General features: G+C 47.1%; 1 protein-coding gene across 1 annotated transcript; it reads right to left on the reverse strand.

The window, feature by feature from the left end:
* Positions 1-10,068: 10,068 nt before the first annotated feature.
* Positions 10,069-52,268, reverse strand: LOC136601737 (peptidyl-prolyl cis-trans isomerase E-like; the record flags this gene model as incomplete). The annotated part of the gene is made up of 6 exons (XM_066588842.1): positions 10,069-10,129; positions 15,876-15,963; positions 38,146-38,288; positions 38,988-39,173; positions 50,560-50,683; positions 52,172-52,268. Coding segments are annotated over 4 exons (541 nt in total), but the record flags the coding sequence as incomplete, so codon positions are not given.
* Positions 52,269-72,089: the final 19,821 nt, after the last annotated feature.

Raw genomic sequence — 72,089 nt, forward strand, 5'->3', positions numbered from 1 at the left:
TATCCTAGCCTGGGCAAGATATACAACCCTGCTAGTATAAGCAGCAGCTAAATAGTTAAAATGAATAAGGGGACATATGTATTAAGTCTCCTAGACTGGGCAAGATATAGCACCCTGCTAGTATAAGCAGCAGCTAAATAGTTAAAATGAATAAGGGGACACATGTATTAAGTCTCCTAGCCTGGGCAAGATATAGCACCCTGCTAGCATAAGCAGCAGCTAAATAGTTAACGTGTTTAATATTATATGCTTGTATGTGCAATGTTTTTCTATGTACCCCCACACCTCGTTCTCATGAGGCACCCATGCGAGAGATCCGCAAATCAAGCCACCCATAGGGATGCATTAGCACTACAAAATAACTAAAACCATGTGGATGTCAATTTTTCCTGGCATGCAAACCGTACATGCAGGAAAAAAAAAATCACAGCATGCTCCATTTTTCTGTGGATCCAGCACTGACGGCTTCCATTGAAGCTGACACTGTGGATGTGCAGCAGATCCGCGGGAAAACAGGAGATTTAAATGTTAAAAAAAAAGCACAGCGCACCCGCAGTGCAGAAGAAAGAAGATCTGGCCGTGGACAGAAAAGACCCACACTGGCTTCGGACAAGTAAGAAAATGTTTTTTAGGCCTCATGGCTTTGGGCACGGGTGGAAACCACTGCGGGATTCCACACTTTGAAACCGTGCGTGTCCGTGGACATGAGGCATTATCACATACATGTCTGCTAGTAGTTTCATTCTTTTTGTGTCTTTGAAATCACACGTCTGAATAGTAGCACGTCTGTAACCTACACCTTAAGGCGTAAACATATGTTAATCATTAGCATTACAACCTGTTTTGAATACTCATTTGTTCTGCTTGTATATACTGTCTGCATGTATATAATGGTGTATATATATTCTGCAATGTCCACATATGTAATTTATATTCATGTTGGTAATATCATATGCAATGTACATAACATATTCTTGTATATAGTGTTTGTGTATGTATTATTAATATTGCAATGTCTGTACATATTATAAATGTCCACATGTTTTAGATATATTTATACACAATCTACACATAATGTGCACACAGTGTTTATACGTATAATATTTGTACTTTACTTTTTGGTGTTATGCCTGTTTATTTTTATATAAAGTTTGGATATACTGATGTCCATGTATATAATATATAACAAAAGTATCTCTCCCATGGGTTAGGCTGCCTTCACATCTGAAGACTGTGAGTATATATAAGTGTAACTGTATCTATACATGCATATACATCCGTGTACTATTAATTCTGTAATATATATGTGATATGTTTCTATATCCTGGTAATGTTTCCGTGCATTAGCACATCAATATCTGTATATATGATTGATGCCCACGCATGTATTTATGTTATATCCTTAGGGAGCCAGAAGACTGTGAGTATATAAAAGTGTATATGTACCTATATATGCATATACATCTGTGTACTATTATTTCTGTCATATAATATATGTATAGAGTATAATGGTAACAAAAGCATCTCTCCCATGAGTTAGGCTGCCTTCACATCTGAAGACTGTGAGTATCTATATATGCATACACATCCATGTACTAATAATTCTGTAATACATATGTGATATGTTTCTATATCCTGTTAATGTTTCTGTGTATTGCATTAGCACATCAATATCTGTATATATGATTGGTGCCCACAAATGTATTCATGTTATATATTTAATGTATATATTGTTTGCATTGGTAATGTGTATATTTATGCCTGTATGGATATTATATGAATATGTGTATATGTGATGCTCTTCAATGTAATTAATGTTATGTTAATGTCATTGTATATATGTACACAGTATATATAATAAAGTATAATGTATTGTTAATTGCTTGAGATAATAGTAGTATCTTTAGTATAAGCTTCTTATTGTATCCTGTTAATGTTTATGTGACTGTATTATGTGATAAGTTCTGACCCTGATGTGACTGACCGTACAGAAGAAGCAGAATACAGGACAAGCTGCAATGGACAAAGCCTTCCAATTACACTCAGTATTGTCACTAAATAAGCAGAGCAGGATGTAAATGACATTTCTCTTCCCATCAGGCCCTCCAGGGCCCCTTATGGAGATGGGTCCCTATACTGACACTGTATATGTAGAACAGGAGATCTCCAGTGTAATTGGTCGGCTTTATAGGGATTCTCTGGTTATATGTAAGTAGCATTTATATAGCAGATACATAACTGATCACTACATGCGCTCTGACCTTCTTATATCATCACTGTGACCCTACAGAATCCTGAGCGCTGATCTCTGGTTCTGCCCTGCAGGGGGCGCACAGTGTAAAGATGCTCCTGATCATAGATGAGGATAACAGGTTAGAGCTCTAGTGACGGGTTATCTAGCAGCTAGTTATATATTCCCGGGGAATGCTTTACCATAGCAGTGTGATACTTTACCTGTATAGTCACTCACATCAGTATTATCTGTCCATGTGTTATTATATAAGGTAGCATACAGCAAGGCTCCTGCTGGAATGAAGCACATAATGTAGAATAAAAGCCACCTAGAAGTGTATAGATACAATGTGTGCAGTGTAACAACTGCAAACTAGATCAGTTATTAGAAGGTTCTGCATCATATTGATGCATATAGAGGACAATGTGATTCTGTGCTCTGACAGAGGATGACATGAGCCACATGGAGAAGTGACACATGCCACATCTGAGTATCTCCTCTTCTACAAATCTAGTCTTAGTGTAGGGACCCATCTGAATGAGGTCGCCGTGACGGGGCAGATGGGCTCGCACAATTGGAATAAAATGTGCGCCAAGAACCTCACATTTATACCTCTAGTTAGTAATATGTAAACTGTGTGGGAAAGAGTTTATCATTGGGATCTCTGCTCATATCAGTAGTATTAACTCAAATGGAAACTTTGCCAGGAAATCCCAGCAGCTCACGATAGGTAGACGAGAGCGCGAGATAGATAGATAGATAGATAGATAGAGAGCGATAGATAGAATCATATATAGGCTATAGATTTAGTAATAAACATACAGCCAGTCTGCTCCTTGTAATATATGTAATGACGGTACACGTGATCCAAGATCATCCTACACAACCCAAGTGCAGACACGCTCCAATAATGCCAAGTGTTGGTTCACACTTCTGTTTACAATAGAAAACCGTGACACAAGAGCTCGACTATCTCTAGCCGTCCCATTGACGTGAATGCGACAATGCTGCAGTACTCAGTAGGGCTGCCAGGAATAGTACGATGCTCTGAGTAATGCTGCCTTATTACGATATCCATCAAAAAATGGTTCAAATGAGCGAAAGTGAAGATAATTGTTGGGTTTAAACAAAAGCCAATAACAGAATGAGATTCAGCAGGACTAACAGTCATTGTGAGCTCGTTCACTTATCATTGTGTTTAATCATCCCGCTCAGTTCCAGCGCAGATCCAACATGAAATGTCTGCAAGAGCCAAGCAGAACCCATATTATAGTCAATGGGGTTCATTCGGTCATTGAACCATTTGTCCAGAGGATTCCCTTTTTCAGCTTGCATAAACAGAGAAGGAAAATGGAATCCCCAATGCAAATGTGACTGTAGACTAAGAAGATGAATGCCGCCCTCAAATATGACCCCTGTTTATTAATCTGTCAGTGAGGAATCTCAGCCTCAGGTGAAGCTTCTGTCCAGCCTTGGACCATTCTCAAACTTCGAGAAGTAAATCTACATAAAGTGAATGTAGACCCCGCTGGGATCACACAAGTTTAGGCAAACATATACCTTCTCTTTTAGGGTTCTTCATGTGATTACATACAATAGTTTGACCATGGAGATTTACTATAAGTAGAGCAAATACAAATCATGTCCTGCCCGGTTTTTGTTTCCTTGCAGGTAACAGTGTGAAATGATAACGGTCTGTTCCTTATCTAACCAGTGAAATAATTTGGCCGTGATCCGACCGACGGTAGAATGAGGTTGTCCAGAAAAGTTCTGCATTCCCTTGCCAGCACCGTGACCAGAGCCCTCAGTGACAAGAACAGTATCGCAATGAGTGGAACCGACTCTTCAGCGCCCCCATACACACATCCTGAATAACTGTGCCCCCCCCCCCGTCTGTATATTCTGTACATAACATTCTAAAGACCTGAGACAATGTATTTGATATCTCATTACATGACTTGTCATTCATTTCTTCTATCAGTCCTGCTTTGTTGTTGGGTTCTTCTCTCTTGTGTGGAAGGATTCATATTTGTGTCCAGTATATAGGCCTTCATTGTAAATTCACAAATGAAGTACACTCTATACACAACCGCTCCTCTTTAGTATTGCAGGATGATGTAACTAATGCATTCCATGCATCAGAATGTGCGCTATAACCATTAACCCCATACCACTGCAGGGCATATAGTTACATCCTGGAGGTTCAAGGTGTGTAATGGAGGGTGATCACGGGTCGATCCCGCTCTATACCATGCAGGTGTCAGCTATTTTTTACAGCCGATACCCGCCCACAATAGCCTTGAGAAGCAGTGCTGCTCATCGGGGTTTGTTAACCCTTCAAACGCTGCCATCAATTCTGACGTCCAATGCTATTATACACAGGCTGGACCGCACTGTCTACTGCCACAGTGTGTAACAAACAATGACTATTTCCCCATGCGTACCTTTCCGGTGGTAGGTCCTGGAAGTAGGTTAGGCCTACTAGTTCAAAGCAATCTTCAAGCACCCCTACATCGCCATCGCGTTAAAGCCGAACTATCTGAGTCTCACTTGGATTTGGACTTGAATGAGGAACAGGTCTCTAAACTCTCCTCTCTGGTTGGTAGCCTAATACTTGCAGTGAAAGTGAACCTTCACCTGAAGGGTCTGACACATACTTCATCTGAGAAAACCTTTACCTTCAGACGCCCAAAGGTCTTCCCTTCCCATACAGAATTTGAGGACCTTTTAGCTAGGGAATGAAACCTTCCCAGCAAACACTTCACCAAACAAAAGCATTTAGATATCTTGTATCATTTCGTCTTTACCAGTAGTGCCTATGGCTGATGCCTCGTTCTTTAGGGAGGCAGGAGCCAAAAATTTTGAATCCCTAGCCAAAGTTTCCTTTGGGGCAGAGGGTTCGGCACTACAACCTGTTTTTGTCTTTACCTGGTTCGATAGGGCCACCAGCGAATCTGCCAAGCAACTACATTGCAGCAGTCTTTTGTCTCTTCGCCAGAAGAATTAGACATTGTGCAGGAGATAGGTTAGGCAGGAAAATTTATCTGCGAAGCGGATATAGCAAGATTATTGGCCCGCACCGCAGCAGTGTCGGGAACCTCCCTCTGGACTTTATGGCTCAAGTTCTGGGCCGCAGATTGAATTGCTTAGGCTTGAATCTTTTAACTTTAAAGTTAGATTTAAACTAGGCCAAATAAATGATTTGCCTCAGAGGTTGAAAAAAATCCTCCTGTGGTAGAGTATGAGTCTCACAAATAATCGGGAGAGGTTGATAGCAGGAGATGCAGAGTCTATGCATAGATTTCCTTATCGTGTCGGGACCACTAGATGACAGACTGGACATCTACAACACAAAGGCTAAAATTGGTGCCATATATCCTCCTACCTGAAATCCAAGGTAGAGTAGAGAAACACCAGGGCTGCTTAGCACACTAACCCAAACAGTGAAAAAATATCAAGATCAGATTTTTTTTCAAATTTAATTTTTTATTGAACATTTTGAAGCTGTAGAATTAAAGATGCTTAACGCTTTCCAACCCACTGTCTGACATCTGAAGACATTCTGATTGAAGCCTGTACAGCTTCGATGTCAGAAGATGTCCGGCAGGGTATTCTTACTGTATATTACTGGCTGCTCTGTTGTCGGGGGGCCTCTCCAGCATGTCACACATCGCAGTACTGGCTCTAGCCAGCAGATGGCGCCATTGTAAAATCTTAGACAAAAGTAATAATGTAAACTGTGTGGCGTGTCCGAAGACAAGGGTAATTACAGAGGCTGCTGGGGATGGGCACATGGGGCATTTAAACATGAGGTATCCCTCCTCCTCCCATGCTTTTTTGGGGGGTATTTCTTGACCTCAGCGGCAGGGATGGGGTGTAGAAAGTGGTGGTCTGTGAGGCTTTGTAATCTTGGTGAGGTGCGGCGGTCTCACACAGAAGGCGCTGAACAAGCTGCTCCTGGAACTGCAGGAAGGTGAGAGTTGCCAGGGCTTCTTGTAAATTACGTATTACTGGTAGCGGTCTGAATAACGCCAGGCTCACACGGCTGTATGTAGAATCCGCTTGTGAAGGCCCGCAGCGGATCCCAGCTGTGTGCCTGGCTGTGGCGCTACATATGGCCGTGTAATGTACTGCGCATAACTGCATACTTACAAACAAAAAATGGTGTATTACACATGGCTGCCTGTGTATTTCCTGCGCTGTCGCTTAGGAATGACACGGGTACCCGCAGCCCGTACATAATATAACTGCGTATGAGTTGTGGGTTTATACGTGACCATGGAGCACAATGGACTCTATGTCACGGATATCCGTGATAAAATAGAACATGCAGCGTTCTGTTTTCTGCGAGTGGATTACGTAATTCCGACCCTCTAGTCTGTGGAGAATTGCGTAATCCATTGATTTGATTCATCCGCGTATTACCGCAAATCAGACGCATGTGGAGTCGGAAATTTCTATCCAGTCGTATAAGACTGGCCTGAGGTAGATCGCTTCCTTTTTTATCAGGTGACCGGGGACCGCTCAACGAGGCCCCTGGTCACTGCTCCAGGCTCTCGATGACCTTTGATTGCCGGGAGCAAGGAGATTTTAAATTTCCCGGGCTCCCTGGCTCTAGCGAATGTGTCTGGCATTTTGCTGGCGGTCGCATGCGCAGAAGCCAGGAAGGTCCATGGAGAAGGATTACGTTGGGGTTCAAATATGCGGGCCTCCGGTAAAAAGTTTCATTTTCTCTCACCGATCGCATTGGTGAGGGAAGATGAAACTTCAACTTTTTAAAATATTTTTATGTGATCGCCATTATCCATTGACCAGGGACCATTTACTGCAGCCCCCCCCCGTGACATCTCCAAGCTCTCAGCTACCTTCGGTAGCCAGGAACAGGAAGCTTTTTCATTTTCTGGGCAATCCTCGACTTTTGCACATGTGTCTGCTATTTTGCTGATGGGCGCATGTTCCGAAGCCGGGGTAAGGTCCGCAGATAAAGATCCTATTGTGGGACAAACCAGGGGACTTTAGTTATGCAATTTCATCTCCCCTCATGGATACGATTAGAGATGAGCGAGCACCAAAATGCTCGGGTGCTCGTTACTCAAACCGAGCTTTTTGTAACGCTCAAGAGCTCGTTTCGAGTAACGAACACCATTGAAGTCAATGAGAGACCCGAGCATTTTTCAGGGTGATCGATGCTCAGTAGCTGCCTGACTTGATTTCAATGGAGCCGCGGTTGCTGCCGGCGGCTCCATTGAAAACAATAGTCTACCGGCACCCCTGAAATGTTTTTCAGGGAAGGGCTTTACATATAAGCCCTTCCCTGAAAAACAAAAATATTAGTGTAAAAAAAAAAAAAATTTACCTCTCTGCCGCTGCCTTGTCCCACGCAGATGCAGAACACATCTGCTGCTGTGACAGATGCAGCAGGGGAATTCTGAATCCCTGCGGAGAATAAAGGATTCCCTACCGCAGCTGTCACACATGACAGCTGCGGTGGAGGATCCTGCTGCCATCACCCCTGAAATGTTTTTCAGGGAAGGGCTTTAAATATAAGGGCAGAATAAGACAGAGGGGGAAAGGCTGAGCTTATAGAGATTTACAGTTTATGATCGGATTCAGTATTTTTATGTAAAACAATTTTGAGATACTGTCAAGACTCAATGAGAGGTTGAGAGTTCTACTTCAACTGCCCATGCAGGGTGACTGACAGAAATGGCTATATACAGACTTAAGACCCATTTACACGCAAATATGATCGCTCAAAATTCATTCAAAAGATAGGATGATTGACAGTTTTAAGCGATCATTTTACATAAGCTGCTAATGGGCACTTATTACCTTCGTTTGCATGTAAATGAGCCTCCCTGAGCTGTATATAGAGAACAACAGGTGGTCTGTTCTCTGCATACAGCCCCTATGTTTTCCTGCAGCACTGCAGCTGAACACAATGTTAACAGTGGTCCCAGGGAGAATCACAGCGTGCAGTCCCTGCTATCAGCTATCCGGCGAACGATGGATTTTAAGCTCAACTAAAAATCATTGTTCGGCAGAAAAGCAAACAATGGTAGCATTTACACACAACAGTTATCCCTCAAAAGACATTGTTTGATCAAATATTTAGTGATAATCGTTGCCTGTAAATGGGGCCTTATACAAGAAGAGCAATCAATCACTGTGTGTGGGCAGGGAAAGCAGCACTCACAGGCTCTCTATACAAGTCCTGCCAGCATTTAAGCAATGGCTTAGAAAAAAAATTGAACAAAACCATAGAACTCTAGATTTCCCCGAGTTCAGGATCTCCCACTCTTTCCTATACTGACCTGAGATAGGGTAAGCATAGAAGTCATGAAAGATCCACTTTTAAGCTAGGAAGTCCAGCAGTAAGGGGATCCCCTTTAAGTATTAGGCTGGGTTCACATAGGGCAGATTTGCTGTGGTTTTACCGCGGATTGCCGTTGCATATCCACACTGCGGCAAAACCGCTGCGTTTGTAGTGCAATGCAGCACAAATGAGTTTTGGCAAAAAGCTGTTCTCACAGGATGGATTTTTTCCGCACAGCCGCAGTGCGGAAATGCAACTGCGGTGTGGTTTTCAAAGATGCTGCACGTCCATTCTTCTGTCTTTTCCGCAGCGCTTTTTTGTCCATTGACCTCTATGGACGCAGCAAAATCCGCGGCAAAAAGCAAAAACGCTGCAGAAAAAAACGCTTGCGGATTTTTCCGCGAGAAAATCCGTGAGCCAAAATTAACCTTTGAAGCGGTTTTGACGCAGAAGCAGTTCTTCTGCGGCAAAACTGCTACGGTAAAAGCTCATCAAAACTGCAACAAATCCGCCCTGTGTGAACCCAGCCTTAACTTTCTTCATATTACTTCATATTGTTTACTGGTTACTGTGATCTGGTTATTACGCCATACACACAGTCCTTGCACTTTCCCACTGTGGCATCTAATATTTTGTGTGATGTATGCTAACTAGGGATGAGCGAGTATACTCGCTAAAGCACTACTCGCTCGAGTAATGTGCTTTAGCCGAGTATCTCCCTGCTCGTCCCTGAAGATTCGGGAGCCGCCGCAGCTGACAGGTGAGTCGCAGCGGGGAGCAGGGGGGGGGGGGGGGGGGGGGGAGGGAGAGTTACTTGCTGTAAACTCTGTTTTACAGACCCAAGTTTATTAACGAATCAATAACCATAACAGTTCATGTAAACTCTGTCTTACAGACACGAGTTTACCACCACCAAACTCTCCCCAAGTTTACCTGCCCACCCGCCTAATGCGGGCGACAATCCCCCACCAGGCCATGGCATCCACTAATGACATGGCCCCCTCAACACCCGCAGCCTCCTCAGTCATCTACACAAATCCATGTTAAAAATATCCAACTCAATCTCTGACAAGTATACTAGATCATTCCTATGGAAGCCTAGACCAAAACCTTCCAAATCAGTATATATAAAAGAAAAAAAATCCACTCCTGGCATGAGCTCTCTACCATCGGGTTACCCTTCTCCAAATTCTCTCGCTATATACAGACCTCGGCAATGACCATAATAATCGAGGTACAAAATCTGGAAAAAAAAAAACTATCACTGTATCCGGAACCTAGTTTCAATGCTCCACATCTCCCTTTCAATGTCCCACGCCACATCAATGTGTTCTCTTCTATGTCATTAACCCCCTAAGTGTAAAATTAAAACATCTGGACAGGGCCCACGTGACTTTCTAAGCCCATGTGACTCTTTATAGATCAGTTCAGCCATTAATCCACTCCACCTCATACATCTATTACCGCAAACTGTGATCTGTACAATCCCAAATTTTCGTAATAACAGTGATCCGCCGCCCTTCTCCAAGCCCAGTACACAAAGGAGTGTCCAACAATCCACACAATACTTTTCTTAATTCCTAGAATGAAAGAAGAATTAGTACACCATATTATTCAGGCACATGTACAACTTACACCGAGATGAACCCCATCTGTCTACCTTTTTCTTCAATAAAACCGCACCTGTAAACAGTTTTTAAGCACCATTATACATTAAAAGCTAAAGATTAAAAGATAAATGATTCTCCATCATCCCCGTCTTCCCGAAAACAATACAGGGTCTTCTACTAATTGCTCCATAAGATCTTACTTTTGCCATGTATAGCTGCGTGGACACTATTTACATTGAGTTTTTTTTTAATTTTTATTAACTGCAACTTTTACCAACTTCCCTAGTAAGCTAAATGTGATAGCAGAGCGTTGATCAGCGGCATACACTACTGCCTTACAGCCCCTGATCAGCGGCGTACACTACTGCCTTACAGCCCCTGATCAGCGGCGTACACTACTGCCTTACAGCCCCTGATGAGCGGCGTACACTACTGCCTTACAGCCCCTGATGAGCGGCGTACACTACTGCCTTACAGCCCCTGATCAGCGGCGTACACTACTGCCCTGCCTTACAGCCCCTGATCAGCGGCGTACACTACTGCCTTACAGCCGCTGATCAGGGGCGTACACTTCTGCCTTACAGCCCCTGATCAGCGCGTACACTACTGCCTTACAGCCCCTGATCAGCGGCGTACACTACTGCCTTACAGCCCCTGATCAGCGGCGTGCACTACTGCCTTACAGCCCCTGATCAGCGGCATACGCTACTGCCCTACAGCCCCTGATCAATCGCTCTACCTGAAAAACAGAATTAATAGGTACCACATTATACCATCTTTGAAAGAAAGCCATACCCAACAATACCTTCCAAACTGAGCTATATGAGCTGCATCCTAAATGTTGGACTCTTCTTCCCTGAATTGCTGCATCAGCAAACAAGACTATGAAATAGCAGCCACATTAATCTCACACTGACCATCTCTAACCCTCAATAACAGGTTATATGTTAGACATAATCTGATTAGTATACGAACTAACTCCTGCCGACCGGCTCTTACCAACAATCACTCCATAACCATTATCCACTAATGATAACTCCTCCGCTTCCACAAACTCCCATCACCAAGCTGACTGACCATTAAAGTCACAGATACCAACCATACCACTAGATCCTGCTTTAGCTCCCTTGATATCTGCGCATGCGATGTATGGGCCTTCCAGTCGCACATCACCACACATAACTTGCAGGAATACCTGGACCAATAATAATCACCTGTGAAGCCAAACAGGACCGACCTGCTAATGGCTGCAACTCCCTCCATGTAATCGTCCTTCATACGTAATGTCTGACTAATTAAACCCAGAAACTATACACCCGACATTGGCAATTAGAACAACCATCACAATGCTATCAATTGAATACCTAAAAATTCCAACCGAGTACATGGCCATGGGATTTTTTCCGTTCGCCAGCAGCACCCCCAAAATCCTCCATCCTGACCACATGCCCTCTAAAACTTGTGCACCCCTCATTACCCTGATGCCCCATAAACAACAATCATCTAAGTAGTGTATTACACCAACATCCGGAGATTCCTTCCTCCCACCTACTCTAAAAATAAGGATAGTCCTAAATAATAGTAGGATGCCTTAGATCCCATCGGTAACGCCAAACCGGAAACCAAAGGATTAAAACCCCAACCAATAAGAAGTTATCCGAATACTGCATCACATGACCGAAGTGCCATATCAAAGCCAATGTAGTCACATGATGCATATCTTAATGCCAGCAGCTCAGGAGCGCCTCAGCATTCAGAGAAGACTGCTTGGGGTAAGATAGATGATAAATCACTGAGAGGAGATAGACTCCTTCTGTGGTATCACCCTTAAAGGGGACAACCTCAAATTGAAAAAAGGGGGGTATCAAAATGACCGGCAACTCTGCCCTCATCTATGTGATTAGCAATTTAACTACCTCAGGATCATAAACAGCTGAAATTAACTTATTAACCCCTTCACAGCCGGGTCCCTTTAACTCATGCACATATAAGCCGTACCGGGATCCTTCTTTATTGAGCCGGGCCTACTTCCAATATGAGAGGCTCACTGGAGTCTTGCCCTATTGCAGGAAACTGTATTTCCTGGATGCAAGGAATTTGTACTGATTTCTGACTAAAACAACCATAAATGGATGAGAGCGGCACAATATGAGCCCTCATGGCAGTACCCACAGCTCTCCATTACCTCGATCCCATAAATGTAAACACACATCCAGGTAGTGAGGCGCCCCAAGGATGTCTAACAGCCACCTAACTAGTCACACCGAGGTAGTGAGGCGCCCCAAGGATGTCTAACAACCACCTAACTAGTTACACCGAGGTAGTGAGGCGCCCCAAGGATGTCTATAAACCACCTAACTAGTTACACCGAGGTAGTGAGGCGCCCCAAGGATGTCTAACAACCACCTCACTAGTTACACCGAGGTAGTGAGGGGCCCCAAGGATGTCTAACCACCACCTAACTAGTTACACCGAGGTAGTGAGGCGTTCCAAGGATGTCTAACAACCACCTAACTAGTTACACCGAGGTAGTGAGGCGCCCCAAGGATGTCTAACCACCACCTAACTAGTTACACCGAGGTAGTGAGGGGCCCCAAGGATGTCTAACCACCACCTAACTAGTTACACCGAGGTAGTGAGGGGCCCCAAGGATGTCTAACAACCACCTCACTAGTTACACCGAGGTAGTGAGGGGCCCCAAGGATGTCTAACAACCACCTGACCAGTTACACCGAGGTAGTGAGGCGCCCCAAGGATGTCTAACAACCACCTAACTAGTTACACTGAGGAAACACCAGCGTCCCGGTAACCATTAATAACCATCTCTGTTCCTCCGGTCATCACAGCCTCATCCTCCAGTTACCCCACAGCCGACAGTCTGCATACAGTGGTTACCTCACAGCTGACTGCCTGCATACAGTGGCCAGTTATCTCACAGCTGACAGATACCAAGCAGTGGTTACCTCACAGCTGACTGCCTGCATACAGTGGTCAGTTATCTCGCACCCCCTTTATTTCAGGGGCATTGTGGAGTGCTGCTGTCAAATAAGGTATTTATTACGCCACTCCATACCCCTTCCCCTCTACGGTGCTGATGCTGCTCCCACTGAACACAGGCGAAGCCATCCCATGATGTCACAGCTGGGGGCATTGCAAGGAGCCCAGTGGTGAAGCCGCTTGAAGCTGAAAAGGAGGCATAGCACAGCAGAGACAGGAGCCAAGCCAATCAGCAGCTGTAGGTGTTCCCTATACCTTCCACAGCACAATCCCTGGTCTACACCCATTTTCGTGGTGGAGACAAGATACACCAGTACCCAAGAATCTAACTACTATAGTACTGCCCACTAAGTACAGGAATATAACTACTATAATACTGTCCCCTATGTACAAGAATATAACTGTTACAGTACTGCCCCGTATGTACAAGAATGCAACTACTATAATACTGTCTCATGTACAAGAATATAAGTACTAGAATACGGACTACTATGTACAAAGATTTTATTACTAGAATACTGCCCCCTATATAAAGTAATATAACTACTAGAATACTGTCTGTTACATACAAGAATATAACTAATATAATACTGCCCCCTATGTACAAGAATATAACTACTAAAATATAACTACGTAGAAGAATATAACTACTATAGAACTGCCCCTTATGTACAAAAATATAACTACTTTACTAATGTCTCCTATGTACAAGAATATTACTACTAGAATACTGTTCCCCCCCTGTGTACAAGAATATAACTACTAGAATACTGTCCCCTATGTACAAGAATATAACTACTAGAATACTGTCTCCTAAGTACAAGAATATAACTACTAGAATACTGTCTGTTACATACAAGAATATAACTAATATAATACTGCCCGCTATGTACAAGAATATAACTACTACTATACTTTCACCTATTAGCAGGAATATATTTACTAGTATACTGTCTCTTATGCACAAGACTATAACTACTAGGATACTGTCTCCTATGTACAAGTATATAACTACTAGGATACTGTTCTCTATGTACAAGAATATAACTACTAGAATATTGTCCCCTATGTAGAAGAATGCAGCTACTAGAATATGGTCTACTATGTACAAAGATATAATTACTAGAACACTGCCATCTATGTACAGGAATATAACTACTATAATGCTGTCTCCTATGTAAAAGAATATAACTACAAGAATATTGTCTCCTATATACAATAATATAACTACTAGAATACTGTCTCCTATATACAATAATATAACTACTAGAATACTGTCTCCTATATACAAGAGTATAATTGCTATAGTAACAGGAAAATAACTGCTTGGATGATAATAATCATCGACTTGGCCTAAGAAGTTAAACGTACGGTATGCATTTTTTTTTTTTTGCCGCAGATAACTAACTATATCGCTATATATGCATCTATATATAGATAGATAATATATATATGTATATACACATATACACAGTCATTTAGCTGACATGTGGCTAAGCCGTATTGGACCGCAGTGCGAGATATGGGCAGCTGGTCCTTGAAGCTCCACCACAGATCGAGGGCGAGGCTGATCCAGGGCAGCAACAGTAAGTACTGGATGATAAGAGGCAGCGGATGCCAACAGAAGGCCAGGATATTGAATTTGGGAACTCCTCTCAGAGATGTTTCTCCATGTCGGTGGTTAACGCCCCACCTCTTCCCGATATTACAGTAATTTATTTACTAAATCACACAGTCATTAACTATCAATTGAAAACCCCAAACAACTGCGCAGCGGTTACGTTTTTTTAACCAGAATGTGTAAACCCAGCTTGAAACCTCATATATTTAATGGACATAATACGGACAACCTACAACACCATTGATTTGCATTGGTGTATTCATGTGTGCGGTGTTTTTCAGCATGTCTTATTTTATTCCATATTTACACACCAAAATTGCACATTCAAATCTATAGATGCATAAAAAAAACTATCCTACGGCTGTCAAATGCATATTCACTGCATTTATGCCAGAAGACCGTGTGAAGAAGAGCGGACATCAGTTGGGCCTTTTTTTTGCACAAGTGAAAAAAAGCACAAATTACACACAGACCAAAATAGCATGCGCCCGTATGAATGAGCCCTAAAGCTGAGATCTCACTGTGGGGAGTTTTTAACTTATGAGATGCAAGGAAAAAAACACTGAAAACCCAGAAATAAAACATACTGTTTTATAACATACATGCATTGTACAAGCTTAACCAGTGATAATCAGTCCTTGCACTATCATCATTTACATTCATATATATATATATATATTGTAATGGAGCGACATGGGCCCTTTAATTTAGCTCTTGTGAGACAAGACATAACAGTTATCCTCTGTGTAGTGCAGTGAAGTGGGCGGAGCTTGAAGTGGGCGGAGCTTCCAGAAGAAAAAGTGGCAGTTGGTCAGTCAGACGCCATCTTGAAGCCAGATGAGAACTGTTGCTGCTGCTGACAAGAAGCTAACCCTACTGGATTGGATTTTGCCAGGAACAGCTGGAGAAGCCAGAAGAGGAGAAATGGTGACAGTGGCAGATGAAGAAGAAAGAAGAGGCAACAGAAAGTCATAGTCCAAGGAGATCTATCCTGTAGCAAAGACCAGGCAGACAAAGAGCGCAGCGGAGACCCAACTAGGGGCCCAATACGTTGGATTGGAGGACAGAAGGAACAGACATTAAGGACTGGATTATTACCTGATAGGACCAGTGATCTGCAGCTGTCCGCGGGGAAGCCAGTGCCGGCCGCAGCGTCAGCCTCAAGGAGCGCCAGCGAGGGGGTCACCTGGAGCCGTAAGCAACCAAGTCACACAAAGATTAGCAGTCATTTAATTCACAGTTTAATGTTATAGATTTTGTCTTGCATTTTGGGTGGACTTGCCGCAGATTTCACACTTTGGATTCAAAAAGGTGAAATCTGCAGCACATAGTTAACCTGCTGCGGATATAAAGTCCACAGCGTATCCCTCGGGGAGATCGTCTGCACTCTGCGGGGGAGATTTGCTAAACTCTCATCCCCATGGCTTATATTGTAAATGCTGCTGATTCACCTTGCGCAAAGTCCACACCGAAAATCATTCTTGTCCCATGTGATATACCCTAATGCTCCAGGAGGATTTGGACGATTAGGCCTCCTTCCCACGGACAGATTTCCGCCACATAATATGCGGCAAAAATCCGCCGCGTTGCCCGCAGCTATTAGGTTCTATTGAACCTAATAGCTCAATGCTCATGGTGCGGAATTCCGCACCGTGAAATCTCCCGTCCTCACCCGCGGCATGCTCTATTTGCCGCGGGTGTACACGCGGCCGGCTTCCATTGCAGTCAACGGAAGCCTTCCGCTCACACTATCTTCCGCTGTAGCACAGCGGAAGATAGCGTGAAATCGCCTCTCCGCCCATCGCCGCCGCGCGTCATATGACATGGCCGGCCGCGTCATGCGACGCTGTGGGCGTGTCTTGTGACGTGGCCGGCGTGTCACATGACGATGCGTGCTCGTCACGCCGAAGCGTCATGCGGGACCCAGAACACCAGATTCGCTGATAAGTATGGGGTCTCTGGGGGGCGCCATGACGGGCTTCGCCGTGGAATATTCCGCGGCGAAGCCCTTCACGGCCGTGTGCAGGCGGCCTAATTCTACATGTAGTATATTGGTGTGACTATTATATACAGAACAATAATATATGCATACACACACACTGAATAGCCATTGAGACTTGAAATAATAAAGTTAAAAGGGTTTTCCAATTCGGTGACATTTTTTGAAAATCGATCGATCAGTGGGGGTCCTACTGCTGGGAACCCCCTCCCATTGATCATCAGAATAATGGCTTTAAAGACGTTCAAATGGCCACCTTTAGCAGTCCTACTGCAATAAATGGAGCAGCAGTGTGTATGTACAGCCAACGCTCAATTAATTCTGCCAACTTCAGCACTACCATTGTGGTGATTGGTGGGGATGCCGGCAGTCGGACCCTCACCGATCTATCAGGTATCACCTATCCAGAGAACAGAAAGAGGAAACATGAAAAACGTCACCGAACCAGAAAACCCTTTAATATAGAAATATGACATTGCTGTATTTTCCTCAAATGGGCCGATACACAAGTAACGATTTCCTACTGAGTTATTTGGCCTATATGGTATTCATTGAGGACCCTTATCTATTTCATGTTTATCTAAGGAAACGGTTCTATAAGGAGCAGTCAGTCCACAATAGACTAATATGTAGGTGTAAGTAGTGATCGTTATTCCTCAATGACTGAAGCGCTTGTAGTGATGACATACGGGTCATTGGGGCTTTATTATAGATATTGGTAGAAATTACATCTCTGGAAATTACACAACTAAAATGCTGGTTATTTCATTAACCCCTTCATAATAAAGGTTGTACATGTTTGGGAGCCAAGCCCGCTCCAAGCACGGAGGGTGCCCAATGTGTTACATAGCAGACATCCACCTTCAGGGATCAGATGCCAGCTGCTTAACTTATTTCACACTCAATGATGAACGTGGCATCTAAGCCGTTAGAGGGAATCCCTCCATCCCTCCCCAGCAACACAACTGTAGGGTGGCTATGGGTTACTATGGTAACCCAAGGCCTAGTTAATGCTACTGGGACTAGTGTATATTAAGGCCTTTTAAGTCTCAACAGTGAAAAGGTGTAATATATATAAGTATTGCAGTGTTTTCTGTCAGCAATCGCATGTTCCAGTCCCCTAATGGGACTAAAAAGTGTTTAATAACATTTTTAAAATAAAATATATTGAAAAGTTAAAAACCTCTCACATATATCTAGACAATAAATAAATATAATTGCTGTGACACAGTAGAAAGGATCACAGCACTACAGACATTACGTCATGTAAGTGTTGCAGGTTGTTCATATATTGTACATACCTACACAGTATTTGAATGGAAGAAGTCCGAAGTAGAAAACAGCCACAAATAAGGTAAGCTGCCAAAATGAACATTTCTTTCCTGTCTAAAGTTTATGGCGCTGTATGTATAAGAAGCGCTTTATGTACTTGTCCATTCCATATGGTATGCAGAATAATGTGCCCGGTTACAACAAACCTGTCAAGTCACCCAAATTCAGGGCTGCCAACCGTCCATAAATTCATGAACAGTTGACAAAAACTGGGTGCTATTTTTCTATCCCAAAAAAAAGCAACGTTCATTAATTTTCAGCTTTCATTTCTGAATTTGCACAGTGCGCATGTGCCAACATGGTTCCACTACTGCAGCCGACAGGAGAGGAAAGAGGATGTGACAAGAGAGGGGGGGATCTCATTCACCCAATCCCCACTCTCTTTAACCCCTTAAGGACATGACGTATTTTGGGCATATGGATGCCCACTTGTCAAAACTCATATTTTTTTTAATTTCTCTGATGACTTGAGGGCTTCTTTTACTTGCAAGGCGAAATGTAGTTTTTATTAGTACCATGTTTAGTGAAAAAATACCATATTTTGTAAATCTTAACTTTTTGGAGAGCAAAGAGAGAAAACACGTCAATTCTGCCATTGTTTCTTTTACAGCATTAATCATGCGGCATAATACATTTTTTATGAGAGTCAGTTCAATTATGACGATAACAAATTCTTATTTTTTTAGCTTTTCCACTTTTCCGCAATATTTCATTTCTACATCGCTGCAAAGTCCCATAACGTTTTTTCTGTCATGTTTGGAGCTCTGTGAGGGCTTGCTGTTAGCGTGACAAGATGTAGTTAATATTGGTTACCATTTTGGGGTACTGCTTTTTTAATCACTTCTATTGCGTTTTTGGGAGGCAAAAAGAAAATACCGTATATACCGGCGTATAAGACGACTTTTGAACCCCGAAAAATCTGCTCTGAAGTCGGGGGTCGTCTTATGCGCCGGTAATACAAAAAAAAAAAAGGGTAAAAAAAAAAATCATTACTCACCTCCCCCGGCGTTCTGTCGCGCTCCGGCAGGATGTCGCTCGCTCCTCGTCCCCGGCGCAGCATTGATTTCTGAATGCGGGGCTTGAAATCCCCGCTTCCAGAAAGCTAATACACACGCCGTCAGCCAGTTACAGCCATTCAATGACAGCATTGAATGGCTGTGATTGGCTAAAACACACGTGGCTTGAGCCAATCACACTATTCAATGACATCATTGAATGGCTGTGATTGGCTGAAGGCGCACGTGTGTTAGCAATCACACCCATTCAATGATGTCATTGAATAATTTTTTAACTTTTTTTTTTTTGTCCCTTTAGGGGACTTCCACAGGGACCCATCAGGACCCCCTGATCACATTCCGGGGGTCTGATGGTGACAGCCCTTTACATGCTGTAGTGACAGCCCTTTACATGCTGCAGTCACATAGACTGCAGCATGTAAAGGGTTAACACAGCAGAGATCGGAGGTTTTCTCTGATCTCTGCTTTAAGAGCTGGTACCTAGCTGTCCTCTGATAGCCAAGCACCAAGCTCTCCCTGTCACAGAGACCATCGGCTTGCTTCTGACAAGCCGATGGTCTCTATGGCAACCTGTAAACAAAGCAGGACATTGCCGATATGCCGGCAATATCTTCTGCTGGTTTTTCAAAGCCCTTGCTTTCTTCTTTGTGGGTCTGTGCAGGCAGAGCACAGTGTCACAGCTTGTGGCATTGTGCTCTGCAGCTTCCATAGTGATACATAGCCCGGAAGATTTCCGGGCTGTCACTATGAGCAGTGGAGCTTGTCCCGGAAAATTTCCGGGCGTGCCACTCAAGGGGTTAAACGTTTCATTTTTTTCCCCCTTCATTTTCCTGTAGGGGATTTGAATCATAATGCGAATAATCGCTATTAAAAGGCATTGTAGGACTTCCGTAACGCAATGCCTTATTGATTGTAATAGCGATCATAGGCAATGGCAAGACGGGACACCAGTATCTGGCATGCTGTTGCCACAGCAACTCATCACCCGGCTGCAATTACATTGCGGGGGGCCAATAATGTCACGAATAGAGCGCCCGCCCACTGTAAACCCTATTCATACCGTGATCTAAATAGATAGTGGCTTATAGGGGGTTAAAAGCAAAGATTAATGTTAATTGTTCTCAGGTGTTGCAACGCATGATATAAGTTTATGTCCTGGTGCATTAAGTAGCATGCTGCCATGACGTAAACTTACTTCATACAATGTTGATGTTAACCAACAGGAATCAGAGAAGCATGCCATTACCTCACTATCTGAAGAAAATGGTACACTCACCTGCTCTATACAGAACAAGCCGTTCATTTGTTTCAAAAAACAACTAAAATACCCACTTATCTTTCCATAAAGAGAGGCCCTACGTGGGACAGACCGGCCGAGAGGCCCTACGTGGGACAGACCGGCCGAGAGGCCCTACGTGGGACAGACCGGCCGAGAGGCCCTACGTGGGACAGACCGGCCGAGAGGCCCTACGTGGGACAGACCGGCCGAGAGGCCCTACGTGGGACAGACCGGCCGAGAGGCCCTACGTGGGACAGACCGGCCGAGAGGCCCTACGTGGGACAGACCGGCCGAGAGGCCCTACGTGGGACAGACCGGCCGAGAGGCCCTACGTGGGACAGACCGGCCGAGAGGCCCTACGTGGGACAGACCGGCCGAGAGGCCCTACGTGGGACAGACCGGCCGAGAGGCCCTACGTGGGACAGACCGGCCGAGAGGCCCTACGTGGGACAGACCGGCCGAGAGGCCCTACGTGGGACAGACCGGCCGAGAGGCCCTACGTGGGACAGACCGGCCGAGAGGCCCTACGTGGGACAGACCGGCCGAGAGGCCCTACGTGGGACAGACCGGCCGAGAGGCCCTACGTGGGACAGACCGGCCGAGAGGCCCTACGTGGGACAGACCGGCCGAGAGGCCCTACGTGGGACAGACCGGCCGAGAGGCCCTACGTGGGACAGACCGGCCGAGAGGCCCTACGTGGGACAGACCGGCCGAGAGGCCCTACGTGGGACAGACCGGCCGAGAGGCCCTACGTGGGACAGACCGGCCGAGAGGCCCTACGTGGGACAGACCGGCCGAGAGGCCCTACGTGGGACAGACCGGCCGAGAGGCCCTACGTGGGACAGACCGGCCGAGAGGCCCTACGTGGGACAGACCGGCCGAGAGGCCCTACGTGGGACAGACCGGCCGAGAGGCCCTACGTGGGACAGACCGGCCGAGAGGCCCTACGTGGGACAGACCGGCCGAGAGGCCCTACGTGGGACAGACCGGCCGAGAGGCCCTACGTGGGACAGACCGGCCGAGAGGCCCTACGTGGGACAGACCGGCCGAGAGGCCCTACGTGGGACAGACCGGCCGAGAGGCCCTACGTGGGACAGACCGGCCGAGAGGCCCTACGTGGGACAGACCGGCCGAGAGGCCCTACGTGGGACAGACCGGCCGAGAGGCCCTACGTGGGACAGACCGGCCGAGAGGCCCTACGTGGGACAGACCGGCCGAGAGGCCCTACGTGGGACAGACCGGCCGAGAGGCCCTACGTGGGACAGACCGGCCGAGAGGCCCTACGTGGGACAGACCGGCCGAGAGGCCCTACGTGGGACAGACCGGCCGAGAGGCCCTACGTGGGACAGACCGGCCGAGAGGCCCTACGTGGGACAGACCGGCCGAGAGGCCCTACGTGGGACAGACCGGCCGAGAGGCCCTACGTGGGACAGACCGGCCGAGAGGCCCTACGTGGGACAGACCGGCCGAGAGGCCCTACGTGGGACAGACCGGCCGAGAGGCCCTACGTGGGACAGACCGGCCGAGAGGCCCTACGTGGGACAGACCGGCCGAGAGGCCCTACGTGGGACAGACCGGCCGAGAGGCCCTACGTGGGACAGACCGGCCGAGAGGCCCTACGTGGGACAGACCGGCCGAGAGGCCCTACGTGGGACAGACCGGCCGAGAGGCCCTACGTGGGACAGACCGGCCGAGAGGCCCTACGTGGGACAGACCGGCCGAGAGGCCCTACGTGGGACAGACCGGCCGAGAGGCCCTACGTGGGACAGACCGGCCGAGAGGCCCTACGTGGGACAGACCGGCCGAGAGGCCCTACGTGGGACAGACCGGCCGAGAGGCCCTACGTGGGACAGACCGGCCGAGAGGCCCTACGTGGGACAGACCGGCCGAGAGGCCCTACGTGGGACAGACCGGCCGAGAGGCCCTACGTGGGACAGACCGGCCGAGAGGCCCTACGTGGGACAGACCGGCCGAGAGGCCCTACGTGGGACAGACCGGCCGAGAGGCCCTACGTGGGACAGACCGGCCGAGAGGCCCTACGTGGGACAGACCGGCCGAGAGGCCCTACGTGGGACAGACCGGCCGAGAGGCCCTACGTGGGACAGACCGGCCGAGAGGCCCTACGTGGGACAGACCGGCCGAGAGGCCCTACGTGGGACAGACCGGCCGAGAGGCCCTACGTGGGACAGACCGGCCGAGAGGCCCTACGTGGGACAGACCGGCCGAGAGGCCCTACGTGGGACAGACCGGCCGAGAGGCCCTACGTGGGACAGACCGGCCGAGAGGCCCTACGTGGGACAGACCGGCCGAGAGGCCCTACGTGGGACAGACCGGCCGAGAGGCCCTACGTGGGACAGACCGGCCGAGAGGCCCTACGTGGGACAGACCGGCCGAGAGGCCCTACGTGGGACAGACCGGCCGAGAGGCCCTACGTGGGACAGACCGGCCGAGAGGCCCTACGTGGGACAGACCGGCCGAGAGGCCCTACGTGGGACAGACCGGCCGAGAGGCCCTACGTGGGACAGACCGGCCGAGAGGCCCTACGTGGGACAGACCGGCCGAGAGGCCCTACGTGGGACAGACCGGCCGAGAGGCCCTACGTGGGACAGACCGGCCGAGAGGCCCTACGTGGGACAGACCGGCCGAGAGGCCCTACGTGGGACAGACCGGCCGAGAGGCCCTACGTGGGACAGACCGGCCGAGAGGCCCTACGTGGGACAGACCGGCCGAGAGGCCCTACGTGGGACAGACCGGCCGAGAGGCCCTACGTGGGACAGACCGGCCGAGAGGCCCTACGCGGGACCCCATATATTTAAAAAATTATGTACTATACTCACTTTTCTCTTTTTCTTTTTAGAGGCCGCCCCCAGCGCCATCCAACACAGAGGCCGCCCCCAGCTGCACCCAAGACAGAGGCCGCCCCCAGCTGCACCCAAGACAGAAGCCGCCCCCAGCTGCACCCAAGACAGAAGCCGCCCCCAGCTGCACCCAAGACAGAAGCCGCCCCCAGCTGCACCCAAGACAGAAGCCGCCCCCAGCTGCACCCAAGACAGAAGCCGCCCCCAGCTGCACCCAAGACAGAAGCCGCCCCCAAGACAGAAGCCGCCACCAGCTGCACCCAAGACAGAAGCCGCCACCAGCTGCACCCAAGACAGAAGCCGCCACCAGCTCCATAGTTTAAGACAGCGGTCCCCAACTCCAGTGCTCAGGGACCACCAACAGGTCATGTTTTCAGGATATCCTATGGCAAGAACAGCTGTGGCAATGTCTGAGGCTCCGGCAATAATTACATCACCTGTGCAACACTGAGGAAATCCTGAAAACATGACCTGTTGGCGGTCCCTGAGGACTGGAGTTGGGGAACACTGGTTTAAAAGACTCTTTGTTCCTGCAAAAGCTTGCATACAGAGACAGTGTTGTTTAATAGTAAAGCAAGCATAGTCAAAGTAGTTGAAACTGTTCCAAGTTTGTGACTGTACCACTAATTCAGCTGTCAAATAGACCTTTATTTTACTGCAATGTGTGTTGTTGTTAAATCTACCTACACACGCTTTCAGTAGTAGTCTGTGACCTGGTTCTTAATTTGAACTAGGGGCCCTCTAGACTCTGAATTGAGGACATATCCTCTGGCAGGCCTCAATGCAAGATTCTGCAAGGCTACCCATTGTATAGATTAGCACAGCGCTCTTTCTGTAGCTCTTATTGAAGAAAAAAGAGGCTACTGATACAGCATAAGGGCTTATTCAGATGTGCGTAAATCAGCCAGGTTTTCATGCCCAGCAGTACACTGAGCTCCCGCTCCCTCGCCACTCTTTGCAATGGGAGGGATGGGGTGGAGCTAAATTCCACCCTGCCCCTTCTATTGCAAATAGTGGCGAGGGGCGTAGAGGGGGCAAGAGCTCAGTGCACTGCTTCTGGCCTGGCCCACTTCCTCCCCCTGCAGAGAGGAACAGCGTATATCAGCCGGGCGTGAAAACCCCACCGATATACGCACGTCTGAATAAGCCCTAACACCGTGCACTGTGCTGCTTCCTTAACTCCCAGACTTTTGATAACAGTGTAGTGTTGGTCTGTGCCGTTTCCTTAGCCGCCATTTACTTCAATGAGATTAACAAAAACAGCCCTGTATTAAGCACTCAGTTCTCCTCTTTGACTGGTAAAATGCCGATCCAATACTCCCCTCTGCATAGGGTTTGTGTTGACAGTCTGCATTCAACCCGTTTACAGAAAATCAGACTACGGCAGCCAATCAGAGACCTCAGTGCTCGAATGCTGAGATCTGATTGGCTCCATCTGCCTGTGACATTCCATACACAGGCCGACTGCAGCCTGTCCACACTGCATTAGAGAGAAGACTGACGGATGTGACACTGCAGCTGCACAAACCTGGGAGAAGGGGCTATACATTATTTCTATGTAATATATATTTTTTTGCATTGTGAGCAGGAATATAAATGGAACCTGTCACGTCCCCACCGCACCATAGACAAAGTTAGTGCACCATTAGGGGATGTGACCGAGTCAGACGATGTATTATATATACTCACCGATCCCCATGATCCAGTGAAGAGTCTCATACATGTGCTCTCCAACAGACGTGTATGGGAGTGTGCATGCACAGGACTCGGAAAAGAATCGGAATTTCGTGCCATGCGTTGTCTTCAGAGGGGGCATCGTGAGAGTTTCTAAAAAATACTATATCTGGCTCCCTGTCACGTGTCTCAACAGCACCATAACTTTGTTTATGGCGCTGTGGGGACTAGACAGGTTTTCTGTAAAAAAAAAAACCAAAAAAAACTAAGTGACAAGCTATGCTGTTATTGCGCAATAGAAGAATAAAGAAAAATCTTCTACATAGTTGGCATCACTGTAATTGTACTGAGAATAAAGGTAACACATTATTGCCACTCGTTACTGTAGAATTTAAAATGCAAAATAAAAAGCAACACTTCTGGTTGTCTGAAAAAAGTGACAAAGTTGGCCTGGTAAGTAGTAGGAGATAAGTGCTTTGGTAATTGCCTCCGTTCAAACCGTCTATCCCATTTTTGGAGCAGAGCGACCAAAGTAAGGTCTCTTACACACTGGCGATAGGTTTTCTAGTGAGTGGAAATGCATGATTATGAAACCAATGTTTTTCAATGGTTTCTTTCTCATTTGCTGTATTTACTCAAGCCTCCGTGCGATACAAAAAAACTTGCAATATCACCCATTGTTTTTTATGGGGCCGGGGCCCCATTAAAATCAATAGGAGAAGATCGCACAACAGTCTTGGAATCCCCCATAGCGAGGGGAGAGAGCGGGCGGAGCTACACGGGATCTCTGACATATCTTGAAGAGATATGGGGCGCTGCTAAAGGGCTTTCTCAGGGTTTAGCTGAGAGAAGGGTGAGGCTAGAGGGATTCTCATAGTGATTCTTGTCTAGCAAAGAGAGAAGGCAGGGCTAGCGGGAGGATCCCGCTAACCCTACCCCCTCTCTTGGCCACAGATTGAATTACTATATCACTAGAAAAGTAAAGTTATGGGGGAAGAATTTACTAATACTGGAATTTGTTACAAACCTTGGCACAAAATGCCCCAAATTTATTAAGGGCTCAGGCCCATGGGCTATGTGTAAAACACGAGTTTAACTACAGAGGCCCCTCCCTCATATAAGTAGACCAAAGTATTATAAACACCGCATGTAAGTAGGGGGTCACTGTTATAGATTTTGCATCGGGGCCCAAGAGCTTCTAGTTACGCCTCTGCTTGTGACCAGAGAGCTGGCACAGACCGCGTATGGCACTGCACATGCCCGCGTATCATTTTTTATCTTGACTTTAGTAAAGCATTTGACAAAGTATCTCATACTATACTTATTGAAAAAAATGACCAAATATGGGATTAACAAGGCAACTGTTAGGTGGATTCACAACTGGCTGAGTGATTGTACTCAGAGTGGTCATAAATGGCTGCACATCCAAGTAGAAGAATGTATCAAGTGGGGTACCACAAGGCTCTGTCCTAGGCCCAGTGTTGTTCAACATTTTTATAAATGATCTGGAGGAGGGAATTGATGCGAAACTGATCAAATTTTCTGATGACACAAAGCTAGGAGGGATAGCTAACACTAGGGAAGAGAGGGAGTATTCAAAAAGATCTAGAAAAGCTTGAACAGTGGGTGGCGACTAACGGAATGGTATTTAACAAGGAGAAATGCAAAGTCCTACATATTAGAAAAAAACTTTCTGACAGTGAGGGGAATCAATGAGTGGAAGAGGTTACCACGGGAGGTGGCAAGTTTCCCTTCAATGGAAGTGTTCAAACAAAGGCTGGACAAATATCTGTCTGGGATGATTTAGTGAATCCTGCACTGAGCAGGGAGTTGGACCCAATGACCTGGGAGGTCCCTTCCAACTCTATGAGTCTATGAGTATCACACAGACATGCAGGGATGCATATGAAAATGCTACACATACACAATGTATTGCATAGCAGGGTCATACAAGCAGGACAGACCCATCAGCAGTCTATGCACTGGTCTTACCACTCTTGTCTGCTCCAGTCTTAAAGCCATCACTCACTAGTACTCCTCTGTGCTAGCAGGGCCATACTAGCAGCACAACCCCATCAGACATCTCTGCAGTGGTCTTACCCCTCTTGTCTGCTCCAGTCTTACAGCCATAACTCAGTAGTACTCCTCCATGCTAGCAGGGTCATACTAGCAGCACAGCCCCATCAGCAGTCTATGCCCCGTTCTTACCCCTCTTGTCTGCTTCAGTCTTACAGGCATCACTCAGTAGTACTCCTCCGTGCTAGCAGGGCCATACTAGCAGCACAGCCACATCAGCAGTCTATGCCCTGGTCTTACCCCTTTTGTCTGCTCCAGTCTTACAGCAATCACTCACTAGTACTCCTATAGAAAGAGCCAGCTCTTCTCACCTGGTCAGTCAGAGCAGCAGGTGTAATTCTTGGGATGGAATGAGGGTGGGGGATCCTCCCAACTCTTCCCCAAGCGGCTTCAGGACCCTCTCCATGCTGGACTGGGACAGAACACCGTTTTCTTCTATGTTTAAACACTATGGGGCTGATTTATTAAGACCAATAACAGTAACCATGAATGTAACTTTGTGTCCTGTGGCATTAAGGGGTTAAGAGGTTTATGCCACTTAATAGATGTGTCTTGGATGGCTCATGTGCCAGAAGAAGAAATCTTTACCAGCTATGAGGAAGTTCCCTGGTGTAAATTCTACTAAATATAGTAGGTGCCCCCACCTACCTCTCTCAAAGTGTGGAGTGTGGTTCAAAAATCCCAAAAGTTACAAGTCTTAGTGCTGGCTATATTTGTGCACAAAATTAGCTACTTATTTTTTCCCAACATTTGTCCAAGTTGCCACCCCGCCATAACATCATTTTTTCTCATAATTAAAATTGCCAGTAAAAAATTATTCCCCACACCGGCCTCTAGATGTAATTACTGTCCAGGCCGGTCATTTACCAGCAGGGTGGCAACCCTAGTAATGAATGGGGCATACTGGGAGATGAGGGGACAGTAATGAATGTGACACATGGGGAGATGAGGGGACAGTAATGAATGTGACACATGGGGAGATGAGGGGACAGTAATGAATGTGACACATGGGGAGATGAGGGGACAGTAATGAATGTGACACATGGGGAGATGGGGGGACAACAAGGATATGTTCACAAGGTGGATTCCACCTGGAATTCCATTCTGCTGCAGTTTTTGCCGTGAATCCACACGTGGATGTAGCCATCAGTGGGCTAAATTTGCGAGCAAATGTTTGTGACGTGCATTCAAGAATAGAAGTCGTATGTTACTTCTTCATGCGGACCCATGCAAAAACGTGTCAGACATTCAGTACGCGGATTTTACCCATTGACAGAGCTAAATCCGCATATTGATCAAGAGCAAAAGCCTAATAAATGTGTCACACATGGAGATGAGAGGGCAGTAATGAATGTGACATAAATAGTATAAGATAGAGAGTGCCCCCATTGTGCCAGACAGACTACCATCATAAATAGTGCCAGACAGAGAACGCCTCCATATATAGTATCAGATGGAATGCCTTATAGTGACCCATAGAGAGCGACCCAATAAATAGTGCGAGATAGCGAATGTCACCCTAGTGCTACACAGAGTGCCCTCATAAATAGTATCAGATGGAGAGTGTCCCCACAAATAGTGCTAGACAGAGCGCCCCCATAAGCAGTGTCAGAATTCCTCTATAATGTAGGCAGTCAGCATTCCCCATGAACAGTGTCCGCCAAATAACGTCCCCGCAAAGAGCAGCCCCATAACCAGTGCCTGACAGTGACCCTGCAAAAACTATTAGCCAGTAAACAGTTCTAGCCCAACAACAGGCCTGTTCACAATATCAGGGCACTGCACAGTGCCAGCCACAGAGTGCCCACATTAACAGTGCCATGTAAGAGAACTGGAGGCAGGTTCATACGGATGGATATCTCATCATTGTCTGATTAGTGAGGGGTCCGCTGTTGGGACCCCTACCATTCCCACACCTTGCTGTAAAGGAAGTGCAGCTGTATTCACCAGCATTATGGCAAGGAAAAAGCTAAAGAGGCAGTTGGGCCGTTACCCGGGGGGTGCAGACATCCATGGATATCACATAGCATCAGATATCACATAATATGCCATCAATGACATTATGTGTTGGGTAGGATTATCCCTTCAAATGCAGTTTAATAAGCAGACACTAGAGGGAGGCAATGAGCCAACATAGTTAATACACTACATAGCTGTGCCATCTATAGACATCAATATCCTCCTCATCTAGGTTCTTACGTTTTGGCACATGTGGACGATAGTGATTATCATCCATATGTAAAGAGACCTTCCTCAAAGGGTTTTCTTAATGGCCAATTTTTGGTTTTACACTTTTGTGTTTTTCTCCCCATTAAAAAAAAACCATAACTTATTTATTTGTCCGGCAACATAACCATCTGAGGGCTTGTTTTTTGCGGACAAGTTGTAGGTTTCAATGGCATCATTTAATGTACCCCATAAAGTACTGAAAAGCTTTTAAAAATTTCTAAGTGGGCTGAAATGCAAAAAAAAACCCCGCCATTTTTTGGAAGGGAAGGGGTTACAGTAAACAACCTGCAGCTAAAATGGAATGTTGGCTTTATTTTGTTAGAATGATTACAACAATATCACATGTATCTAGTTTATTTTTAAAATGAATATATAAAATATATTTTTTCTGTCACCATCTTCTGACACCATCCCTTTTTCATTTTTCTATCAAGTTGGTTGTTTAAAGGCTTTCTTTTTTGGGGGGGTGAAGGGGGACTCTAGTTTCTATTGACACCATTTTGGGGTATGTACGGATTTTTAATCGCTTTCTATAACATTTTTTTCTTGGAAATAAAAGTGCACTTTTTGTACGATGTATCCTTTTTCTAATGGTGTTAGCCGTGCGGCAAAAATAATACACTCTTTGTCAAAAAAAAATCAAGCAGCTAGAATTAGTTGTCGTTTTACTACAAAACCCGCCATGCAGTTATATCTCCGGCAGATATGCAAATAATTATAGTGGTGGCATGATTAGATGAACAGTCCTGCCAGCTGTGGCCTCTTTCACACGGGCTACAAAATTGCCACTACAAAACGCATGTATGTGAAGTCCATGGTTTCCAATGGGTTCTTTCAGGCTACAAAGCATCTCATGTGAAAGAACCCAATGGACACCATGGGCTTCACATACATGCATTTTGTAGCCCATGTGAAGGAGGCCTTAAAGGGGTGGTCTCGCGAAACCAAGTGGGGTTATACACTTCCGTATGGCCATATTAATGCACTTTGTAATGTACATTGTGCATTAAATATGAGCCATACAGAAGTTATTCCACTTACCTGCTCCGTTGCTAGCGTCCTCGTCTCCATGGTTCCGTCTAAATTCGCTGGCAGCTTGCTTTTTTAGACGCGCTTGCGCAGTCCGGTCTTCTCCATTCAGCACGAGCCGCTTCAGTGTGCTCCCCGCTACAGCTCTTCTGCGCATGCGCAGACGAGCTGTCACTGCTCGGGAGCGCGCTGCAGCGGCCATTCTGTACCTTCCTCTGTTAGAGGAAGGTGCAGAAAGTGGAGCTGCCCAGCGGAGAAGCCCAGCCCAGCAGCCCCGAGAAGCCTCCCAGGTAAGTGATTTGTCGGGGGGGGGGGGGGCTGCCGCTGCGCCGGGCTGCGCCGGGGGGGCTGTCGCTGCGCCGGGGGGGGGGGGGCGCCGCTGTGATGGGGGAACTAGCGCTAGGCCGGGGGGGGGGGGGGGGGGCTGCCGCTAGGCCGGGGGGGGGGGGGGGCTGCCGCTGCGATGGGGGGGCTGTCGCTAGGCCGGGGGGGGGGCTGCCGCTAGGCCGGGGGAACTAGCGCTGGGCTCCGGAACCTAGCGCTGGGCTCCGGGGCCTTCACCTGGGCTGAGGGTCTAGCGCTGGGGAGCCGGGGGCTAGCGCCGGTTACCTGCTGCCTGGCGGTGGGCGTCTGGTCGGCGGCTGCGGGGCGTCTGGTCGGCGGCTGCGATGCGTCCGGTTGCCATGGAGACACAGCTGGCGGCGTCTCGGGAGCGCGCACGTCGGGCTGCAGCGAGCGACGGGGAAAGAGCCGGCGGCCATCTTGAGGAAACTTTTATAAGTTGCTGAAACGCTGGAACGGTAAGTACGAACCAGCTAGAAATGTCATTTACAGGGGGGCTTAGTAATGTGTACTTAATGGGGGGGACTGGGCAAAAAAAAAATTTAACTGCTTCCTCGAGACATCTCCTTTAAATTAGTTCCACCCTTGGCCTATAGAAAGGCTCTCAGAGACTACTTGTGTGTATTGGACCTCTTTTTCCGCTTGTGTAGAGCTTGTTGACCACTAGACGCCTCTACGTTATAATCAAAGAGATTTTGCCCAGTTAACGGAGTTTCAATGGGAAGGTATTATTGGAATGCGAGAACCTGGATGGTTCTATGTATAAATCGCCCATTACCTGGGCTGACCAGACTGTTAGGAGACATTGGGACCAGAGCATGTATGAGGGCACTTAATAGACCACCAGTATGGAGGATCATTTGATTGCCCGACAAGCATGAGCAGCTCCAACCGTATTATTGTCTGCCATCCACAGACAGGTGGCACCATTGTTACAGGCCACTGTGTCTTCTGTCGAAACATTTGCCGGCCACTTGGCTGAAAGAGATTTGGTGTCACGGCACCCATTATGCCTTTGACACTCACCCACCGTTTGCAGTGGCGTCGTGCACAGCTAAACTGGACTGCTACGGAGTGGAACTGGGCTGTCTTCAGCGAAAAATCCAAGTTTAGTTTGGGCACCGACGCCGCCGTGTTCCTGTCTGTAGACCTAGGGGTGAGCGCCTCAATTCTACCTTTGCTGTAGAGCTGCACACTGTCGCCAATGGTGTGATGGTCTGGGGGCCATCGAATATGATATACAGTCATCTCTAGTAATGACACGAGGGACAATGAGAGCTCAGCAATATGTTCAGGACATCCTGCAGCCACGTGTGTTCTTCTCATGGCGGCTTCCAAGAGGCATTTTCCAACAGGATAATACTCGATCGCACACAAGTGTCACAGGAACGCCTCCACAATATTGCCACAATTCCGTAGCCCGCCGGGCACAAAATTTATCACCAATAGAACATGTATGGGACCATCTGGGACGCCAACTTCGACAGCCTACGAGTTTGTATGATCTAGAGGCTCAGTTACAGCAAATCTGGACCGATATGCTGCCATACAGAACCCGTATGCTTCCATGCCCGTCCGTATTCTTGTATCCAAGCTAGAGACGGTACCACGGGGTACTAGAGCCTCCATGCCCGCCTATATCACATCTTACATCCAAGCTAGAGGCGGTACAACAGGGTACTAGAGCCTCCATGCCCGCCTGTATCACATCTTACATCCAAACTAGAGGTGACCCACCAGGGTACTAGAGCCTCCATGCCTGCCCGTATCACATCTTACATCCAAGCTAGAGGTGGTAGAATAGGGTACTAGAGCCTCCATGCCCGCCTATATTACATCTTACATCCACACTAGAGGCGGTACAGCAGGGTACTAGAGCTTCCATGCCCGCCCGTATCACATCTTACATCCAAGCTAGAAGCGGTACAGCAGGGTACTAGAGCCTCCCTTCAAGTGTTCGGTTTTCTGCAGTAAATTCTCCTTTTGGTCTGATATCGTAATCACTTCTTGATATCATCGTTGCAATCACACAGAGAAAGGTTCATTTGATTCCAAGAACATCTTCTAGGGGAGGAATTTCTTTTGATAATGAGTATATGTTTTATTTCAAATCAAAATTCGCACCAATGTTGCGGATTTTGACTCTGTTTTGGATTTGGAAATACTGCAGACATTCTGGATTCATGATAGGGCTACGTATTGCTGGTTGATCTTTGTGTAATAATGTGTCAGAAGCTCACCGGATGCCACAATCGTGGGTCAAATTTGAAGACGGTGGTCAGCAGAAGGAAATGTGCATCATCATAGTGAGACTGGAGCACTGAGACGAACAATTCACATATCCGGTGTTAGAAGTAGCTGCTCCACAATCCGCTGCTGGTGACATTATGCAGAGTATATGGACAGATTACTGCAGCATTTATCAGCATTGCCCCAACACTTCACACTGCACCCCAACATTCAGCACCCTCCTATTTATTGGACTTTTTCATCCACTTCACCGCCATCTAACATCCCACTCCAGGGATTACTGTGCATTCCTCTCAAAACCTCAATATTTATTTACTTCCAAGCCTGTATCCCAATATCAAACTATATCATCAATGGTTATTAAAGCACCATCCCACAGCGGAGATGTACCCCAATATTCAACACCCTATGGCCTTAGTCAGACGGGCGTTTTTAGCCGCGATTTGCGCATGCGCATGTGTCCGGCGATTTTTTAAAACCATTGCTTTACAATGGTATCGGACACATGAGCGCTTTTTATGCGCTCGTCCGATAAATTATAGAACAAAAAAAAATAAAAAAATCGCAGATCGCACCTATCTGCGATTCCTGTTCTCTTCTGTATATGCGCTCAATGGGGCCGGCGGCAGCAGCGCCGACCCCATTGAGAACATATAGAAGACAAATCATTCTTCTCTGCTACAGCTGTAACAGCTGTGGCAGAGAAGAACGATGTTTGCCCATTGAATTCAATGGAGCGGCAATACAGCCGCTCCATTGAAAGCAATGGGCTGCCGGCGTGCGCGGGGTGAATTGTCGGGAAGGGGTTAAATATATAAGCCCTTCCCTGCAATTCATCCTAAAATGTGTTAAAATAAAAAAAAAAATTGTATACTCACCTTTCCGCTGCAGCCGGAGTCCAGCCGCGGCCGCTGTCAGTTCTCCTGAACTGCTTCTCGGCACTATTCAGCCGGCGGGGCTTTAAAATGCCCGCCTGCTGAATGATCTGCCTCTGATTGGTCACAGCCCTGACCAATCAGAGGCCGGTTTCACTCACACACCCATTCATGAATGGGTGAGTGACTGCTGCCTCTCAGCGCTGAGCCAATCAGGGGCAGGTCTGACTCACATCCATTCATGAATTCATGAATGGGTGTGAGTGAGGCATGCCTCTGATTGGCTCAGCGCTGAGCCAATCAGGGGGCAGGTCTGACTCACATCCATTCATGAATTCATGAATGGGTGTGAGTGAGGCATGCCTCTGATTGGCTCAGCGCTGAGCCAATCAGGGGGCAGGTCTGACTCACACCCCCTTCACACCCACTGCAGGACGGCCGCACGGAGCTCTGGCTGCCGGGAGAAGGTGAGTATACAATTTTTTTTTATTTTAACACATTTTAGGATGAATTGCAGGGAAGGGCTTATATATTTAAGCCCTTACCGACAATTCATCCCGGGCTCGCCCGCAGCGCATTGCTTTAAATGGAGGCGGCTCTATTGCCGTCTCCATTGAATGCAATGCGCTGGACAGCTCCGGCCTGTTTCTAATGAAACGCGGCTAGGAGCAGATTTTCGGGCGATTTTCGGGCGACTTGCGCGCACCGGTCACGCGATTTGCGGATGCGCATCCGTCATGCGATCCGCAAATCGCGCGAAAAACCGCCCGTCTGACTAAGGCCTATAGGTGCATCTTACACTTAGGGCAGTCATCTGGTATTGCTTTATCCTCATCATCCAGCACCTGCACCCCAATATCCATGTACCATTGTGGTCTTGGTTTTGTGATCTTGATAACGGACGTTATTTTTCCCCCACATGCCCGTATTGTCATTGGCTTATCTAATGTCCATCACATCACACGTCAAAGTGTCTCCAGCGTTCGCAGTAGCCCGATAATTGTCGCCAAGTTCCATGTGATGAAAGAGGAGGGGTTCAGCTCATCATATGACACTCCCACATACAGACCTCACCTGCTCCATATATTACATGTTATTTTTATATTACTAAAATGTATTTTATCCCAGCGACTCTTAGGTTAGGACCAGTGGAGACCACAAAACTTGCTGCAGTCCTTTTGACCAGTCCCCCAATGCCCTAAGATGAAAGGCACCGGACCCAAAGATCTAGAGCTTGTGTCAAACAAAAGGCCCGCTGCCTCATTTTATGTGGCCCGCAGTTTGCCGACGGCTGCTCGCCACTGTACTGATTACCAGCTGGGGTGCCGCAGCTCCTCGCTGGTAATCACGCTGGCAGTGTTGATCCCGGCGCACACACTGACGTCAGTGTGCAGCCGGAATACTCCTCCCCTGAGTCCCCTGCTCTTCAGTTCCACAGGAGAGGACTCAGGGAGGAAGGGTTCTGGGTGCACACACTGATGTCAGTGTGCGCCCGGGCTCAGGGCGAGCAGAAAGGAAGCAGCGCTGACAGCAAGGAGGAGGCGAGTATATGGGTTAGGGGGGGAACTATTACTACTATAGGGGGGGGGGTTATATTACTGAGGGGGGGTTATTAATGCTGAGGGGGGTTATATTTCTGACTGGGGTTAATATTACTGAGGGGGATAATATTATTACTGAGGGGGTTTATTGTTACTGAGGGGGGTTAATAGTGCTATGGGGGTTAATATTACTGTGGAGGTTAATATTACTGACTGTGATAATATTATTACTAAGGGGGGTTAATATTACTATGGGGGGTTAAAATTATTACTTTGGGGGTTGCTATAACTAATGGGGCCACTGTGGGAGTCCCTTTTACTACTGGGGCAACTGTGGGGGGCGCTATTACTACTGAGGCCACTGTGGGGGGTGCTATTACTACTGAGGCCACTGTGGGGGGCGCCATTACTACTGGGGCCACTGTGGGGGTCACTATTTTTACTGGAGCCACTATGAGAGTCACTATTACTACTGCGACCACTATAGTGGTCACTATTAAGGCCCGTTCACATGGGCGTAATCATATTTCTGTCGCACAAATACGCTGTGTATTTGCGCAATCAAAAATCGCTTATGTCTGAATATTTGGTTACACAAAAAATAACGCAGATGGGCTCACTGAAAGGGTCAGCAAATATGCAGTGAATACATAGGTTTCCTGCGCATTCACCACGTATTTGCGCGGCCCATTCACTCCAATGGCCTATTGGGGTGCGTAGTACGCAACAAAATATGTCATACTGTGTGAAAATATACATCATGTGAATGAACTCATTGAAATCAATGGCTTCTATTCACTGCATATTATGTATGCAAATACACTTGTGTGAACAGGCCCTTACTATACTGTCTTCCATTCAGCCCTTTGAAGGTCACCATATGCCTGATGTGGCCCTTGGTGAAAAGGAGTTTGACACCCTTGATCTAGAGAAAGGCAATCCCTTCCAATATAATTCCTGCCAACACCAGATGTGGCAATCGGCTATCACCCTGGATCTAATCTGTCCTGCTGCATATATACATTAATTATAGATTTAGAAGAGCTAACGCTGTACAGAAATAGACATACAACCTGTTCCTAAGAGCTTACAATCTAATGTACAATAGAAACTCTGCTGCTATGAGCTTCCAATCTAATAGAATATTAGATATACCTTAGTAGCAGCATATGCGTACCCTAAGGTAGCTGCAGGGCCGAGCACTCATTCAGCTGACAGTGATTCCTCCCAACTGCCCAAGGCCCGGGTCCTGTGAAAACAGCCTCGCATCACTTCAGGAATCCTCCGGTCTGGTTGTCACAGCCATGGCAGAGGACCGTGGAGTTCTCCTATTGCTTTTAATGAGGTGGGCATCTGCAAGTAATTAAATACCTACGGATGTCATTTTATCCTAGTGTGCGGATCGCACGAGCGGGATAAAAATCGCTGCAGACTTTATTTTCTGCAGCTTCCTGTAGGACAGCAGGAGATTTAAAGACTCTTGGACAGATCCGCCGGGCAGAAGAAAGAAGAACCGGCCATGATGAAAGAGTTGTGCCGCGTCCGGATAGGTGAGAAAATGTCATTTTTAGCCTTATGGCTGTGGGATTCTGCACTCGGATTCTATGCGTGCTCATGGACATGAGGCCTTAAACTGGCTGGCTCTGTCAGCTCACCGTCAGACATGCACAGTACAGATTGTTTGCTACATCTGCATGTATATATTTTACACACACACTATCTTATATGCACTCACATATATTATACAGGGTGTTTCACTGGAAGCGTAACCCTTATTCCAACTTATTTGTGTAGAACTGTAACCATGTTCAGGAGTCTAGAGTTTATTAATGACCCTTGCTCTGTCTCATGCCATGGGTGTATCGTTCAACTGCTGGTGTGCAGTTCACATTTCCAAGTAGGTGGGTCTCATTTATCCAAACTATCTTACAGTAAATGCCCATTTAGACACAAAGATTATTGCTCAAAAGCCATATTTTGAGTGATAACCGTTGGGTCTAAACGCGTCAACAGCTATCTACAAAAAAAAACACTCCATTCCATTCGGTTCCACCTATTACTTCTCTCACACAAACACACACGTTGATCCAGAGGAAGGAAGGGGGAAAAAAACAAACAATGAGTTAGAAGCCAATTTTCCCCATTTGGAGGAAAATATTTTCTCCCTGACTCTAATCTAGCAATTGGAATAATCCCTGGATAGACAACCCATCTGAATGGATTAATGAGAGGCAACTTGTCACATGTCCAACCACAACATGATGGAAGTTCATTCTTTCTTGGGGGACAGAATCAACTCGAAGGTGGGTTGTCCCACAGATCACTGGACCCTACCCCAGCAGACTTTTCCCTGTGGGCCACCAAAAGGGTTAACGGTTTGTCAATAAACCTCGCACTGAAGAACATTAGATATGAAATTGCCACCATTGATGTGGGCATGTTGCAGCACACTTGACTACAGAGTGCCGGGTTCAGCAGTGCTTGGAGGGTAGCGGTGGCCACTTTCAACATGCTCTGTGAGGACTGATGAGTTCACTCGTGACATTGTTTCGAACACAAATATTACAATGTTACTGGGTTGCACTTCAAGTGAAGCACCCTGTACACACAATATATAATATAGAATAAATTGGATTCTGTTGATGGTTAGAGGACCGAGTTTATGTGGAAAACTAGACTGCTTGAATTATCAAGCACTTCTTATCACAGCAGTGATTGTTTTTCCTTTTCTCTCCTTCAAGAAAGAGAAAGTTTCTTCTGAATAAGGGAAGAAGTTTCTTATTGGGCTCCATCCATCTTTGCCATTTAAGAACATTGAATTATAGATACATTTAAGAGAATTCATGGGGTAAGTTTGCAAATACTTACTTCCATCTGTCATACAACATCCATTCCCTCCATCACCTCTCCAAACACAACATGTTTCCCATCAAGCCAGTCTGTCTTGTCACATGTGATGAAGAACTGTGATCCATTTGTATTTTGACCAGAATTTGCCATAGAGAGTAACCCTGTACAAAGACAGAACCTTAGAATTGAAAAACTAAACCGCCTAAAATACTGACCTAGTATAGGGGTGTTTCAATTGCTGCAGACTGAAGGATCCGCAAGTGACCCTGAATGACATTACTAGTCAATTTTGGTAAAATTCTTCTTTATCATTGACTATATACAGTGAGACATATGTTGTACAAATTGGGACATGTCTATTAAGTTATGTATGCCAAATTTCTGCAATACAAAGGTTGCAATGTTGGTACATATAAAATTGTGACTTTTCAGGGGCTTTAGGTTTGATGCACTTTTTTAGAAGTGGTTGTGGTCTAGCTTTAGGAGGCATGGCCATCCATAGCCTACCAGAGTAGCTGAAACCTACACTAGCTTGGGGGTTAGTCTGGCACATGGAGGTACTGCCAATTGCCACAAATATATTAAGAGGCACGTTCCTCTTAATACATTTATCTCATCGAGTCAGCTCATAGTTTACTTTGATCAGAGTATAAGGCAACAGTTTAAGTAACTAGGCTCCTAAGTGTTTATGGGACTTTGTGTTTAGTATTACAAATTTGTATGGTTTGTTAATAAAGGTTAAGTTTTATTAGATACTTCGTATTATAGTCTTGATAACTGCGGTATAAGTATGAAGGTCTTGAAGTGATGATTTAGGAAACACCTCTGCTAGTGAAATCTATCAAAATAAGCTTACCCACCTGCACCTGTGTATTTTAGAATGAGGTTCTCATCATCAAATTTCCGTCCATAGATGGATTTTCCGCCTGTGCCATTGTGATTGGTGAAGTAACCTCCCTGACACATGAATTGAGGGATAACTCTATGGAAGCTGCTTCCTTTGCAGCCAAAGCCCTTGTCATGTGTACAGAGGAAGCGAAAGTCTTCTGCAAATTAAAAAAACAAAAACATAAAAACACAAATGTGGACATTCTTACGTACAAATCAATTAGCTCAATTTATTGAATGAAAGCATTGTGCCGAGATGGCATCCCCTCTTCATATTAAGGCTCATGAATGTCAAAAGACAAGGTTCACTGGCCGGAACAAACCAGTCATGTGAAAGTCCATCCTGTAATACCACATTTTCCCTGCAGTGGAAATATCTCACTAGCAGCAGCTTTCCCTCGCATTACCAGCTTTTAATGGGGGTGACAAGAGTTGAGCCTGAGGAAATCATCATTTTGAATGGGATTGTGCATGTTGGCATAACCTCTTTTAACCCCTTCTCGCCACATGACTTAAGGTTACATCTTTGCAGGCTGGTACTTAAGGCAACATGACGTAACCTTACGTCATATGGAACTCGCGGGATCTGAAGAGATCCTGCGGTATCCGGCAGCGGGCGCCAGCTATTACTGATAGTAGGGGTGCATTGGGACAGCGACCCATGCTGTTAACCCCATACACGCTGCAATCTTTGTAGATCGAGGTTTATAAAGGGTTCACAGAGGGAGCTCACTCCCTGTGATGTCATTGGATCCCCCCCCCCCCCCCCGATTTAATCGAGGAGAGCCGACGAGTTGCCATGGCAACATGACGTTAGCTACAGGCGTCCTGCTTTGCCATTGCCTATGATCGCTTTAACCAGCGATAAGGCATTGCAGGACAGAAGTCCTGCAATGCCTTACCACAGCGATCATAGCTGCAATGGATCAAGTTCCTGAGGACCTAAATAGTGTAAAAAAACTAAATAGTGTAAAACGAAAAACATTAAAAAATAGAAAAAAAAACCCACAACCCCCTATTTATATGAAAAAACGTAAGAAACAAAAACGCACGTGTGGTATCATTGTGTCCGTAACGATCTGTGCTATAATTTGAGCACAGTAATCCTGTGCAGCAAAAACTGTTGAAAATAAGAAAAAAAGATTAAAGGGGTTGTCCCGCGCCGAAACGGGTTTTTTTTTTTCCAACCCCCCCCCCCCCCCCCCCCGTTTGGCGTGAGACAACCCCGATGCAGGGACTTAAAAAAACAACAGCACAGCGCTTACCTGAATCCCCGCGCTCCGGTGACTTCTATACTTACCGGTTGAAGATGGCCGCCGGGATCTTCTTCCTCCGTGGACCGCAGCTCTTCTGTGCGGTCCATTGCCGATTCCAGCCTCCTGATTGGCTGGAATCGGCACGTGACAGGGCGGAGCTACACGGAGCCCCATTGAGAAGAGAAGAAGACCCGGACTGCGCAAGCGCGTCTAATTTGGCCATTAGACGGCGAAAATTAGACGGCTCCATGGAAACGAGGACGCTAGCAACGGAGCAGGTAAGTGAAAAACTTTTTATAACTTCTGTATGGCTCATAATTAATGCACAATGTACATTACAAAGTGCATTATTATGGCCATACAGAAGTGTATAGACCCACTTGCTGCCGCGGGACAACCCCTTTAAAGGCTTATTTATTCATTTTACCTTCAAAAAGACGCAATAAAAGCGATCCAAAAAGCTATATGTACCCTAAAATGGGAAAAATAAAAGCTACAGCTCGTGACGCAAAACAACAATACCTCACATAGCTGCGACAATGGAACTATTGAAAAATAATTATAATTTCCAAAAGAAAAGAGTGTCTATTGTGCAAAAGTGGAAAAATCTAAAAAATTATGTTTTTGTTACAGTTGTAATCGTACCGACCGCTGAAAAAATGTATTGTGTCATTTATGACTTGCTCCACTCCAATCCATACTAAATGCAGCAGCTAGGCCCATTTCTCTATCCAGTCGTTACTCAGACGCCTCTGCATTATGCCAGTCGCTGCATTGGCTGCCCATCCACTGCAGAACTAAATTTAAACTCCTCTACCTCACTCACAAAGCTCTGCATGGCGCTGCACCAGCATACATCGCCTCTCTTCTGTCAGTACACCACCCAGCCTGCTCACTCCGATCGGCTAACACACTCAGACTAAACACCCCTGTAGTACGAACCTCACATGCTCGCCTACAGGACTTCACCAGAGCAGCACCCATCCTCTGGAACGCTCTACCCCAAGGTAATTAAAATGGATGTACTGCCCCGTTTCCTGTATCTTTGTCAAACAATTCCCATTGGGCTCCCAAGAACATACCTGAAAAAAATCCGATCTCTAATCTCCAACTTTGTTTGGAAAGGACGCAAACCGCGCCTGAGATACTCATTGCTAAAGAGGAGAAAAGAGAAGGGGGGCCTGGGCCTACCGGACTTCTCCCTCTACCAAAAAGCTAACATAGCAAACTGCGTACTTGACATCCTCAAAAAGCAGAAACTCAAAGCTATGGGTGGATATAGACCACACAGGCGAAACAGATGGCCTATACAGAGCTCCCTGGATTCTGCCAAAATGGATCAAGTCTATACCCAAATCTCCCCCTTCAGCCTCCAACTATTTAAGGCATGGGCGAGTTTCGCCCCTCAATATAGGCTGGTTACAGCCCCAGGCCCCCTAACTCTGCTCTTAGCAAATCCCCTCTTTGAAGCTACCACAAATCAGAAGGGCCTTCTGGCTATTCCTGCGGACCCAATCCCTAGATTGAGGGACGTAGTGACGCAAACGGGACTGAAACCCATGATGGAGATCTTAAACCAGTCTCCACCGCAGCCAGGATTCTGGTTGCAATATCTTCAGCTGAGAGGGTTTGTGAGCACGCTGATCCCGAAAGAAAATCTGACGGCACCCCTGACTGAGTATGAGCAACTCTGTTTGTCAAGTCTAAATCAGAGGCATATGATCTCCACGTTATATAAAATGTTGCTGGATCGGGAGACGGAGGATGAGACTCTGAATTATAGGGAGGCCTGGGAACGGGAGTTGGGAGAAAACATTACGGGGGAGGACTAGTGTAAAATCTGGGCACTATCCACAGCTGGCAAAATACAAGACCTCAACTATAAGATAGTCTCAAGGTGGTATAGGACCCCGGACCACCTACAGAGGATCTTTCACCAGTTCTTCCCTGCGTGCTGGAAATGCAGTGGGAGCCGAGGTACAATGACCCACATTTGGTGGGACTGCCGGCCAGTAGCGGACCTATGGGAAGGGGTGACAACTAGAGATGAGCGAGCGTACTCATCCGAGCTTGATGCTCATTCGAGTATTAGGGTACTCGAGATGCTCGTTACTCGAGACGAGGACCACGCGGTGTTCGAGTCACTTCCATTTTCTTCCCAGAAAAGTTTGCGCCCTTTTCTGGCCAATAGAAACACAGGGAAGGCATTAGAACTTCCTCCTGTGAAGTTCCAGCCCTATCTCACCCCCCTGCAGTGAGTGGCTGGGGAGATCAGGTGACACCCGAGTATATAAACTGGGGCCGGCCGCGGCTCGCCACAGATGCACGCTGAGAGACATTAGGGAAAGTGCCGTCCTGCTGTAGCTGCTATAGGGAGAGTGTTAGGCTGTTATCTTCGTCTTCAAAAACCCCAACGGTCCTTCTTAGGGCCACATCTGACCGTGTGCAGTACTGTTGAGGCTGCTTTTAGCAGTTTTGCACATTTTTTTTTTTTTGTATATCGGGCGTGCAGACCATAGCGTCCTCAGTCTGCAGTCATTTTACTGAGTATAGGGGCAGTACTGGTGAGGCAGGGACAGTGGTACAGGGAAAGAGATATACTGGCTATATAGGCAGTGGGCTTTTTCAAAAAAATTGGAAAAAAAAAATCTTTGGGCTGCCTGTGACCGTGTTCAGTTTACTGCGTGTCTGCTGGGGGTAGTAGTCACTCACTATTACCCAGCTAGGTGTTACTGCAGCCTTGCGCATAATGTTTTCTGGCTGCACTGTGCTTTCAATAACCACAGTCATCCTCCAACAGGGAAATCCATATACAGGCTATATAGGCAGTGGGCTTTTTCCCAAAAATTGGAAAAAAATACTATATTTGGGCTGCCTGTGACCGTCTTCAGTTTACTGCGTGTCTGCTGGGGGTAGTAGTCGCTCATTATTACCCAGCTAAGCGTTAAAGCAGGCTTGCGCATAATTGTTTCCTGGCTCTGCTGTGTCCGTTACATGATCGCCGTCATCCAGCCAGAGGGAAAGAGTATACATATATACGCTGCATACGGTGTCTGTCTGGTTTTTCACCTCACCATTTTAAAAAATTGAAGCAAAATACTTAAGGCCTACCACTAGCCTTTTGCCACTTGACTGGTTCTGCCCTGTGAATTCCAGTAGCTCAGTCATACGCACCTAGGTCTCACTACAGGCTTGCGCATAATTGTTTCCTGGCTCTGTTGTGCGTTCCGTAAGCGAAGTCAGCCTCCAACCACAGGCCAATAAGCGGCACAATTAATTACAGCGTTCTGTTTCTGCTCTACTCGTAATACACCATGCTGAGGGGTAGGGGTAGGCCTAGAGGACGTGGACGCGCGCGAAGACGCGGAGGCCCAAGTCAGGGTGTGGGCACAGGCCGAGCTCTTGGTTCAGGCGTATCGCAGCCGACTGCTGCGGGATTAGGAGAGAGGCAAGTTTCTGGGGTCCCCAGATTCATCTCACAATTAATGGGTCCACGCGGTAGACCTTTATTAGAAACTGAGCAGCGTGAGCAGGTCCTGTCGTGGATGGCAGAAAGTGCATCCAGCAAACTATCCACCGTCACCACCCAGTCTTCTACGCCTGAATGCTCTCGCTGCTGCTCCTCCCTTCTCCCAGCCTCCTCCCTCCCAGCAAATGACACATTCAGAAGAGCAGGCAGGCTCCCAGGAACTGTTCTCGGGTCCCGGCCTTGAGTGCGAAAAAATGGATCCTCTAACACCTGAGGAGTTTCTCATGACCAATGCCCAACTTTGGAAAGTTCCCAGGGTCCGGGTGAGGAGACTGGGGACTTCCGGCAACTGTCTCAAGAGCTTTCAGTGGGTGAGGAGGACGATGATGATGAGACACAGTTGTCTATCAGTGAGGTAGTAGTAAGGGCAGTAAGTCCGAGGGAGGAGCGCACAGAGGATTCGGAGGAAGAGCAGCTGGACGATGAGGTGACTGACCCCACCTGGTTTGCTAAGCCTACTGAGGACAGGTCTTCAGGAGGGGGAGGCAAGTGCAGCAGCAGGGCAGGTTGGAAGAGGCAGTGCGGTGGCCAAGGGTAGAGGCAGGGCCAGACCGAATAATCCACCAACTGTTTCAAAAGTGTGGCAGTTTTTCACTGAGAGTGCAGACGACCGACGAACTGTGGTATGCAAGGTTTGTCGCGATAAGATCAGCCGGGGAGCCACCACCACTAGCATGCGCAGGCATATGATGGCCAAGCACCCCACAAGGTGGGACGAAGGCCGCTCACCGCCTCCGGTTTGCACCACTGCCTCTCCCCCTGTGCCCCGACCTGCCACTGAGATCCAACCCCCCTCTCAGGACACAGGCACTACCGTCTCCCGGCCTGCACCCACACCCTCACCTCTGCTGTCCTCGGCCCCATCCAGCAATGTCTCTCAGCGCTCCGTGCAGCCGTCGCTAGCGCAACTGTTTGAGCGCAAGCGCAAGTACGCCGCCACGCACCCGCACGCTCCAGCGTTAAACGTGCACATAGCCAAATTGATCAGCCTGGAGATGCTGCTGTATAGGCTTGTGGAAACGGAGGCTTTCAAAAACATGATGGCGGCGGCAGCCCTGCGCTACTCGGTTCCCAGTCGCCACTACTTTTCCCGATGTGCCGTCCCAGCCCTGCACGACAACGTCACCAACGCGGTTACTGCCAAGGTCCACTTAACAACGGACACGTGGACAAGCACAGGCGGGCAGGGCCACTATATCTCCCTGACGGCACATTGGGTGAATTTAGTGGAGGCTGGGACCGCTCACTTCCTACCCACCCCCAGAATTGCGGGCCCCAGCTCGGTGCTGGTATCTGCGGCGGTGTAGGCTTCCTCCACTAAACCACCCTCCTCCTCCTCCTCCTATGCAACCTCTGTCTCGCAATCAAGATGTGTCAGCAGCAGCACGTCGCCAGCAGTCGGTGTCGCGCGGCGTGGCAGCACAGCGGTGGGCAAGCGTCAGCAGGCCGTGCTGAAACTACTCAGCTTAGGAGAGAAGAGGCCCACGGCCCACGAACTGCTGCAGGGTCTGACAGAGCAGACCGACCGCTGGCTTTCACTGCTGAGCCTCCAACTGGGCATGGTCGTGTGTGACAACGGCCGTAACCTGGTGGCGGCTCTGCAGCTTGGCAGCCTCACGCACGTGCCATCCCTGGCCCACGTCTTTAATTTGGTGGTTCAGCGCTTTCTGAAAAGCTACCCACACTTTTCAGACCTGCTCGGAAAGGTGCGCCGGGTCAGCGCACATTTCCGCAAGTCCAACACGGATGCTGCCACCCTGCGGACCCTGCAACATCAGTTTAATCTGCCAGTGCACCGACTGCTGTGCGACGTGCTCACACGGTGGAACTCTACGCTCCACATGTTGGCCAGGCTCTATGAGCAGCGTAGAGCTATAGTGGAATACCAACTCCAACATGGGCGGCGTAGTGGGAGTCAGCCTCCTCAATTCTTTAGAGGAGTGGGCCTGGATGGCAGATATCTGCCAGGTCCTTGGAAACTTTGAGGAGTCCACCCTGATGGTGAGCGGCGATGCTGTAATCAAATCATTAGCGTCACCATTCTCCTGCTATGCCTGTTGAGAAGTTCCCTGCAAAGCATAAAGGCTGATGCTTTGCGGGCAGAAACGGAGGCGGGGGAAGACAGTATGTCGCTGGATAGTCAGAGCACCCTCATGTCTATATCTCAGCGCGTGGAAGAGGAGGAGGAGGGGGAGGAGCCTGAGGAGGAAGAGACAGCTGGGCCCACTGCAGAGGGTGCCCATGCAGCTTGCCTCTCTTCCATTCAGCGTGCATGGCCGGAGGAGGATACTCAAAGTGATCGTCCTAGTGAGGACAGCCATATGTTGCATCCAGGTACCCTGGCACACATGGCTGACTTTATGTTAGCATGCCTTTCTCGTGACCCTCGTGTTAGACGCATTCTGGCCACTACGGATTACTGGGTGTACACACTGCTTGACCCACAGTATAAGGAGAACCTTTCCACTCTCATTCCCGAAGAGGAAAGGGGTTTGAGAGTGATGCAATACCACAGGGCCCTGGTGGACAAACTGATGGTAAACTTCCCATCTGACAGCGCTAGTGGCAGAAGGTGCAGTTCCGAGGGCCACGTAGAAGGGGAGGCGCGGAGATCAGGCAGCATGTTCAGCGCAGGCAGGGGAACACTCTCCAAGGCCTTTGCCAGCTTTATGGCTCCCCAGCAAGACTGTCTCACACCTCCCAAGTCCAGGCTGAGTCGGAGGGAGCACTGTAAGAAGATGGTGAGGGAGTACGCAGCCGATCGTACCACCGTCCTCCGTGACGCCTCTGCTCCGTTTCTGTGTCGTTTCCAGCACTTTCTTGGGTTTTGCAGATTTTCACCAATGAAAACCTTAGAGAGCATCAGCGATATACAAAAATGCTCGAGTCGCCCATTGACTTCAATGGGGTTCATTACTCGAAACGAACCCTCGAGCATCGCGGAAAGTTCCACTCGAGCAACGAGCACCCGAGCATTTTGGTGCTCGCTCATCTCTAGTGACAACCCTATATAATCACATCAACCACTCAAGAGTGATTATGACACCGAAATTAGCCCTGCTCTCGCTGTTCCCGGACAGCATGAGAGCCGCCAAATTATGCCTTCTAAAACATTTCATACTAGCGGTGAGAAGACTTATCCTAAGGTTCTGGCGCTCTTCAACCGTTCCCACTAGGGGCGTGTGGGTGGAGGAACTCCACACCCTCATGAGATTTGATGAACTGGGAGCCGATGACCCCAAAACTTGGGAAGCATACTACAAGACATGGCAACCATGGGTAGCGTTCAGAGGGTCGGATGATCTGAAGCGATGGCTGGATTATGGTTCATTTGACTAAATCACCTGGCGGGCAGGCGCTCAGAGGTCTCCCCACCCAGAATCATGCCTCTGCAAGTATCTCTCCAATACTCATGAATGTACAATAGTAAAATAGCTTTGCAGCTTTCTAACATCCCTTCTGCTTTAATTGCTCCATTTTAATTCTATTTTGCAGATCTCTGCTTGCCATCAGTGAGTGTGGAAATTTGTTACATTGCAATGGCTGAAAAACTTGCCTTGAACATGTCAAACTTCATGGGTTGTACCAAAGCTGGACAACGCTTGGACATGATCAGGTGTAGATCTAGATGTAAACATAAATGCTTTAAATCACTGAAAGCAAACATCTCAAAAAGTGAGAAACTGAAATAAATTAAAATACTATTTCATCATACATTGGACAAGATTAACGAACATAAAACTAGAAGAAAAAAAAAAAGATTTTTTGGATAAAGACAGGAAATGCAAATGAAACATGCAGGTCATTGACAGAGAAATATCCTGCAATAGTCTGTAATAACCCAGCTCTGACAGAGCCGTGTATACATTGCCAGAACAGCTCTGATCCCATCAACAGCAAGTAGATTCAATTTTTATTTTTAAACCTAAGGCCCAATGTCCACGGGTGGATTTGATTTGCTGAATCTACGCGTGGCATCTGTGTGTGAGATCTGCAAATCAAGCCGCCCATAGGGAAGCATTGGGCATCTGCACTTCATTTAACATCAGCGGATTTTCAATTTGATTTGGGGATAATAAATCGCAGCATGCTCCATTTTACCGCGGATGTGGCTCCATGCATCTCTATGGGAGCTTACGATCCGCAGTGCATCCACAAATACATTTGCAGATTTAAAGGTTATAATCTATTCGGGAGGTGGCGGAAAGGCTGGGAGGTGGGGCTGCGGATTTGTTCCACACGGATGATCCGAAGGGCATCTGCGTGGGAAAAAAAACGCAATCCGCGATCTCCTGCAAGCAATAAAAAAATCAATTTAATGACTCGCAGTGCATCCGCTGCGGAAATCCGCATAAAAAATCTGCATGAGGCCTAAGAAAGGTTTTCCCAAGTACACAGGATAGCATTGATCCTATTCCCAGCACCTGGATAGAATGCTAGGCAGCCCAACCTCTGTATCTTAATTCTTGATTAAAGGGGTATTCTGGCCTTCTTTCAACTGATGATCTATTCTGTGGATGTCAGTGCAGCAGGACATTGTCATCAGCGTGCAGGGGAGGCTTCACTACCATTGAAATCAATGGGAGCGCTGCACTTCTATCACACTACCCTGCTCTTCATCCGCGTTCCCGAATTGCTGGCATCACGGTGTTCAGAATGAGAGTACCAACGCCGATAGAATGAGCAGCGACACCACAGCAGTCACCTAACTTCCCGTGGCATTAGCCCTATTAAATGGATGTTATCTGGTAACCAGGGAACAGCTATAAAAACTATAAACTACAAAACTGTTTGACTTTTCAAAAGGCACCGGAGAGGGAAGTAATATAACCTGCGGCTCTCCTTTCACAGCTTTCTCCCCTGGATCTAATAGTTCCTAGCCCCCCTTCAGTCTTTCAAGATGCTGGTACAGCTCCTGTCACTACTCCGTGCACACCACCACGGTTGCAGATTTCTCATGTAAGCATTGCTGCCCAATCAAAGCAATGTGGAGCGCCTCAGAGTACCTATGCACCGACACTACACCATGTGCATCAGATAGTTAGGGAACCTATGTGACCATCTCCGAGAACTAAAAAGGGCCCATCAATTGGTGAATTTGTAGCAAGAAGCTGGAAAAGAAGAGCAGCAGGTAAAATGAACGCCGGCGTCTGGTACCAAGAAAAATTTTGTTTCAGGACCGGAAGGTTGCTTTAAGGCCATATATATTACTGGTACAACCCTTCTATTCAAGGACTTTGTGTAATCTATTAACCCCTTAGTGACCAAGCCAGTTTGCGCCTTAATGACCAGACCAAATTTTGGAAATCTGACATGTGTCACTTTAACATAAATTATTATTACTCTGTAAAGCTTTTGCATATCCAGGTGATTCTGACATTGTTTTTTCGCCACGTGTTGTACTTTATTTAGAAATTAGACCGACAGAATTTGTGTATAATTTATTTAAAGCGCCAAAATTGGAAAAAAAAGTTGTAATTTTTTCTTATTTTCAATTGCAATGTCTCAAACATATGCAAACATACCGTACACATGTTTGATAAGATATATATTTCCATCCGTTTACTCTATTCTGGACTCACATTTGAAAACCTTTTTTTTCTCTCTTTTTTTTTTTTTTTTTACACACGCGATTTAGCAGATGTACAAATTTAACATTAATTAACATTTTGAGGAATACTTTGTTTTCCTACACCAAGCCAAGATTGCAAAGGCTCATAAGTGTCAGAATTATAGACACCCCCACAAATGACCCTATTTTAAAAAAATACACATCTTAATATATTCACTGTCATGGGTGTCATGAGTATTTTGATCCCACAGTTTCTTTTCAGAAGTTAATACAATTTTGAGGGGAAAAAATGAAATTTCATAATTTTGAAAATATGTCATTTTAAAATACATTTTTTTTTCTACAGTGCACATGAAAATGAGGATTTGCACCCCAAAATGGATACCAGTATTTGTCTTGTGTTTAGTAACATACCCATTCGTGTGCACAGAAGCCAGATAAAGTCCGCAGATAAAGCCGGGGGCCTTATGGACGTAATTTCATCTGCCCTCACAGATATGATCCATGAGGAAAGATGAAACAAACTTTTTTTCTTTTTTAAATTTTTTTTACATGATCACTGTTATCCATTGGATAACAGCGATCATGTGACTGGGGACCACATACAGCGGCTCCCAGTGACAACTCCGTGTTCTCGGCTACTCATACTAGCCGAGAGCAGGGAGTTTTTAAATTTCCCAGGCCTCCCGGCCCTGTGCGCATTCGTGTGACGTAATTATGTCTGGCGCGCATGCACAGACGCCAGGTCCTGCAGGACCAGAACGCCGGGGGACATCGCGAAGGATGGTGAGTATCCTGAGATCTGATCCATTAAGGGGAGCTAAAACTAACTTTTTTAAACTTTACATTGCCTTTAATGCGATCGCTGGGGTGGGGGGTACTTGACAGCATGGAGCTGTCATGTCCAGAGCCTGCAGGGCTTTAATCCCTGAAGGAAGCATGTTTTTACCTCCTCTGGGATAAAGCCCAGCGGGCCAGGACTATGGGGTGGTCACTAAGGGGTTAAACACTGCTAAACGAGTTGAGTGTAATTGACAAATTGTAAGAATGAATGTATGTCTTCTCACAAAGGAAATGTTATTTCTAATACCAATGTTATCTGCTTTTCTTCTGATCTAGAACTATTATGTACAGCCAACGCAACGTGACCATGAATTATTTATGCAATATCAGATTCCGACACTCACCTACCGTCATCGGAACAACATCTGCTCGTAACAGGAAGCGAATACGTCCAGCAAGCTTGTTGCCAATCTTGATATCCATGTATACCTGGGGGTTAGCTCGTACCTTTTTAGCAGGTGGCTCTCCCTGCAAGTAATAAAGAAGATAAAAGAAAAAAAGAGGCACGAGATGACAGACACTAAATACATTTACAGGCATGCATGTTCGGCTGTAGGGGTTGCCTGGTTATCGGATAACAATTTCTCCTACAGGTCCAACTGTTCTAGAAATAACTAAATCAGCTGTACTTACCCTTCCATTGCCATGGTGATGAGCCCAACCGTGCTCCCGATGTTAAGTTAAGGAAGACATCAACAGATATCCTCTGACCGCTGCAGCCAATTGTAAATCGCAGTAACACTATTACAAACTCCTGGCATCATGGTGCCGGGATGTGAGTGTTGATGCCAGGAGAGCGGGCAGTGACATTACAGAAGTCAGGTGATAACCTGTGACGACATCTTCCACTTCAAACAGCGGGTGGATGGTGGTGCTGCAGTGATGGGTCCCTGCGGCAGATGACGGGTAAGTACAGCTACTTATGTTATGTTAGCACAGTTAGTGCTATGGGTGAACATTGTCCAGTAACCATCAAACACTTAGGATACCTCCACATGGAATGTATTGTCCAGATTTTTTTTTTTTACTTTATTTTCTTTATTAAGGAAAATTTGCACAGTACATAATAAAATCATATGGTAAACAAACTCGATATTACAAATAGTACATACTGTGTTGTAACTTGCTTAAACGTAATAACATATTCCTTGTACATTTTTTCTTTTAGGTTGCGATAAACTTAAACAATTAAACTCAAACCGTCCATGCCTATTGGATGAATTCTTTATGAGATAAAGCTCTGCGTTTGCTATTTGCTTAGTAAATGGGGACACAGGAGAGCGTGTGGGGGGGGGGGGGGTGGAGAGAGGGAACATGAGTCTGGGAGTTCATTCTACAGATAAAGTGGAATTGGTATCTAGCCAGATATCCCATATTTTTTTTTAATTTGTTTGGGCAGCCTCTGTTTTGGTAAATAATTTTTTCGTAGGAGATTACTGTATTCACCGACCGAACCCAACATGAGATCGTAGGGATTCCCGCAGCCATCCAATAAGTAGCTATTGTTTTACGCGCCAAGAATAAGGTCTTCTGTAGGAAAATGCGGGTGTGGTACGGCCATTCCTCTTCCTCCAATAGGCCAAATAGGATCGGTATTGTCCAGATTTTGGTGCAAATTCACGGCAGATTACAACCCTAAACATTTGACGTGCTGAGATCCATAGTGAAAGCCCACAGCATAAGTTGACATACTGCGGATTTAAAATTCGCACTGCGGGTCAATTAACAATCGTCAGGATGTGGATAAGATGAGACTTCTTATAATCTCATCCACTTCGTCTGTATTGTAATATGCTGCGGATTTTCCGCACGCAAATCCATGGTAGAAAATATGCCGCTTATATGCCACATGTGAAGATACTTTTTCCCTAGGATAAGAGTTAAGGTAATAAGATTTAAGGTTTTGTATCCTCCTAATATCTGTACTTGGAGCTATGATTATTATAGGACCAGTACCTCTTGTGCTGCAGGTTTAGGAGCTTCTGTCCCCTCAGCCTGTTCGCTCTCCTCCAGTGTTTTACCAGAAAATCTTTTGAGCCAGTCGTCATCAGACCAAACTAGAATAAAAAAAATGAAGTGTAAACTTTAGAACATGGAAGTAAAGTAGACATTTGTAAAGGCCCATTTATACACAACGACCTGAGCGATTATCGCTGTGTCATTTACAGCGCAATATGCAGAAGGCAAGCGGGGTGACTTAGAAAGAGTCAGCTCTTCTCACCTGGTCAGTCAGAGCAGCAGGTGTAATTCATGGGATGGAATGAGGGTTGAGTATCCTCCCAACTCTTCCCCAAGCGGCTCCAGGACCCTCTCCATGCTGGACTGAGACACAACACGGCTTTCTTCTATGTTTAAACACTATGGGGCTGATTTATTAAGACCAGTAACTGTAACTTTATGTCCTGTGGCATTAAGGGTAAGAGGTCTATGCCACTTAATACAAGTGTCTTGGGCGGCTCATGTGCCAGAAGAAGAAATCGTTACCAGCTATGAGGAAGTTCCCTGGTGTAAATTCTACTAAATATAGTAGGTGCCCCCACTTACTTCTCTAAAAGTGTGGAGTGTGGTGCAAAAATCCCAAAAGTTACAAGTCTTAGTGCTGGCTATATTTGTGCACAAAATCAGCTACTTATTTTTTCCCAACATTTGTCCAAGTTGCCACCCCGCCATAACATCATTTTTTCTCATAATTAAAATTGCCAGTAAAAAATTATTACCCGCACCGGCCTCTAGATGTAATTACTGTCCAGGCCGGTCATTTACCAGGAGGGTGGCAACCCTAGTAATGGATGGGACATACTGGGAGATGAGGGGACAGTAATGAATGTGACACATGGGGAGATGAGGGGACGGTAATGGATGTGACACATGGGGAGATGAGGGGACGGTAATGGATGTGACACATGGGGAGATGAGGGGACGGTAATGAATGTGACACATGGGGAGATGAGGGGACGGTAATGGATGTGACACATGGGGAGATGAGGGGACGGTAATGAATGTGACACATGGGGAGATGAGGGGACGGTAATGAATGTGACACATGGGGAGATGAGGGGACGGTAATGAATGTGACACATGGGGAGATGAGGGGACGGTAATGAATGTGACACATGGGGAGATGAGGGGACGGTAATGAATGTAACATATGGGGAGATAAGGGGACGGTAATGAATGTGACACATGGGGAGATGAGGGGACGGTAATGAATGTGACACATGGGGAGATGAGGGGACGGTAATGAATGTGACACATGGGGAGATGAGGGGACGGTAATGGATGTGACACATGGGGAGATGAGGGGACGGTAATGGATGTGACACATGGGGAGATGAGGGGACGGTAATGGATGTGACACATGGGGAGATGAGGGGACGGTAATGGATGTGACACATGGGGAGATGAGGGGACGGTAATGAATGTGACACATGGGGAGATGAGGGGACGGTAATGAATGTGACACATGGGGAGATGAGGGGACGGTAATGAATGTGACACATGGGGAGATGAGGGGACGGTAATGAATGTGACACATGGGGAGATGAGGGGACGGTAATGGATGTGACACATGGGGAGATGAGGGGACGGTAATGGATGTGACACATGGGGAGATGAGGGGACGGTAATGGATGTGACACATGGGGAGATGAGGGGACGGTAATGGATGTGACACATGGGGAGATGAGGGGACGGTAATGGATGTGACACATGGGGAGATGAGGGGACGGTAATGGATGTGACACATGGGGAGATGAGGGGACGGTAATGAATGTGACACATGGGGAGATGAGGGGACGGTAATGGATGTGACACATGGGGAGATGAGGGGACGGTAATGAATGTGACACATGGGGAGATGAGGGGACGGTAATGAATGTGACACATGGGGAGATGAGGGGACGGTAATGAATGTGACACATGGGGAGATGAGGGGACGGTAATGAATGTAACATATGGGGAGATAAGGGGACGGTAATGAATGTGACACATGGGGAGATGAGGGGACAGTAATGAATGTAACATATGGGTAGATGAGGGGACGGTAATGAATGTGACATATGGGGAGATGAGGGGACAGTAATGAATGTAACATATGGGGAGATGAGGGGACAGTAATGAATGTAACATATGGGGAGATGAGGGGACAGTAATGAATGTAACATATGGGGAGATGAGGGGACAGTAATGAATGTAACATATGGGGAGATGAGGGGACAGTAATGAATGTAACATATGGGGAGATGAGGGGACAGTAATGAATGTAACATATGGGGAGATGAGGGGACGGTATTGAATGTAACACATGGGGAGATGAGGGGACAGTAATGAATGTGACATATGGGGAGATGAGGGGACAGTAATGAATGTAACATATGGGGGGATGAGGGGACAGTAATGAATGTAACATATGGGGAGATGAGGGGACAGTAATGAATGTAACATATGGGGAGATGAGGGGACAGTAATGAATGTAACATATGGGGAGATGAGGGGACAGTAATGAATGTGACTCATGGTGAGATGAGGGGACAGTAAGGATATGTTCACAAGGTGGATTCCACCTGGAATTCCATTCTGCTGCAGTTTTTGCCGTGGATCCACACGTGGCTGCAGCCATCAGTGGGAAAAATTTGCGAGCACGTTTTTTGACGTGTATTCAAGAAAAAAAAGTCGTATGTTACTTCTTCATGCGGATCCATGAAAAAATGTGTCAGACATTCAGTACGCGGATTTTGCCCACTGACAGATCTAAATCCACATATTGATCACGAGCAAAAGCCATAAATAGTGCCAAATGGTATCAGATAGAATGCCCTCATAGTGACCCATAGAGAGCGACCCAATAAATAGGGCAAGATACTGAATGTCACCCGAGTGCTACACAGAGTGCCCTCATAAATAGTATCAGATAGAGTGTCCCCACAAATAGTGCTAGACAGAGCGCCCCCATTAATAGTGCTAGATAGAGTGCCCCCATAAACAGTGTACACAGGCAGCTTGCGTGCCCCTATGAACAGCTCGGTCACACATGCCTGACAGTGACCCTATAAAGAGTAGCAGCCATAGTGTCCCAGTAAACAGTTCAACCCCAACAACAGCCCCGTTCACAATATCAGAGCACTGCACAGTGCCAGCCACGGGGTGCCCACGTTAGCAGTGCCATATGACAGAATTGGAGGCAGGTTCACACGGATGGTATATTGATAGAATATCTCATCATTGTCTGATTAGTGAGGGGTCCGCTGTTGGGACCCCTACAATCCCCACACCTTGCTGTAAAGGAAGTGCAGCTGCATTCACCAGCATTATTATGAGAAAAAAGCTAAAGGGACAGTTGAGCCGTTACCCGGGGGGTGCAGACATCCATGGATATCACATAGCATCAGATATCACATAATATGCCATCAATGACATTATGTGTTGGGTAGGATTATCCCTTCAAATGCAGTTTAATAAGCAGACACTAGAGGGAGGCACTGAGCCAACATAGTTAATACACTACATAGCTGTGCCATCTATAGACATCAATGCCCTCCTCATCTGCGTTCTTGCGTTGTGGCACATGTGGACGATAGTGATTATCATCCATATGTAAAGAGACCGTCCTTAAAGGGGTTTTTTAACGGCCAATTTTTGGTTTAACATTTTTCTTTTTTTTCTCCCCATTAAAAAAAAAAAACAAAAAAAAAAAAAACAAACCTTATTTATTTGTCCGGCAACATATCCACCTGAGGGCTTGATTTTTACGGACAAGTTGTATGTTTCAATTGTATTATTTAATGTACCACATAATGTACTGAAAAGCTTTTAAAGGGGTTGTCCCGCGCCGAAACGTTTTTTTTTTTAATTCAATAGGCCCCCGTTCGGCGCGAGACAAACCCAATGCATGGGTTAAAAAAAACAAAAACGTTTAGTACTTACCCGAATCCCCGCGCTGCGGCGACTTCTTATTTACCTTACCAAGATGGCCGCCGGGATCTTCACCCACGATGCACCGCCGTCTTCTCCCATGGTGCACCGTGGGCTCTGTGCGGTCCATTGCCGATTCCAGCCTCCTGATTGACTGGAATCGGCACACGTGACGGGGCGGAGCTACGAGGACCAGGTCTCTGGCACGAGCGGCCCCATTCACCAGCGAGAAGACAGGACTGCGCAAGCGCGTCTAATCAGGCGATTAGACGCTGAAATTAGACGGCACCATGGCGACGGGGACGCTAGCAACGGAGCAGGTAAGTGAATAACTTCTGTATGGCTCATAATTAATGCACGATGTACATTACAAAGTGCATTAAAGGGGTTGTCCCGCGCCGAAACGGGTTTTTTTTTTTTTCAACAGCCCCCCTCCCCCGTTCGGCACGAGACAAACCCGATGCGGGGACCTAAAAAAAAATCCGCACAGCGGTTACCTGAATCCCTGCGCTCCGGTGACTTCTTACTTACCGGTTGAAGATGGCTGCCGGGATCTTCTCCCTCGGTGGACCGCAGCTCTTCTGTGCGGTCCATTGCCGATTCCAGCCTCCTAATGTGCCGATTCCAGCCTCCTGATTGGCTGGAATTGGCACGTGACGGGGCGGAAAACACGGAGCCGGCATCCGGCACGAGCGGCCCCATTGAGAAAAGAAGAAGACCCAGACTGCGCAAGCGCGTCTAATTTGGCGATTAGATGCTGAAAATTAGACGGCACCATGGAGACGAGGACGCTAGCAACGGAACAGGAAAGTGAATAACTTCTTATAACTTCTGTATGGCTCATAATTAATGCACAATGTACATTACAAAGTGCATTAATATGGCCATACAGAAGTGTATAACCCCACTTGCTTTCGCAGGACAACCCCTTTAAACATTTCTAAGTGAGCTGAAATGAAAAACAAACCCTCAGGTTTGCCATTTTTTGTAAAGGGGGGGGGGGGGTTACAGTAAACAACCTGCAGCTAAAATGACATGTTGACTTTATTTTGTCAGAATAATTACAACAATATCAGATGTATCTAGTTTAGAGATGAGTGAACTAGGGTACTCGAGATGCTCGTTACTCGAGACGATCACCACGCGGTACTGGAGTCAATTGCATTGCCTTCCTCGCATGTTTAGCGCCATTTTCTAGCCATTAAAGAGAGAAGGCATTACCACTTCCTGCTGTGACGTGCCCCCCTTCCCCCAGTAGTGAGTGGCTGGGCCGATCAGGTGACCGCCGAGTACTTAAGCTGGTCCCGCCCGCGGCTCGCCTCAGACGCATGCTGGCAGGGGTTAGGGAAAGTGCTGCTGCTGATATAGGGACAGTGTTAGAGTAGGATCCTGTCGTCAAGAACCCCAACGGTCCTTCTTAGGGCTACTCCACATCGTCTGCATTACTGTTGTTGCTGGCTGGGAGCAGTAGTGCACCAATTTTTTTTTTAACCATCTCGGGCTGTGCAGGCCATTTCAACTTTAGCGTTCTCAGTCTGCAGTGTATTACGCAGAGTTTAGGGACGGAGCTGCCTATACAGGGAAAGTTTTACAGTACTCCTGATCCTCTGTGCAAGAACCCCAACGGTCCTTCTTAGGGCTACATCTGACCGTGTGCATTATAGTTGTGGCTGGCTGGTAGCAGTAGTGCATCAAGTTTTGTATTACGCATCTAGGCCTGTTCCCAGCCTTGCAGTTATAGCGTTCTCAGCCTGCAGTGCATAACGCAGAGTTTAGGGACAGAGCTGCTTCTATAGGGAAAGTTATACAGTCCTCATCCTCCGTACAAGAACCCCAACGGTCCTTCTTAGGGCTACATCTGATCCGTGTACTTTACAATTGTGGCTGGCTGGGAGCAGTAGTGCACCAACCTTTGTATTACGCATCTAGGCCTGTTCCCAGTCTTTCCGTAATAGCGTTCTCAGCCTGCAGTGCCGTACAACCAGCTCTCACCATGAAACTGCACTCTAAGGCTGGGTTCACACAGGGCGGATTTGCCGCAGTTTTTCCGTTGCGGTTTGGCCGCAGAAGAAATGCTTCTGCGGCAAAACGACTTCAAAACGTTAATTTTGGCTTGCGGATTTTCCTGTGGAAAAATCCGCAAGCATTCTTTTCCGCAGTTTTTTAAAAGTTTTTGCCGAGTATTTTGGTAGGGATTTTGCTGCGTCCATAGAGGTCTATGGAAAAAAGAGCTGCGGAAAAGACAGAAGAGTGGACATGCTGCATCTTTGAAAAACGCTCCGCAGTTGCATTTACGCACTGCGGCTGTGCGGAAAAAATCCGCCCTGTGAGAACAGCTTTTTTGCAAAACTCATTTGTGCTGCATTGCACTGCAAAGGCAGCGGTTTTGCCGCAGTGCGGATATGTAACGGCAATCCGCGGCAAAACCGCAGCAAATCCGCCCTGTGTGAACCCAGGCTAACATTTCCTAGCCTACTGCAAACAACTTCAGTTATACCGTTCTGTGTCTGCAGTGCATTAGACAGAGGTCTCACCGCTAAACAGTACTGTAATATTTCCTGGGCCACTGCAAAATATTTCAGCTCTGCCGCTGTGCAGAGCGTCTCACCATACCCTTTTCTTGGTGGGGTTGAGATAGCCACAGTTACCAGCACTATCCACTGGCTTTAGAGTCTTCTCCCACTCCATACAGCCTCTATTATCTACAAATCTCTGCGAGCAGTAAATTACCCCTAGGTATCAGCGCAAGACAGCGGGTTAATTTTTTCAAGTCACAGCATAGCATTCCGCTATCTACAAGTCTCTGTGTGCGGTGAATTAAGCCATAGTTGTCAGTGCTGTACAGTCGGCTAATTAATTTGGGCCCTGCTCTATTCTTAATCCGCCATGATGAGGAGTAGGGGTAAGGGTCGAGGGCACGGACATCCAAGTGAGGGTGTGGGTCATCAGATTAATCACCAATAGAACATATATATGACCATTTGGGACGCCAACTTCCACAGCCCACGAGTTTGCATGATCTAGAGCAGTGGTCCCCAACCTTTTTGGCACTAGGGACCGGCTTCAAGCAAGACCATTTTTACAAGGCCCGGCAGAGTGGGGCGGGACATGGGTGGGGCTTTGGTTATATGGGGCGGGGTTATGAAGGGGGCAGTATAATATATCCCCCCCCCAGCCTGGCAGCACACACATAGAGCAGTATATAATGTATTTCCCCCTGCCCCCCCCAGCACACACATAGGGCAGCAAAAATTTATCCCCCCCCCCCCCCCAAGCACACACATAGGGCAGCATATAATTTATCTCCCCCCCCCCCCAGTAATAGGAAGCCCCCACTCCTCAGTAATAAGCAGACCCCCCAGTAATAGGCAGCCTCCTCCACAGTAATAAGCACCCCCCACCCCAGTAATAGGCAGCCACCACCTCTCAGAAATAAACAGCCCCCCTAGTAATAAGCACCCCCCCCCCCCCAACCCATATACTTACCTCCTCCCTGCTGTCAGCGTCGCTCCCTCTCTAATTGCCCTGAGCACACTGTAGTCAGTGTGTAGCCTGGCATGCTTCCTCCCCGAGTCCTCTCCTGCGGAACTAATGAGCAGGGGACTCGGGGAGGAGGATCCTGGCTGCACACTGACGTCAGTGTGCGCTGGATCAGTGGGAATAGCGCGATTACCAGCAGGGAGCTGCGGCACCTGAGCTGGTAATCGCTTTAGTGGTGAGCGGCGTCGGCACGCCGCACATGACACGAGGCAGCGGGCCTTGTGTTTAGAACAAAACTTCCCGCCGATGCCGCGGACCGGTGCTAAACACCTAAAGAAAGGCAGTACAACAGGGTACTAGAGCCTCCATGCCCACTGTATCACATGCTGTATCCCAGCTAGAGGTAGTACAACAGGGTACTAGAGCCTCCATGCCCATCCATATTGCATCTTGTATCCAAGCTAGAGGCGGTACAACAGAGTACTAAGCCACCATGCCAGCCCGTATCACATCTTGTATTCAAGCTAGAGGTGGTACAACAGGGTACTAGAGTCTCCATGCCCGCCTTTATCATACCTTGTATCATAGCTAGAGGCAGTACAACAGGGTACTAGAGTCTCCTTTCCGGCAAAAAAACAAAAAAGAAAAACAAGCACTCAGAGGATCCATTGATGGAAAAATAAAAAACATAATGTCTCCTGGAATGCAGCGACTGAAAAGTAAGTATAAAAAATACAAATTCAAAGCGCATCAATTCTGCTATAGATTTTTTTGGTTGGGTTTCTTACAGCGTTAATCATCAGCATAAATGACACAAAACATTTTTTCCACGGGCCGTAACGATTACGATGATACCAAAACTTTTTTTTTTGTTTTTTTCACTTTTTCGCAATAAAAACCCTTTTTTGGAAATTATTTTCTTTTTCTAAATCGCGACATTCAAAGTCCTATAACTTTTATTTTTCCATGGACGGAGCTCGGTGAGGGCTTATTTTTTGCGAGACGAGCAGTAGTTTTTACTGGTACCATTTTGGGGTACATACGGATTTTTTTGATCACTTTTATTGCGTTTTTTGGGAGGCAAAATACTAAAAATTAGCATGTTGCCTCAGTTTTTTGCGTTTAACGCTTTTTGCCGTGCAGGATAAAAACCATGTTTGATTTATTCTACAAGTCTTTATGGACACGACGATACCAAATATGTGGGGTTTTTTATGCTAATATGAGAAAAAGCATTTAAAAAGTGGCAGGGAAGGAGATGCCCTCCCCACTGTTGCAGCGGGACGCCGGCTATGACTGACAGCCAGCTCCTCATATGTGATCTCGCGCTATCCCCAGGACGTAAGTTTACGCCCTGTCGCAGGAAGTACCCTGCTGCCAGGACGTAAACTTACGCCCTGGGGGGGAAGGGGTTAATTAAAAAAAAAAAAAAGTAGTACAGCAAAAAAAAAATAAAAACAAAAAACCCTACACAAGTTTGGTATCGTATAGAATAAAGTTATCATGTCATTTTTGTATGTTGTAGAAACAAGACCACTGAAAGATGGCAGAATGTCAATTTTTTCCCCATTTCACTGCATTAGGAATTTTTTTAAAGTTTTTCAGTACCTTATATGGTACATTAAATAACACCATTGAAAAATACAACTCGTCCCGCAAAAAACAAGCCCTCATACAGCGACGTCGATGGATAAACAAAGGAGTTATGATTTTATAAAAGGGGGAGGAAAAAACAAACATGATAACAAAGGATGGCGTCCTGCCTCCCTCACACAGGCGATATTTTTGGCTTTAGGCGCAGCCTCTCACACGGCCTCAGACTGCTGCGATTTCCGTGTCTGGTCTATTTTTGAGCGTGTAGTGCTCCTCAATGACGAGGACTGCTGAAAGCCAGTGAAAACGTAACGTGCGGCAAAGCGCCGGAATTTAAATTGCGCTGCTTTCCCGCGTTCCTGTGTGAGGGAGGGGCTAAAAGCAGCCGGGTGCATATTTACTGTGGGATCCGCCTGTAGTTGCCATTTGAGTGGGCCTGCCCTTACTACCATCAGCTTGGTCCAAGGCCTTTCTTCCCCTCAAGTAACGCTGACCACAGTACACATCACCGTGTTCCCTGCCGCAGGCACTCCCCTCCTGTGCCGCTCACGTCCCCATATGAGCCGCACTACCCTCAGCCGCCAGAGGAGGCACGTTACCTTGTTCACGTGAGACAACCGTACCACGTGATGTAATGGGTCAGGTGCTTCATCACGTGTTGTGGTGACGTAAGAGGACCTTACGGAGAGGGAAAGGTAATGGGCTCCGCACTCCTCAGAGAGGCTAGCGGTTCATTCATAGCCGGTATATTGGGGGCACCATGCAGCGCAGTGCATTGTGGGTGCCTGGATGTGGAGAGCCCTTCATACATGCCTGCTGAACGAGGGATGCGTCTAGCATTAACCCCTTCCTGCATGCTGGAGGCGGGATGTCTGGTATTAACCCCTTCATACACGGATATGCTTCTACTCTTGTTTCTCTATAGACCCCTGTAGCCTAATATCAGAGCAGGGCACGTATATTGGTGGCTGCCTGTCTGGTCGTTTAGTATAGTTGGCCGCCCATATGGCTATCAGAGTGCTGCTGACGGGCGCAGGAACGCTGTAGTGTCGATGCACCTTCATTCTTCTGCTTGGCAGAAGTACTGGCAGTGAGATTCCTACTGGCTGGGCAGTAAGGCCTCCTTCCCACGAGCGCTGACGGGCTCCGCCGCGTAATATTCCGCAGTGAAGCCCGTCACGGCGCCCCCCAGAGACCCCATACTTACCAGCGGAAGATAGCGTGAAGACGCTTCCCCGCCCACCGCCGTCGCGTCATGTGACACGCCCACCACGTCACATGACGCGCGGCGGTAGGCGGGGGAAGTGTTTTTTCACGCTATCTTCCGCTGGTTGCAGCGGGAAATAGCGTGAACGGACGGCTTCCATTGACTGCAATGGAAGCCGTCAGCGTGTACACCCGCAGCAAATAGAACATGCTGCGGGTGAGGACGGGAGATTTCACGGTGCGTAATTCCGCGGTGGAATTACGCATCGTGAGCATTGAGCTATTAGGTTCAATAGAACCTAATAGCAGGGGGCAACGCAGCGGATTTTTGCCGCGGATTTACGCGGCGTAAATCCGTTCGTGGGAAGGAGGCCTAATGGTGTATCGTGGTCATACTACATCATACGGCCAAAGGCTGTACAGTTAGAGCTTCCCAAAGCAGAGCGCATGACGGTCCTAGAGGTGCAAAGGAAGAACAATGGTGGCGCCCGACTGTCCTGCATACGTTCTTGTGCGGAATCTGGAATGCGCCTTTCCTTCCAGTTATGGCTGTGGCTCAGGGCTTATTCAGACGACCGTATATCGGCCGGGTATTCACGCCGGCCGATATACAGCGTCTCTCTCTGCAGGGGGAGGAGGCTGGAAGAGCCGGGAGCAGTGCTCTGACCTCCCGCCCCCTCTCCGCCCCTCCACACTATTTGCAATGAGGGAGATGGGACGGGGCGGAGCTAATTCCAGGAACTTAGCCCCCGCCTCCATCCTGCCCCTTCTCATTGCAGATAGTGGAGAGGGGGCAGGAGCTCAGTGCAGTGCTCCCGCCTCTTCCAACCTTCTCCCCCTGCAGAGAGGGACACCGTATATCGGCCGGCGTGAATACGCTTACAAATAAAGAACGTATCTAGCTGCCTACACGCGGGTGAGTGCGATCTCAGGTGGAGAAATTCGGCCCCATATTGCGCTCGTCAATGTGAATTTTCACAGCAACGTGAGGCATTTTACTGACAAAAGTGTCTCCCATCCTTTCTGTGGAGCAGTGATCCTCCGCCAAGTGTTACCATTGTTTTCAATGGGTAACCTCGCATCACACTTACGTACACCTCGCACGCCGTGCAATGCAGTTTCCTGTTCCATTGAAAACAGTGGGTGAAGCGTTCCAAGGGTCGCAAAAATATAGCACATTGTTTCCTGCACCGCATTGTGAACAACTCACTGCAAGACGCACAGATCTGGCGCTACTATGAGGCCCATTTTTTTGAATGGAGTCCTATACGTGAGCGATCGCAGCAAGTCGTATCTTTTTCTGTTCCTCGGAACGCATCGCCCATTCCTTTCAATGGAACAGTAAAACACATGACACAGTGTGCAATGTGAGGAATCCCACTGAAAACAATGGGAACCGCTCATCCTCCGACGTGGCAGAGGATCGCTGCTTTACTGAAGTGATGGGAGGCGGTTTTGCCATAAAAACATTTGGCATCGCGGTGAGAATGCACGTTAGCGAGCGCAATATTGGGCTGAGAAACTCCGGATGATATCCGCCCGCCCATGTGCAGGTAGCCTAAAGTAAATCTTATGGATTGCTTTTTTGTACATGTATGATAAATGTTAATAACATATATATTCTTTTAGAAATGTATAGATTCTTTGGTGTCTTCCGTTATATATTTGATAACTATCAAAAAATGACATAAACCCCTTAACAACACAGGATGTAAGATTACGTCCTCCACGTTTGGGGTATCCATTGAGGGAGATCATGGGGTGATTCCCTTTCATACAGCGCAGGTGCCGTCTGTTTCTGACATCCGCCTGCAACATCCATCGGCCAATGTTCCAGCGGGCCGTGCGGGTGTCATGGCAGTTTGGGGCCTTCTTGAAGGCCCCAGGACTGTATTAGCAAAATGCCTATCAAACCATGCCTGAGGCATGGCTTGATAGGATGCCTGTTAGGCCTCAGTCAGACGGGCGATTTTTCGCACAATTTGCGCATGCGTCTGTCGATTTTTTTTTTTAAACCATTGCTTTGCAATGGTATCGGACACATGAGCGCTTTTTATGCGCTCGTCCGATAAATTATAGAACAGAAATCGCAGATCGCACCTATGTGCGATCTGCGATTCCTGTTCTCTTCTCTATATGCGCTCAATGGGGCCGGCGGCAGCAGCGCCGACCCCATTGAGAACATATAGAAGACAAATCATTCTTCTCTGCCACAGCTGTAACAGCTGTGGCAGAGAAGAACGATGTTTGCCCATTGAATTCAATGGAGCTGGCAATACAGCCGGCTCCATTGAAAGCAATGGGCTGCCGGACAGCGCTGGATGAATTGTCGGGAAGGGCTTAAATATATAAGCCCTTCCCTGCAATTCATCCAGAAATGTGTTAAAATAAAAAATATATATATATATATATATATATATATATATATATATATATATATATATATATATATATATATATATATATATATATATATATATATATATATATATATATACTCACCTTGTCCCAGGAGTCGGAGTTCAGCACGGCCGGCCTGCAGTGGGTGTGAAGGGGGTGTGACTCAAAGCTGCCCCTGATTGGCTCAGCGCTGAGCCAATCAGAGGCAGGTCTGACTCACACCCATTCATGAATTGGCTCAGGCTGAGCCAATCAGGGGCAGGTCTGACTCACACCCACTGCAGGCCGGCCGTGCTGAACTCCATCTGCCGGGACAAGGTAAGTATATATATTTTTTTTATTTTAACACATTTCTGGATGAATTGCAGGGAAGGGCTTATATATTTAAGCCCTTCCCGACAATTCATCCCGCGCTCGCCCACAGCACATTGCTTTCATGGAGCCGGCTGTATTGCCGGCTCCATTGAATGCAATGCGCTGGACAGCTCCAGCCTGTTTCTAATGAAACGCGGCTAGGAGCAGCTTTTCGGGCGATTTTTGGGCATCGGTCACGCGATTTGCGGATGCGCATCCGTCATGCGATCCGCAAACCGCGCGAAAAAACGCCCGTGTGACTAAGGCCTTAGAATGCGGTATGATGTTATGCTATGACAGTACATCATACTGCAGGAGCAATCAAAACATCACTAGTTCTTGTTCCCTCGGGGGACTTAAAAAAAAAAAAGTCATTTTAAAAAAGTTTTACTAATTATGAAAAAAAAAAAAAACGGTAATAAAAGTAAAAAAAATCCTTTTGCTATTTTATAATAAAAGAATCGAAATAATAAAACAAGAATACATGTTTCGTATCGCTGTGCCTGCAAAAGTCCGATCTATCAATGTAAAACATTATATACTCCGCATGGTGAACGTCGTCAGAAAAAAAATAAAGAACGCCAGAATTGCACTTTTATGGTCACTTCGTCTCCAAGAAAAAATGTAATAAAAAGTCATATGTACTCCAGAATGGTACCAACGAAAACTACAGGACATCTCGCAGAATATGAGATGTAGCATAACAATGTCAACGGAAAAACTAAAAAGTTATAGCTGTCAGAAAATGGCAGCAGATAGTAATTTTAAAAATTTATTAATAAAAGCAATACAACAACAAAAACTTGGTAAATTTGGTATCCTAGTAATCGTACTGACCCTTAAAATAAAGTTATCAGGTCATTTTTGTTGCAATGTTTACACCGTAGAAAGAAGACGCAATCAAAGATGGCGGAATTTAAAATAAAAGAGTTATGATTTTTTAAAATTGGGGAGGAAAAAACAAAAATGGGGGAAAAAAAGGTGACAGTCCCTAACCCCTTCCCTCTATATGACGTACATTTACATCATGCAGCATTGGGGTATTATGAAGAGAGATCGTGGGGCGCCTGCTGTTTACTACAGCTGACACCCGCGGGCAATAGCTGCAATCAGCAGCACAGCCAATCGCGGTTTTTAACCCTTTAACGCCCCGTGTGAGATTGCAGGAAGCTGTGCTGGTGGCAGCCAGGGATGGATTGATAGGCTGCCTGTCAGATTGCAGTATGATGTAATGCCATGGCAGGAGCGATCAAGTTGTGGTCCTAAAAAAAAAAAGTTAAAATCAGATCAATAAAGTTTTACTAATTGTGTAAAAAAAAAAAATTATAATAAAAATTTAAATCACCCTCCTTTGCCATATCTATAATAAAATCTAAATCATAAAACAAAAATACATAATTGGTATCGCTGCGTCTGTAAGGCCTCATGTCCACGGGCAAAATATGATTTAAGATCCGCAGCGGATCTCCCGCGCGCGGATCCGCATCCCATAGGGATGCATTGACCACCCGCGGGTAGATAAATACCCGCGGATGGTCAATAAAACGGATTTAAAAAAAAAATGGAGCATGAAAAAATCTGGAACATGCTCCATTTTCGTGCGGGTCTCCCGCGGGCTTCTATTGAAGCCTATGGAAGCCGTACGGGTCCGCGGGAGACCTAAAATAGGAATTTAAAAGTATTTACCCATCCGGAGCGGACCGGGAAGGTCTTCTATTCCTCACGGCCGGATCTTTCTTGCTTCGGCTCGGCGGATGTGCCCGGCGCATGCGCGCGGCACGTCGACGACGTGCCGGCGACGTGCCGCCGGCGTGACGAATTCATCCGCCGGCCGAAAATGAAGATCCGGCCGTGAGGAACAGCAGACTTTCCCCGCCCGCTACGGATAGGTAAATTCTTTTAAATTCTTATTTTAAGCGCTCATGTCCGCGGGGCAGGAGGGACCCGCTATGGATTCTACATGTAGAATCCGTAGCGGGCCTGATTTTCCCTGTGGACATGAGGCCTAAAAGTCTGATCTATTTACAGCGCATTATTTACAGCACACGGTGAACTTCGTCCGGAAAAAAAAAAAAGAACATCAGAAATGCACTTTCAGTCACCATCTCCCAGAAAAAATGCAATAAAAAAGCGATAAAAAAGTCTTATGTATTCCGAAATGGTACGAACATAAACTACAGGATGTCTCGCCAGAAATGAGCCCATACTCAACTATGTCGATGGAAAAATAAAAACGTTTTTGCAGCAGAAAATAATTCTAAAAAATTAAATGTCTTGTATTTTTTTCTTAGTAGTACAGCAAAAAAACACTATAAAAGTTTGGTATAATAATAATAGTAGTGACTCATAGAATAAGGTTATTGTGTCATTTTTGTTGTAGCTAGAAACAGGATGCACTGAAAGATGGCGGAATGACGTGGGTTTTTTTTTTTAAATTTTACTCCACTTAGAATTTTTTAAACATTTTTCAGTACCTTATAAGGTACATTAAATAGCACCATTGAAAAATACAACTCGTCCCGCAAAAAACAAGCCCTCATACATGGACAAATAAGGGAGATACAATTTTTTAAAAGGGGGGAGGAAGAAACAAAAGTAGAAAAAAAAGGCGCTGCATCATTAAAGGAGATGTCCCGCGCCGAAACGGGTTTTTTTTTTTTTTAAACCCCCCCCCCGTTCGGCGCGAGACAACCCCGATGCAGGGGTTAAAAAACCCACCCGCACAGCGCTTACCTGAATCCCGGCGGTCCGGCGTCTTCATACTCACCTGCTGAAGATGGCCGCCGGGATCCTCTGTCTTCATGGACCGCAGGGCTTCTGTGCGGTCCATTGCCGATTCCAGCCTCCTGATTGGCTGGAATCGGCACGTGACGGGGCGGAGCTACACGGAGCTACACGGAGCCCCATAGAGAAGAGGAGAAGACCCGGACTGCGCAAGCGCGGCTAATTTGGCCATCGGAGGGCGAAAATTAGTCGGCACCATGGAGACGAGGACGCCAGCAACGGAGCAGGTAAGTATAAAACTTTTTATAACTTCTGTATGGCTCATAATTAATGCACAATGTACATTACAAAGTGCATTATTATGGCCATACAGAAGTGTATAGACCCACTTGCTGCCTCGGGACATCTCCTTTAAGGGGTTAAAAGAGAATTCTTTTTTTCCCCTTTAACAAAAATATTCCATAGGGTGCGTTCAGACGCAGCTGCAGATTTACACCAACGTTACGGAAACGGTGCGGATTTCACCCTTTCCATAGAAGGGGTAAAGTCCGCTGCAGATCTGCACCAAGAATGATACGGAAATGATGCAGACTTTCCACTAGGTGTGAACGTTCCCATAAATGGATTCTAATTAGTGATCTTTATCTCTAGCACGTTCATATAGCAGTGCAGTAGTCGGTGTATGACTGGATACGCAGATAACATCACACTAACGTCTGTTTGTCATTCTTACAGGATGAAACATTTATCGTCTCTGACAATCTGCCCGCATCTCTGGCGCTCCATGCCATGCCATCTCTCTGAGCTCCGCCTGGATTATGTTCTGGCAGGTGGTCAGTCCTTTCAGTTGGTTTGGTTTTGGTGTATTTTTTGTTTCTTTTATAAGTGTAACATATTCCTGATAACAAGTAAATGTACTACGTTTGTCCCCCTTTGTGACTGCAAACTTCTTGCTAATTCGTGACTGGAAAACTCTGTAGCTTATCTCCCGCAGCCTCATTTTAGCACCCTTACTTTTTCCGGAACACATTAGGCCTCATGTCCTCGGAGCGGAATCCGACCCTGCTTACCCGTTCGGGTCTTCTGTGTGTCTGTCCGGATCTTCAATTTTCTTCACTGCAGATGTGTGCAGGAGCGCCGGCCATCGCACATGTGCAGTGGAGATTTTTTTTAAACTCCTGCTTTACCGTGGGAACCGCACTGCAATGGAGCATGCTGCGACTTGTTTTCTGTGCTAAAAGGTCAGCAAAACAAATCTGCATGCTTTTACCCCTTAGTGACGGCCCCATAGTGTTTTTACATCCTAGCTAAGTGGGCTTTAATCCCAGAGGACGTAAAAACATGCATCTTCTAAGGATTAAAGCCCCATGGGCTGTGGACGTGACAGCTCCATGTTGTCGGTTCCAGGGGGTAGCTGACAACATGGAGCAATCATGAGGGCCCACGGGGAGCCCCCACCCAGCAATGCGATCGGTGCTATCCGATGGATGGCGCCGATCGCAATAAGGTAAATAAAAAGTTAAAGTTTCAGCTCCCCTCACAGAATGTACCCACGAGGGAGGCTAAAACTACTCACCTCCATCCTGCGTGATGTCCGGCGACGATCTGGGCGGGAGCGGACCCTCCGGCGTCTTCTGCGCATGTGCGCCTTAGTTAAAATGGTGATGCATGTGCAGATAACCAGATCGCCATGGGGCATTTGAAATCTCCTGTTTTCCGGCTACTGAAGGTAGCCGGGAGGCAGGAGATGTTGCCGGGCTCCGTGATCGCCGCTATCCAATGGATATCCTATAAGTCTTCAGTAGGGGCAAAAAATAATGACCTTATTTATGGAGAATGAACGTCTCTAGAGAGCTCAAACACCTTTGAGACGCCTCAGAGATTCCTATTACCAACATGTTAGAATCCAAGCAATCCCTGAGTCAAGGTAAAAACCCTGCAACTCTCCGACTGCTCAGCGCCCATCAGTCCTGGGCAGGTACTTAGTGAGTATGCTCGCTCATCTCTACGCTTAAGTAATACGGATATGCCCCCTTGTTTCTTCTGCCCATGAACATATTACATATATCATATCTGCACTTGTATTTTTATATAGAGTCTCGGTCAACACAGTCAATAGCAAGTCAGGACCCCAATGCTGAGATTACAGAGGCAGTGGCACCAATCTAGCATTGCGTCCCATTCACAATGTTTCCCCCATACAGGGGTTCCCCAATAGCATCCTTATTTCAGAACATTCAGTGTTGAGATATTACAATCTCCTCTGAGCATCCCCAGTCCTCCGAGAACAAGGCCTTCACACATATGGTGCGTCCGCTACCTTTAGATGGCGCTTTCCCTCCTACCTTTATATCTCAAGTTACTTCCCAAGATACTTTAGGCTGTATTCACACGGGGCGGTTGGAGTTCAGTAAAAAACAACATTGACCAAACTGCCCACGTTTTTGCTACGGCTTTGATGCAATTGTGGTGAAAACTGAAACCGCATCAAAACCGCGGCAACAACATAAGCAGTTTTCCCGCTGCGGTTTTGTACATTGTTTCCACCATAAATCCCGGCCAGCGGCCATATTTACCTATACAGCGGTACCTCGGGTTACGAGTGCCTTGGCTGGAGAGTTTTTCACTTGCGAGCAGGCTCTTTCCCTAATTTTTGCTCCAATTTCCGAGCAAAAATTTGGGATACAAGCCTGCTTGCAAGTCAAAAACTCACAAGCTAAGGCTCGGGGGGGGGGGGGGGGGGAGCGGGAGTTTCTATACTCACCTGTCGCCGGCGTGTCGTCTTCCCAATGGTCTGCAGGTTGTCACTCCCTCCTCTACGCTGACAGAGAATTGCTTTCTGGATCTGGGGCTTAAATGTCCTGCCTCCAGCAAGCATTGAATTTAATAAATGGTAGAGCGCTGCCTGTGATTGGCTGAGGACTGTGACCAATCATAGGCATCGCTCAGCTGTTCAATAAATGGCTGAGCGCTGCCTGTGATTGGCTGAGCACTGTGACCGATCAAAGGCATCGCTCAGCTGTTGTTCAATGAATGGCTGAGCACTGCCTGTGATTGGCTGAGCACTCAGCCATGCAGACGCAGCCCTTTCAGCAGCGGGGATTTTAAGTCCCTGCCTGCTGAAAAGCTTCACAGCCGTGCGGGGAGAAGACAGGCCAGTATAGATTTTACTTTTTACTACAGCTAGGGATGATTTTTTAGGCTTCGATTTAAAGCCCTTCCCCTAAAATTACTGCAGGTGTGACGGCAGGGCATTGCAGTGGCCCCCGGATCCCCCACAAGCTGGGAGCGCCTCACACGGAGAGTATGTGTGTAATACGCACCAAGACGGTGCACGCCGCTGTCTGTTTTGCGCTCACATTCTGTCCGCTGTCCCCGGAGGCACAAATAGAGCCATGTAGCGGTTGTTACCGGGTCTTACACACTCCACACAGTAAAGCCGCTGCTCATTTACATGTGAAGGTACACTTGTTTTACAGCCCCAAAATACCAGAATTTCTGCCTAATAGTCTCAGCATTGTGATGCCCTTTAAGGCTCATTCACACGAGCGTGCGGGAAATCGCTGGGTGTATAAGGGGGCGACCTGCTGATTGGGGGTCTCACTGCTCAGAGCCCACCGATCTAGAGAACAGGACTCCGATGTCCCCCTCTGCCCGGCACTTCAGGGGTCGCCCCTCCCCCGCAGGGACACCATTGTGGCTGGCCACGAATCAGCTTCAGTGTGGCTGATGGACGGGCGGTGCGGCTACCTCGGCAGCCCCATGTAAAGTGACAGGTGTCAGCGCACAGCGTGATCCAGCCAGTTACCTCCTCACACAGGATTACCAGTGTGACCGCCATACCGCCACATACTGCATATCTCACACATGCCGTCCTGCACGGTCTTCCTGGTTTCCCGCTGTCACCCGGCGGCATGGTGTATAAATGCCACAATAATTGTGCCCAGAGGTTTATATGCCACCATGGGAAACAGGGCTGCAGTGCAGACAATACACCACAACATGCCGGGTCCTGGAGAGGCCGTGAGAACTGCGAGCAGCACAACACAGAGGGGGATTACATCTAACGCCATATCATACACACTACAGCACACAATACACAGGAGGGCGCCCCCTGGGGGAAGAGCCACAACTGCATGAGAGCGCTAACCATGAGGGAATACTAGCGCCCCTCACAGGAGCCGGCCGCGTCCCCCCTGTCAGCGCT

The sequence above is a fragment of the Eleutherodactylus coqui genome, unplaced genomic scaffold (genome assembly GCF_035609145.1).
Source record: "Eleutherodactylus coqui strain aEleCoq1 unplaced genomic scaffold, aEleCoq1.hap1 HAP1_SCAFFOLD_124, whole genome shotgun sequence".
Classification (NCBI taxonomy): domain Eukaryota; kingdom Metazoa; phylum Chordata; class Amphibia; order Anura; family Eleutherodactylidae; genus Eleutherodactylus; species Eleutherodactylus coqui.